Genomic DNA, 72089 nt, shown 5'->3' on the forward strand with positions numbered 1-72089 from the left:
GTCATGAGGCCTTACCCGCACAGAAACCTTGATCACCGGCGCAGAATTTTTAATGTAAGCCTTTCACGTGCCTGAAGACTGGTGGAGTGCGCCTTTGGCATTCTTTGTGCCAAATGGCGTGACCTCCAGTCTGCCATTCAGCTGAGTGAAGCCAACGTCAATGAGGTCATCAAAGCTTGTGTGGTCCTCCATAACTTCACTAGACTGCATCATTGCTCCTCATCTGATGTGACTGAAGGTGTGGTGGACAATGGGGATAGGCCTAGGCCACATGTGCTCCCTTTACGGCGTCCTCTCTCAGGACTCAAAGTACATGATGTGTTCACTCAGTATTTTGCTTCACCTCATGGTGCTACTACCTGGCAAGATCAGGCTGTATCTATGTTGTGATGTTCTTATGTGTGTGTGTATAAATCAATTTTTTTCCTGTTCTATGATTTGTGTGTTCGGTTTATATGGGTTAAAGTTGACTTACTTATTTGAATGCCTAAAATAATTCAAGAAGAGGGCCAAAGTTGCATTTTCAAATTTTTTATAAATGCAAAAAATAACTTAGAATACTGTTGACCATATTTTGGTCATATGGCAGATATTGCCCTGGCCATTTAGCCTTTTCTGTATAGAACATTATATTATTTGGACACCCAAATATGTAACAAGAAAAAATATTTTTCTAACACAAAAACATAAACAACTTTTTGTTGTTATAACTGCTGGTAGCTTGGCAGAGCTGATGGCGGGAGGCCTTCATCTGTTTGTTGGGGGTTGGGGTGCCCAGCTTGACCATCACCCTGTTGGGGTGGTTGTTCTTGGCCCTGTGGGAATATGTGGCCATGGCCATGTAGCTGCGCACCAGAGACCATAAGGATAATGGCGATTAAAATCCTGTGGCTGATTGTAGCCACGTCCATCATACCCCCCAATATGACCATGTCATCCTAACCCAGGTTGTGGCCAGCCTCCAACACCGGGTCTGTACAAGTGGCCATATTGGGCAGATTGACTGTAGGCTGCCTTTTGGCACTGCTGTTGCCAAGGTTGGTTTGGGGGGGATGGGTGGAGGTGTAGGCACATGTGCAGGCGGAACTTCAGATCCTAATTGAGCATGCACATCTGGTTGTCGGGCAAGGCGGAGACGGTTACAGGTTGAGAGCTGCCACCTCTCAAGATACTCAAACAACTCAAATGGGTCATTGGGGTGTGTGCATGCATCAATTAGGATCTGAATGGATCCTCGCACACGTAGCCTCACCTCACGGGGTAGGGGACGGAGGTACAGGGCCAGGCTTCGGGAATATGCCTCTTCACTCTCATCCTGGGCAGCCCTGGACAGGTAATTTAGGACACCTGTGTCTACATGCCTCCGGGTATCAGAGGCAGTGTTGTCTCTTTTCTGTCTCCCACGGCGGCCTACGGCTGCAGGCTGGGGGGACCCCTCAAGACAGCCAGTAGGGCTGCTGCTGTTGCTGGGGTCTTCTACGTTGCTGGCTGCTGGTGGCTCTGCTGGTTCTGGAGGAGCTTGGGGGTTGCAAAAGCTCGGGTCAGAACATGGGCCAGCCACCTCTTCACATCCCCGTCCAGGTCTATAATGGGCTCAGTATCCAACCCTGTCTCCCTCTCTGTGAGGTTGGACTGAGTTCTGTTAGGAAATGTACAAAAAATAAAATGTAGCTTTGACCCTAAAAAGCATATGTGTCATGTGGTGTGATGTCTGTACTTACGGTCTGAGATCCATACTGGGTGCCAAAAATGACAAGCGGTCAAAATATATGTATTTCCGCTTGGTCGGTGCTGCTGCCCCACTCCTGGCCCTCTGCTGTCTTTCCCGCCGGTACTGGTTGCGGATGCTGCGCCAGCGTCTCATCACATCCTCAACTGCAATGTGAAGTGAAAATGGACTTTAAGCTTTGTGAAATGTGCCAAGCAATATTCCTAACACTTCGCATAGTCATGTGGCCTAGTAGGGGTGGTTTTTAGCTAAATTTTTCATTAGCAAACAGGGATACCTATATACATCGTATAGGATTGTAGGGGCTACTTTTCAAAAAGCCTTTAAGCTGATTGGTAAAAAAGGCAATTACTTACGAATTTGTTGTTGCTCCTCACGTGGCCGTTGAGCAAAGTCTGGAAACATCTGCATACAGATGCGCCTCCATGCCGCCTCTTTTCGGGCCCGGTCTGAATAATGGGCATTCCGTTGGTCCCACAGTTCCCTTGGTGGTGTCAATCATTATGTAATTGACAATTTCTTAATGCCAGGTAATGCAAGGCAGCAATAAAGAAATGCGGAGTGAACAGCAGCACTTCGGAAACCCCAGTAGTGCCAATCATTTGGAAACATACATTTTGTGACTAGAGGCCAGGTAAAAGGAGGCACTAGTCAGTTGAGAAAACAAAGGTGAAAAGAGAAATAAGAAGCACTTAGGAAACCCCAGCTGTGTCAATCATTCTGAATCTGAAAGTAATAGGATAGATGCCAAAGAAGTTCGGTGACAGGTGAGAAAGTAGAGGTGAACAGACAGAAAAATGCAACTTGGCAGATCCCTGTAGAGCGAGCCATACTTACAAAGGGTATGTTTGGATAACAATCAGGTGCGAATCTGGAGCCCCAGACAATTTTCATAAACTGGGAGTCTGAAAATAGGCCAGTTGTATTACAGCAGTAGTTACAGGCACACCTGTGTAAGAAATGACACAAATGACAACTCTAAAATATGCAAGCATCATCCAATGCTCTATTTAGCCAGGTGAAAACACTTCCATGCATATCGGGACTAAGAACCATGTTTATCACAATCAGCTCTTAGGATTGTCAAGAGCAGAAGGAATCGGCCAACTGCAAACTAGTTATTGATGTAGTGCTGCAGTGTCAGAACCGTAAAGATAAACCAAGGCTAAGGCTGACAGAATAAATAGCTAAGGAGTATCTGGACACCACCACCATGATGATGCTTTGATCCTGGATACAAAGCACCATAAAATATGGCATAATCCCTTATAACAGTTACAGAAACTGGAAAGATGAATGCTGCAAAGGTTGTTGATACTGGTGACACCAAACTAAAAGGAGAAGCACTACAAGTAGAGATGAGCGAATTTGGTTGGATTCGGTTTCAAATGGGATCGGATTCGAATATTGGTTTTGCAATATTTGTCGAATGCTGCCGAATGTCATTAGAGTCAATGGGAGTAGAAATCACTGAATATGTTCAGAACTGATTATAAGACAAACATTCAGCATGAATAGTGATCGAATATGGCTTGAATATCTCAAAATCAGATTCGGGGACAAAATCCGAACAAATTTGCTCATCTCTAAAGGTACTGTCACACTTAGCGATGTACCAGCGATCCCGACCAGCGATATGACGCGGTCAGGATCGCTGGTACATCGCTAAGTGGTCGCTAGTGAGCTGCCACACAGGCAGATCTCACCAGCGAAATCGCTGGGGACGGGGGTCGCTACTTACCTGTCACACTAGGCGATCCTGCATCCTCCCGCCCGGCTCCACGCTCGTCGTTCGTCTCTCCACAGGAAGCGCCGCAGGAAGCTGACGACGAGAAATAGTCCTGGACGTTCTCGCGCGATCAGCGATAACCAGCAGGGGAGCGGGTCATAGGTAAGTATCAGACACAGCAATGTCGCTAGCAATATCGCTATAACGTCACAAGTTATAGCGATATTGCTAGCGATATCGCTTAGTGTGACAGTACCTTAACTACAAGAAAGGACTGGAGTGCCATGGCAGTGGTTAAAAGTGCTGGCCCTGTATGAACAGTGACATGGCTAGTGTATCACTCAGGAGAAGAGAGAAAACATGAAATGACTGTAGGGACTGAAGAGCAGATTGGGTGTACTGAGAAGCAAGACAAGGGTTGATGGAAGCTTAGCTCAATACAGTGACACTTTTTGTGGGAGTAGTAAAAATGCCCATCTGGACAGTTAGAAAAACAAATCTGGACTGTAAAGTATTTTTGAGTTTGCTCAAGACAAAGAGGGCTGTAAGCCAGGAGAGGATGTTGAGTTGCCAAGTGGTCTGGCCTGCCTCTGTGTGGCATAAAGACCTGTTTAGTGACATTTTATATGCAACTCTTTGCACATTGTAAATACATTGTTTTGCTTTTTTAACTGCCAAAACTGCCAAGCTTATGGTTTCTGTAATGGTGTGAACTGAATAGTGTCATGTGTCTTTTGATATATACTGTAATGTGTCATTTGATATGTTTGCCTATGCAATAATGTAAAAGTAATGCCTAGGGTTGGTAGTGTACAGTATAGGATAGCATAGGGTAAGGCATAGTATAGGGCTTAAGATATATCATAGGCAGGATAAGATAGCAACTGTAGTAATATAGAGTTAGATTAGCAATGTAAGTGTAATATGCTTAGTGAATAGTAATGTACTGCATAGTGTTATAAGATGTATAGTGTTTGTAAAGGCCCAGCAACAGGTTGCAGGGCCAGATACAGTTAATGTTTGGGACTAACCCACAGTGGAAGGTGCTAGTGCCAGGGAAAGCAGACTGCTTCCTGTTTGAAGAAAGTTCATATGTGAGTGAGATTAGATCAAGTTCAAGGGCAGTTAGAGATGATAGCAAGAGCGAGTACTGTTATGATTGAGTCACCGTAGGAGGCAAAAACAGAAATGCTAGCTAAGTCCAGAAAACCAGAGAGGTTGGCAGCTATCGGATTGCAGACCCCTGATCCTATCCACAACAACTAACAGTAGCCATGGGGGGTTCCTACGAAGCCCTAGACCCCTCGATCACAGCCGGAGAATTAAATAGGCCTAAAGAAAGAAAGGGGAAATCTAAACTGCCCCAGAGCAGACCCCAAAGGAATAGGCAGCCCCCAACATATAATGACGGTGAAGCAAGATGAAAACACTAACACAGACAGAAAGATAGACTGAGCAAAGACGGGGCCCAAGCTAACTAGATAGGAAAGGACAGGAAGGCTGCTGTCTGCAATCCGTGAAAAACCCTATGAAAATAAGAGCCAACAGACTGACAGTGAAAAAGGCCCTGAAGACGCTAGGCTTCAAAAAAGCTATGTCAGTACTCAGGAATATTCTGAAGACAGCGCAACAAGCAAAAGGAGATTCAGCTCACCCCAGCAGGGAATGGCAGAATCCAGAAAAGCAAGGAAAACAAAATCAAAACACAAATGCTAACAGGCAAAGCAGAAAACTTAGCTTTAGAGGAGCAGGAATCAGACTGGTGTCCTAGACGTCCACAGAGAAATCACCCGCAGGGCAGAAGGGCGTCGGCAGCCTTATATCCAGTCCGTGACTCCACTCAGCCAGTCATCCTCATTAGGCTCAGGTGCCTGATAATCAGGCTCATTACCTTCCTTTACCAGAATAGGGAGTTCACCACACCTCGGTGACGAAGGGGAAAATGAACTCACAACAGAGTACATACTGTTCTAGAGGGTACGAGGCCTGACAAGAACTCTCTGTGGACATTTCTGCAAGGTATGGAGCTCAAGGTTCGATTCAGGTACTATGGTGAGCAACTTAACCCCTTCTGTATAGAGTTAGATGGACGTGGAACCGCTTGTGGAAAAGGTAACGGATCTTGAGTATTCTGCGGAACTGGACTGGGAATATCGGTTGCTGACAGGATTAGTGAACGTATGGATAGTCCAGGAAAAAGAGATAGGACCGTACATTTCAAGCATTTCAATGGACACAAGAAAAGGAGAGTGTTGTGCCCGATACTGCGTGTTACAAGCTGATGCACTTGAACTGTCGAGTAACTTCTGTGTGTTGAAATGAACTATATGTCCACTGATTCATCTGTGGCAGCTCCTGAAGTTGAAAACTTGGAGACAGTTGAGGAGTACGGCCTACAAGTAAGTGTAATGAACGCCATACACATTTGAAAAGGGACAGAAATTCTCTGTAAAGTGACAGGGCGACATGGAGCAGCAACCAGTCCAAGATTACCACCCTCTGGCACTTTGCATTTCAAGTAAAGTTTTTTTCTTTTTTTTACCCAATATCCACCTACCTTAAAGGGAACCTATCATGTCAGGTGAAACATGATGCCCAAACTGTGGACAGCAAGTATCAGGCACTGGCTGTACGATCACAGCCATGTGTATTTGTGTCTGAAACATTGAGGCGTTTCAGAGAAAAACATTTCAGTTTAAAAGTCGCCAGAAAAAAAAGGTGTGCGGATGACTAGTTGTGCAAGCTGGTCCATGGTGGCTACTCTCCGCCCGCTGACAGTGACTGACAAGTCTCTGCTTATACATGCACATAGGCAAAGGCTTGTCAGTCACTGCTACTGGGTGGGGAGAAGCCTACGGGGATCTTCCTGTACGACTAGTCACCCGAGGGCCTCGAATTCCCATCAACAATAAAAAAGTAAAGTTATATTTTTCTCTGAAACAAGGAAACATTTCAGAGATAAGCAAGGCAACATTTCATAGATAACATTGCTCACCTGGCCCCATACGCCAGGAACGGCAGTAATGACAAAAATCTTGGCACTCAATATGTGAAATATTCAGACACTTTTATTTTGTCATGTCTTTTGTTAGTATGTATTTCGGTGATGATGCGGACAGCAATTAACGCCTTGTTTTTGTTCTTTTTTTGTATGTATATTTCAGTAAACGAGATTTTTCTGATGAAGGTCCTATGCTGGACCGAAAACGTTTAAACCTTTCTGTCTGGATGCACAAAATAAAAGTGTCTGAATATTTCACATATTGAGTGCCAAGATTTTTGTCATTTTTGATTGATGGGTTGGATACCCGACTTGAGCACCAACAACCAAACTATTCCTGAGTGCCGTGCTCTCTTAATAGGCTAGTAACGGCAGTAATGCCCTGATGGCGGCCCTGCTTGTGGGCCTCCACCATTTTAATTTTCAAAGTACTAGGCAGCAGCTTAGAAGAGCCCATGGCTGCTGTCTTTGGCACAAGATTACAGAAGACAGGGTTTTTATAAAGCTGTGAACTTTGCATCACCTGGCCTTTCCTAACAATGACAGTGAACAATCCATAACCCTAACAGGCTAATTAAGGTCTGATACCTTGATCAAAGTTATCTGAGCACACAAATCTCCAAGGGTGGCCATACTTTTGCATCTGCCCATTTTCCTTTTTGTAATTTTTAAAATTCAAAAAAGGATAATATATATAATTATTCTTTCCCTTAAAATAGAAACGAAATGTGTCATGTTTAACTTTAGGCCTTTTAGAGATCATTTCATCTTTAACTTTCTTAACTGTACACAATAACAGTAATTTTGACCAGGGGTGCCCAAACGTTTACATGCCACTGTATATGATATATTATTTTATTTTGAATAATAGTATAAAAAAGTCAAACCTCAGCATATTTGGGTGATGCAAATATACACAGTTCATTAAGAGCCTTATCTTCAGTAACACTTCAGTGCTAAAAAACTAATACCATCAAACTAAAAAAAAATAAAGACTGAAGATGTTTTCTTATCAAGTTAATTAATCTTATCAGGGCACATCAGGCATCAGGAGCCAGCAGTGTGTGACATATGAACACTCAAGTAGAAGGAACATTGCCAGAGAATTGTGGCCTGCAGTGGACATATGGGGCCAGATGCACCAAACTCCTGGAGAGCCAGATGGGTTTACAGTATGATAATAACCCCCTGTGGGCATTAAAAGGTTAATCACGATAACACTTGATAAGATTAACACTTTTACATTTAAAAATATGCAGACAAATATTGTACATAATTGCACTCTATATGTACAGTTATAGCATATACGAAGAACTGGGTTTATGCTTCTCTTAGCTGGGACAGCCATTTCTCCTAGTGTTCTATCACTCGGAGCTAATGGAAATTTACAATTAATAATTAGGATAGATAGGGTTATAGTTTTTTTGAGTGACAGTGAGTGGACGACTTTGGAAAATAAAATCTAATCTGATCCATCTGGATGGTAATTTGCTTTCATTCCATCCCCTAATAGCTTATTAAAGACAGATCCACATAAAATAAGGTTGCAACAGTCAATATTTCCCTCCAATTATGCAATAAATCAAGATGAGGAGTTGTTATATAATTATCCAACATATATTTTTAAACTAATATTTTTTGTGGAAGTAGCAATATTACGATAAAAGTATACTTGCAAATTTCAAATGTTTTCAACTTTTAGACATACATTATTACATGAATGGTCCAGAGACAAGGAATAGGAGCAAGGAATAACATACTAAGGGGTATTCACACTAAGCGAGATCGCTAATGAGATCGCTGATGTGTCACCGATTTTGGGACGCATCAGCGATCTTGCCAGCGATCTCGCTGTGTGTGGCACGCATCAGCGACCGGCCCCCCCCTGCCAGGTATCGCTGATCGTGCAGGAATGTCTTGGGCCATTTTTTGATCGTTGGTCTCCCGCTGGCCAGCACGCATCGCGTGTGGTAGCGGGAGACCAGCGATCAGCGAGCTCCCAGCGCTGTAAGCAGACGCTGGGAGCTGGTATCCAAGGTAAATAACAGGTAACTAAGCGCGCACGGCCCTTAGTTACCCGCTGTGTACCCTGGATACCAGTGTGCTCACGCTGGGAGCTGGTATCCAAGGTAAACAGCGAGTAACTAAGTGACGCACGCGCTTAGTTACCCGCTATTTACCTTGGTTACCAGGGTCCTCGCTGGTCCTGATCGCTGGTGAGTCTGCCTGTTGGAGAGCTCACCAGCGATCATGTAGTGACGCACCAGCGATCCTGACCAGGTCGTATCGTTGTTGGGATCGCTGGTGCATCGTTTAGTGTAAAGGGACCCTAAGGGTATGTGCACGCGCTGCGGATTCTGCTGCGGATCTGCAGTGTTTTTGGCCCTGCGGATCAGCAGCAGTTTCTGCTGCGCTGTAAGTACCTTTGTTTTCTATGGAAAATGAAAGCCGCAGTGCACATGCTGCGGATTTTTCCACGCAGATTTGCTGCGGTTTCACATCCACAGCATGTCCCTTCTTTGTGCGGAATCCGCAGCGGTTTTACACCTGCTCCATTGTACAAGTGTCAACCCGCAGGGGAAAACCGCAGATAATCCGCAGATAAAACGCAGGTCTTTTGACCTGCGGAATTACCTGTGGATTTTGCCAAATCCGGGCGGAAAAATCTGCAGCACAATCCGCAACATGTGCACTTACCCTAAGGCCACATCCAGTATTTGGTGAGTTTTTACCCCAGTATTTGTAAGCCAAAATCAGGAGTGGGTGAAAAATGCAGAAGTGGTGCAAATGTTTCTATTATGCTTTTCCTCTGACCGTTCTGATCCTGGTTTTGGCTTACAATTACTGGGGTAACAAAATCACCAAATACTGGATGTGTGCATGTGACCAAAGATGGAATCTCCTTGCACAGTACTAATCTTAGGTTGGCAATCAATTCTGCAAAGTCCTTGGCATTATTGTAAACCTGCAAGTCTGGTCACTCTGTATTTATCTTACTCTACATCAGAAACATATTTGATCCGAATGCTATTGTCACTTATATCTTTTTGGATCTTGGTCTCCTTTTGTATTTTTCTTGTCAGGATTTGTTACTAAGCTTGACATTATCAATAGATGCACTTAAGGGCATTTTACACAGTGTGATAATAATCCAAAGGATGGTTCATATAAGCGATCGTTCACAATCTGCAGTGTCAACAACATGCCCAGTAGTGATGAGCGAGTAAACTCGTTACTCGATATTTCCCGAGAATGCTCGGGTGATCGCTGAGTATTTGGGCGTGCTCAGAGAATTACTGTATATACTCGAATATAAGCCGAGATTTTCGCCAGGGGGTCGGAGGGGGAGGGGGAGCGGGGGTGTCAGGTCAAACTTACCCCTCCTGGTGCGGTCTCTGCAGCTATATAGGCTATATTCACCTGTCCGGGGTCCATCGCTGCTTGCTGCTGTCTGATGTGTCCTCTGTCAGTGACATTCAGACAGCAGAGGGCACGGTGACTTGGTTAGTGCGCGCCGTGCCCTCTACTGCCTGAAAGTCACTGACAGATGACGTGGCAGATAGCGGTGAGCAGCAGTGATGGATGCAGGACAGGTGAATGTCTCAGGTGCTGGATCCTGAGCCAGCAGTGACACCGGCACCTGACACCCAGTGACAGAGAGGTGAGTATGTCATTTTTTTATTTTTATTTGCAGCAGCAGCATATGGGGGCATAATGTATGGAGCATCTTATGGGGGCAGCATATGGGGGCATGATATATGGATCATCTTATGGGGGCATAATATATGGGGGCAGCATATGGGGGCATGATATATGGTGTTGTGAACTCATTTTCTGGTCTGCTTCTGGTTTCTGGTTAAGGAGCTGGTTGTGTTGACAGAGGTGTCGTGAGTTCTCTTTCTGGGCCCCCTCTGGTGGTGGCTGGAGGTAATGAAGCTGATCTAATTAACAGAGACTTGCCACCTCATAATGAGGATGAGGATTGGACATCTGGAGTCTCAGACTGGATTTAAGACAGCCGACTCCCTCTCCCCTTGCTGGTGATTTTTTCCTGCCTTTCCAGTTCAGTTCCTGCCTTCTCAAGCTAAGGGTTTTCTGCTATTGTTCACACTTGATTTGTTCTGGTCTATTCAGTTTTTGTGTGGTTAGCCAGCCCCTGCTGGGGCTGTGCTGAATTTCCCTTCCTATGTCTCTGCATGTGCCAGTTTGCTTTTTGTCCCTTATTAGATTGGCCTCTGTTCTCAGAATATGCCAGAGTGCTGATATAGTGGGAGAAGTCTAGTGACTTCATGGTTTTTTTAGCTCAGAAGTGTTGGACATTTTTGCAGGGTTTTTTGGCATGATTGCAGAAGTATCTTTCCTTTCCTGTCCTTTCTTGTTAGTGTGGGCTCCATCATTTGCTCAGCCTATTTTCCTACCTGTATTTGTGTTTTCATATTGTTTCACCATCAATACATGTGTGGGGGCTGTCTATTCCTTTGGGGTCTGCTCTGGCGCAATTTAGATTTCCTCTTTTCCTGCTTTAGGCTTATTTAGCCCTCCGGCTGTGACGAGGTGTCTAGAATCATCGTAGGTACGCTCCACGGCTACTGCTAGTTGTGTGGTTAGGATCAGGGGTCTGCAATCCGCTTAGTTACCAACCTCTCTGGGTTTCTGTGACTTAGCTTGGTTTTGTTTTCCGCCTCGATGACCCAATCATAACAATGGAGCATTTTATGGATGTATAATATATGGGGGCAGCATATGGGGCAGGATATATGGAGCATCTTATGGTGGCAGCATATGGGGGCATAATATATGGAGCAGCATATGGGGGCATAATCTATGGAGCATCTTATGGGGGCATAATATATGGAGCACAGCATATGAGGGCATAATCCATGGAGCAGCATATGGGGGCATAATCTATGGAACAGCATATGGGGATATAATGTATGGAGCATCTTATGGGGGCAGCATATGGGGGAATAATAAATGGAGCAGCATATGGGGGCATAATCCATGGAGCAGCATATGGGGCAGCATATGGGAGCATAATCTATGGATCATCTTATGGGACCATTATTAACCTTTGTACAGCATTATATGAGGTGTATTTTGCATGGAGCATCTTATGGGGCCCATCATGAACTGTATGGAGCATTATATGGGGCTCCTGATTCAATATGGCTATTCAAAAACATTTATCCTACTGATGTCTCAATTAATTTTACTTTTATTGGTATCTATTTTTATTTTTGAAATTTACCAGTAGCTGCTGCATTTTCCACCCTAAGCTTATACTTGAGTCAATAAGTTTTCCCAGTTTTTTGTGGCAAAATTAGGGGGGTCGGCTTATACTCGGGTCGGCTTATACTCGAGTATATACAGTAGTTTCTGTCGCCGGTGCTGCATGATTTGCGGCTGCTAGCCAGCCTTAATGCATGTGGGGATTGCCTGTTTGTTAGGAAATCCCCACATGAATTCAGGCTGTCTAGCAGCTGCAATCATGCAGCTACAGTGACAGAAACTAAATCTCCGAGGTCCTCCAAATACGCGGAGATCACCCGAGCATGCTGGGGAAATCTCGAGTAACGAGTATACTCGCTCATCACTAGTGCCCAGTGATCAAATGATGAATGATAATTCACTCATTTGTCGTTGATCACATCTTTAATGTTGACATTAAAATCATTGTTATCTGTACTTCCCCTTAAATGTGCATCTATTTCTGTAATGGAAAATGAGAAAGGTGGAAACAAAGCATCATACAAAACAATATGATTTTACAAAAAAATAACCTTCAAAATATTGCATAATAGAAATGCAAGCAAACAAATTCAAGTGACTATTGTAAAGTATGAACAGCCCAAGGGTATGTCTGCACAGAGTTTTTTAAGCCCACCCCTACATAATAGTAAACTGTCAGCTGAATGATGATTTGGCCGATAGTTGTTGGCCAAACAATCTCTCCTGACTCCTCCAGCCAATTGTTCCTGTGTTCTCTTTGAGAAAGTTGATGCCAGACTCCACTGACAGTAACTTATCATGCAAAGAAGAAAAGGACCAGCAGTCATATATTGGACATGCCAGAACGGCATTTTCCTCAACATTATCTGTCAGTGAAAAATTGTGAGTCCCCCATACACATTAGACTGTGGGACTTACCCACCAATAAAGGCAGGCTTGGTTGACATTACTTTAATATGTATGCGGGGGCCTTAGTCTAACAAACTTCAACGCTTAAGAGCATCTCTACAATTTGGAGGGAACATACTGTGCTGGACATCCTGTATATACTAGTATGTTCATTATGAGATGACACCTTATACCAATGTATTCCAATGAGGTTACTGATCTCTATGTAACCTCTCATCCTTTTATTTCATAAAAGAGTTACCCTTCTCCATAAATGGCATCAATATTGCAAAATTGCTTTATACAAGTTTAAAGAATTGAGCTGAAATACTACACAGATCATTTATAATGGGTGCCATTGCAGCGCAGCTCCAAAAACACAACCATAAACAGGCTTAGCATAAGCTACTTTCCCAGAGCCCATAGGTTGCCCTGGACGTCGCTCTTTAACCCCTGTCCCATGGTTCTGGACTTACACAGGGGCCCCTGGGCAAGGGCAACAGTGTCAATTGCTGTTCTGTGGTGCAAGCTGGCAAGATGAATATGGATAGTCAGGTAGCTAGGTGAGATCCAGGAGGTCACATCAGGAACAGAATCATAAGACAAGAGGATGGTCAAACTACATGACGAGGTCAGAAAACAGGAGGAATTGAGAAAACAGCATAAACACAGACTGTACACAAGTCAGGTAACAAAACTAATTGACTAGCAGTGGAAGTCAGAGACCAGGGGTTTATATAGCAGTCAGCCCCACCAAAGGCTCCCATAAAGGAGTAATCAGAAACCAGGCAAATAATCCCTTAGCTTCCTGACCTAGCGGCACCACAAGTCTCAGGAATAAAACAGGACCGATGGTGTTATGCATCACCCACATCAAAGTCACAGCGCCGCCTAGTGGCCCAAGCAGAAACAGAGGGGACAGGAGTCAGCACGGATGTTACACTATCATGAACAATGCAACATGACAATGGAGAAGACTATACTATCATGAGCAACACAACATGACAATGGAGAAGATACAAGGACACAGGCCATTTTACTAGGACAGACAGAAAGGATCATAGAAGCGCAACACACCAGCAGCAAGATCAGTATCTGCTTTTTTGTACTAAGAGAAACTGATTTAGGGCAGTGTGCTTGGCAGCCTGGCTGGTGAAACTAGCTGGCAAAGGATAGTCAAGAAGCCGAATCAAAAACTAGAAGGTCCAGAACAAGAACAGAAGCATCACACAGGTAGATGATAAAAATACTGGTAGAAGTCAAATCAATAGGAAACTACTTACTTGACAATGTAAAAAATGCATATGAACCAGGTAAGCAATAAGCTGGGAGTTTTAGTATTAAATGGCGCTGTCCCATTGGCCACAGTAGAGAGCTGATTACTCATGCCGGTCAGCAGTCAGCACAACCCAACCATGCTGCCAGACCGATGGATGGCACAAAACACTGAAGCTGATGATGAGCAGCCCATTCAATATCTCATTACTCTTTGGAAACAGTGGCGCCAATATCGCTGGAATGTCACTGCTGTTTAACTTGAAGAGCCACATTTTTTTTTTCTTATATATATATATATATATATATATATATATATATATGTGGTCCATAGAGAGATGAGTTGCAGGATGAGTTGATGAGAGAGATGAGTTGTGAGACTTCTAGAAATAGGAAACAACTGGAGTAGTCTGGCAGGATGGGTTCGGGGTGTTTTATATGGGATACAGATTCCACATCCATGCACATAATCCCTAAATTCCAAATTATAACTCACCACCCAAAATACTTGGCTACAAGTTGAAGAGTATTATCAATGCCAGCATGGCCTGTAGGACTTGCAGATGGAAATGAGTAGAAACAAATAATTTTTGGGTGGGTATATTCTCCAGGGCTATATATTGAAATCAATGGACCTTTTCAGTCAGATCTAAGAAAACACAGGATACTTTACATTCAGCAAGAATAGTAACTTATTTAGAGTCTTCTGGCTGAGATGGACAGAAACTTAGGGACAGTGCATTGGCTTTTATCTTTTACTGACAGGTCTGAATGTCACCACAAAATTGAATATAGAAAACAATAAAGCTCATCTAGCTTTCCTAGAGTTGAGTATTTTGGCTAATTCGAAAAAGTGATTTTTGTGGTCAGTGATAACAGTGACTTTATGCTTGGCACCTTCTAAAAAATTACACCATTCCTTGAAATGTTGGATTATCAGGTGAATAAACCAAGATGTCATATACATAGACAGCCTCATATTGACCACTTATAGCTCTGAAATTGCCATTAGCAAAATTTTGAAAACTATCTGGCTTGATACTACTGTACCCCAAAAGGCAGCACTCATAGTAACCCTCAAGTGTGTTAAATGCAGTCTTCACTCATCTAATTCTCTTATTTAGATTTGGATATAGGCACCACTGAGATTTAGCTTGTTAAACCAATGGACTCCCAACAGCAATTTATAGAGTTCAAGAATGAATGGCAGAAAACTGATTCTTTCCAGTCATTTTGATAAGTTCCCAGTAGTCAAAGACAGGTCTTAGGCTGATTTCACATTAGCGTTCGGGGGCTTTGCGGAGGGCTGGGTACTTACTCCGTTAAGCTCCGCCTACTTCCGCATACGTCTGCATGCGTCCTGCGTACCTATCTTTAACATTGGGTATGCAGGACATGCAGATGTATGCTGATGTATGTGGATGCGTCGTTTTGACGCGCCCGCCGTCCATGCAAAACACAACTTGTTTCAGCATACAATCACAACCTGGTGCAAGACAATTGGATGCTCAAAAATAAAACATGAAAAGTATTCACCCTTTAAGGTACCAATAAGCAAAGACTTTTCCCTAGTGAAATATTTCACCACACTCTGGCTGAGAAATGTATTGTCAATAGCAGCAGCTTTCATAGAAGAACATAGTATTAGCAATGGTAAACCAAGATGATTTGCCACTTTGGTGTCAACAAAATTGTTAAATCAATAAAGTTCTTAAAGGGACTCTCTTAGCATAGAATGACTGTTTAAACTAAAGCCCCCTTCACACATAGCGAGATCGCTAGTGATGTCGGTAAAGCATCACAGATTTTGTGACGCAACAGCGAAATCGCTAGCGATTTCGCTACATGTGACACTTACTAGAGTTGAGCGAAACGGGTCGAAAAATTTCAAAAGTCGCCGACTTTTGGCAAAGTCGGGTTTCATGAAACGAAACCCGACCCTAGGATGAGGTCGGCCACGAGGTCGGCGACTTACGCGCCAAAGTCGTATTTCAAAAGTTTGTTTTGCGCTCTTTTTCAGCCAATCAGGATCCACGGACACTTTGGGCAACGTGATGACATAGACAGGGGTCACCACCATCTTTCAGAAGGGCATGCAAGTGATTGGCTTGCTTTGGTGGGCGTCACAGGGGTTATAAAAGGGCGTGCACGCCGACCGCCATCTTACTTCTGCCGATCTTAGCATAGGGAGAGGTTGCTGATTCTGTAGGGAGAGCGTTAGGCAGGGAAGAAGAAAAAAAAACTGCTTCTGCTGCTAGCGATTTTGCCTGTACAACACACCAGTCACTGTGTGTGCAGTGCAAGGGGAGGCTATATTGTGGTGGATCAGCGGTGTTGGTTGTTAGGCTGCCTTCTAAGGCTTCCTGACAGCTGCATTGCTGTTTACCCACTGCTCTGCAAACTGCTTTTTTAAAAGCAATCCCAAATTTTTTTTTTGTCCTGCTGAGGTACTGAGCGTGCATTTTTTCACACCATACAGCGTCAGTGGGCCTCACACAATCCAAAAGTGTCCAGTGTCCGCTAGTGTCTGCAGAAATTCAAAATCTCCCTTATCCTGTAGTCACTTTTTTCACACCTGTGCCATCGAGCCTGTGACATAGCGCTCTGATATTCAGTGGGCCTCACACAATCCAAAAGTGTCCAGTGTTCACTAGTGTCTGCAGAAATTCAAAATCTCCCTTATCCTGTAGTCACTTTTTTCACACCTGTGCCATCGAGCCTGTGACATAGCGCTCTGATATTCAGTGGGCCTCACACAATCCAAAAGTGTCCAGTGTCCACTAGTGTGTGCAGAAATTCAAAATCTCCCTTATCCTGTAGTCACTTTTTTCACACCTGTGCCATCGAGCCTGTGACATAGCGCTCTGATATTCAGTGGGCCTCACACAATCCAAAAGTGTCCAGTGTCCACTAGTGTCTGCAGAAATTCAAAATCTCCCTTATCCTGTAGTCACTTTTTTCACACCTGTGCCATCAAGCCTGTGACATAGCGCGCTGATATTCGGTGGGCCTCACACAATCCAAAAGTGTCCAGTGTCCACTAGTGTGTGCAGAAATTCAAAATCTCCCTTATCCTGTAGTCACTTTTTTCACACCTGTGCCATCGAGCCTGTGACATAGCGCTCTGGTATTCAGTGGGCCTCACACAATCCAAAAGTGTCCAGTGTCCACTAGTGTCTGCAGAAATTCAAAATCTCCCTTATCCTGTAGTCACTTTTTTCACACCTGTGCCATCGAGCCTGTGACATAGCGCTCTGATATTCAGTGGGCCTCACACAATCCAAAAGTGTCCAGTGTCCACTAGTGTCTGCAGAAATTCAAAATCTCCCTTATCCTGTAGTCACTTTTTTCACACCTGTGCTATCGAGCCTGTGACATAGCGCTCTGATATTCAGTGGGCCTCACACATTCCAAAAGTGTCCAGTGTCCACTAGTGTCTGCAGAAATTCAAAATCTCCCTTATCCTGTAGTCACTTTTTTCACACCTGTGCCATCGAGCCTGTGACATAGCGCTCTGATATTCAGTGGGCCTCACACAATCCAAAAGTGTCCAGTGTCCACTAGTGTGTGCAGAAATTCAAAATCTCCCTTATCCTGTAGTCACTTTTTTCACACCTGTGCCATCGAGCCTGTGACATAGCGCTCTGATATTCAGTGGGCCTCACACAATCCAAAAGTGTCCAGTGTTCACTAGTGTCTGCAGAAATTCAAAATCTCCCTTATCCTGTAGTCACTTTTTTCACACCTGTGCCATCGAGCCTGTGACATAGCGCTCTGATATTCAGTGGGCCTCACACAATCCAAAAGTGTCCAGTGTCCACTAGTGTCTGCAGAAATTCAAAATCTCCCTTATCCTGTAGTCACTTTTTTCACACCTGTGCCATCGAGCCTGTGACATAGCGCTCTGATATTCAGTGGGCCTCACACAATCCAAAAGTGTCCAGTGTCCACTAGTGTCTGCAGAAATTCAAAATCTCCCTTATCCTGTAGTCACTTTTTTCACACCTGTGCCATCGAGCCTGTGACATAGCGCTCTGATATTCAGTGGGCCTCACACAATCCAAAAGTGTCCAGTGTCCACTAGTGTCTGCAGAAATTCAAAATCTCCCTTATCCTGTAGTCACTTTTTTCACACCTGTGCCATCAAGCCTGTGACATAGCGCTCTGATATTCAGTGGGCCTCACACAATCCAAAAGTGTCCAGTGTCCACTAGTGTCTGCAGAAATTCAAAATCTCCCTTATCCTGTAGTCACTTTTTTCACACCTGTGCCATCGAGCCTGTGACATAGCGCTCTGATATTCAGTGGGCCTCACACAATCCAAAAGTGTCCAGTGTCCACAAGTGTCTGCAGAAATTCAAAATCTCCCCTGTCCTATAGACACCTTGACCTTGTTTTACATTACTATATAGTTTGTTGGATTTTGTCTACATTTCTACCAAAAATGAGGAAGGCTGGTGGAAGAGGCCGTGGAATTGGGTGGGGGTTGGCAGCTGGTAATGATGTGTTGGTGGTGGATCTGATGGTAGTGGCAAAAGCAAAATAGGACCGAATGCAGGAGGTGTTGAGCCTGCGTCATCGTCTGGCTCCACAAGGCCTCGAAGGCTTAGTTTTCTAGGAGTTGGCAAACCGCTTTTAAAGCCAGAGCTTCAGGAAAAAGTTTTGTCTTACATTGCTGACTCAGCCTCCAGCTCTATCGCCTCCTCTTCTGAAGTTGTAAAAAATAAAAGCACTGAGTCGTCATTGGAGGCTCATGTTCATGAACCACACCTTTCCTTGTGTCCTTCACCCCAACCAAGATTGAAGGATGACGCAGGCCATACTACTGATTACTCCATGGAGCTGTTTTTGATAAGGAGAGAGTTAAATTAACCCTTCACGGTTGAGCCAGTGATTTCCAAATTATTCCAGTGTTGCTAGCAACTCAAATGACCACACGGAGACGGGGTCTCTGTACGGGAGGATCGAGGCAGATCACTAAGCCCCTTTATTTTAGTCACATCTTTTATAATCTTTTGCTTAATTATGCAAGGTTCTCAAGTACCAATAGCATCATTTCACTTTATAAGCCAATAATATTGCAAGAAAACCGGAAACTACATATAAGTCCGTATCCAAATAGAAAGTAGTATAATGGCATATTCAGAGCAATACACTCCCCCCCCGAGCCCCTGATAGGGGAACCATGATTCTGTGGGGTCCTTTCATACACTCTTAGGGTCTCACACTCCATACCTCTATGATATTAGCTGACAGAAGAAATCACTTCTCACCTAATCCTGTTATTCTCTCCTCTTACCTCTGTAATACTTATGATTCATGTAACTGAAGGATACATCACGAGTTCCACGTAGGCCTAATGAGTTCATACTCTTAGAAATAGATAAATCACTATAGATAAAGGGGCTATGAATACTTAGTAAGACAGATTAATGAGGCTAATAGAGCTTTAACTGTCATGAGGATAGATTAATGAGAATAATATTGGGGTCTTGTGTAATTTACCCAAGACCTATTAAAGCTCTCAGCACGTCTACACAAATACTAATAATTAACAGCCGAGTACAATCTGATTGGTTAAAGAATATGAATATGATTGGTTGGAACCATTTATGCTTACTGTTGAATGATCAATTGTCCAATGAAATATGATTATGTAATGTAACCGCCTACTCAAATGAGCATATAAGCTTGACCTGATTAAAATTAGCCAGGCGTAGCGTGGCATCTTACAGATACATACCCTGTCTCTGTGTCGGTTTGTCACCTTGCCCGAGCAACACGCTATCAATCTGGCTACCATCCGGCATACCTAAAGATCTCCCGTTGAGAGATAAACCCATCAGTTGGCGTCCCTGGGTGGGCTGGTCTCAACCAGAAGACATCCAGTATCCGAGATCCGACACCACCCGCAGACTGAGGCTTACAGAGGACTCACAGACCAAAATCACCGGTGAAGGTAAGAGCCATTGATTCTTACATCCCTCTGTGCCTCCTCTTGCCGCATCTGCAGCCGGGTCCCGGGTATAAGTATAGCCGTCTTCTTAAATGACCAGTTGTTTTGTTAAAGAACCGTAGAATATCCTTGTGATATATTAATGGTATACCGGATTGGAGGTGTGTATGTGTATGCATATGATGCACATGTGGACAATGAGACTCCCTGAATGAATTGAATGACTGTATGCATGACAAACGGATTGTCACATACAATCCTGAATGTATAAGGGAGTCCGTTAGGTATGCTAATTGGTTACTTGGTACCTTGGTACCAGAAATAGAGTGGAGGAACACTAGGAAGTTAAACACATAGTCACACCTGCGTGAATGAGATAAGCTGAAACCAATATATTTTGCTATTGTTGCGGAGCTACGCAGAAAGACTGGGTTACACGTAGTCGGGCTTGTCCTGTCCGTGCTTTCCTGGTGGCCTATGGTTTTGCAACAACTTAGCTAATATCTTGGGGAAGTTGCAACTGTGTGGGTTATGTATGAGTGCACCCTCCATGTTCCATTTCTGCCTTGCTTCATATGGGATTAGAAGATTATGAGAGGATCTGGGTTATATTAGCCTGCCTATGGTTACTTGGATTTGCTCTCTGGTTGATATATAGAATTGCTGAATACGCTAGGACTAATTATAGAGAAGTGCCATCTCATACTCAACACGTAGAGATTTAGTGTTAGATGACCAGGAGGGTCATGGCCAGACCACTAAATAGTTAACCTTCTTATCAAGGTTCCCATGGGTTTGATGCCTATCAACTGATCAGTTTCAGTTTAGGACACGCAAGTTCAAACATTGAGCGGGAACCTCATATAACAACGGTACGCAGTCTATGTATACAGTCGGCATAGATATTTGCTAAGCACAGTGATAAAGAAGAAGAATAGTTGAGAGGTGGGCACACAGTAACAGCGTATATCAAGAAAATAGTGAGTAACAACCAGAGAAAGAGGCAGGCAGAGAGACTAGGCAAAATGGGAAATGCAGAAAGTTCAGAGCATCAGGAGGGTTGCAAGGCGTGTGAGATAGTTGAGAAAAGAAAAGGAAAGTTTGCTGTAAAAGACGCAAGGAAGTTGTTAAAAGGATTAGGAATGGAGAACGATCCACTGGATTGTTCTCTCTGGGAGTCTGCTTTAGCAGGAAGCAGGGGATGGATTGCTGACAATAAGCTAACAAAACAAGCAGAGGCTTGGGCAGACGCAGCAAAGGAAATGAAGAAAGAAGGTTGTTGGGTTAAGGTAGAAACCCGGAAAGGAGTGAGGTATGCAAGGAAAACAAAAACGCCCCCACCTTATCAGGCCCATCCTATGACAGGACCAGAAGGATGGACTTGCGTGTGTGGACAACAGAACCCCGACTGGCGTGAACAATGTTCTGCCTGCGGGAGGCCAAAACCTCATAAGAGCACAGGGATATACCCAGTCCTACAGGGTCAGACTCAGTATCAGGTCCCTGGGTATAATAATAATAATAATACGGTAATAAAACCGGAGGACAGTATGTTAATTACAATGGAAGACGGAGACTATCAAACTATGGACACGACTGGTATCGCAGCAGCTGCAACATCTACCCCCGCACGACCGACTATACAGACCATGGAGTCCAAAGGACCAAATGACATTGGTCAAAGACGCCCCAGACCCTTTTGACTTACCAATGGCTTTTTATAGATGGATGGTAGGATTAAATAACACCTACACCTGCACATGGATGGACTTAGAGTCCCTCCTGAGGGGGAAAATTGGGGATGCACGAATGGAGTCAGTACTGGGGGAGATAAATAGAGCTGGAAGATCATATGGTGCAGAACACAGACTGGGGACACAGTACGTAAGGACTATAGAGTCAGGGATGCATTTCCTGAAAGGACTGCATGCATGGTGTCAAGGGAAGGTGGGGGAATCCACTATTTCCCTTTTGGATGTGGTACAGGGTCCTAAGGAGACAGTAGACCAGTTCTGGGGGAACTTGAAGCTGAGATATGCAGATCTAGGCTATGATGGCATGGGAGAAGCAGGAAGAAAACTTTTCCATGGAGCTTTTATGGCAGGGCTTAGGTTACAGCTTAGACAGAAAGTACAAGCAGCTAAGCCCGACTGGAGGACATGTCTTATAGAAGACTTAGTGCGTGTGGCAAAAGGTGTTGAGTTAGACCAGAAGATAAAGCCAGTACAGATACAGTATGTATCCAATGACACCCGGACGGGTCAGAAACCTACCACAGACAGAAATCACCGCAGACAGACTGAATGTTATAATTGCGGTAAGATGGGCCACATTAGCCGGCAGTGTAGATCGCCCAGGAAACAGACTCAGGCCTGGACGGACGTCCCGACCCAAGACCCACAATAGGAAACAGGCAACCCCGTAGACATCTATCCCCTTAGGACATCATCATGTTCAAAAACGGGTCCGCAAGGGGTAATCTCAGTATCTCTCCCAGATGGTAAGAAAATCCCATTCCTGGTGGATACGGGGGCAGCCAAAACTGTTATTCGCCAGGAACACGTTAAACCATCTGACATATCCAATGAAACTATTTACACTCAAGGGTTTGAGGGACTGATACAGGAATGTAAAATGACGAAACCATTGCCCCTCCGACTTGCTGACCACACATGCCTGACTAAGTTGCTAGTTAGTGACAAAACACCTGTAAACTTACTTGGTTCTGATGTACTGCAAGCGATTCAGGCCCACATTCTGTATGGATCTGACGGAACTGTGAAGTTAACTGCAGGCGTTTCCGAAAGTGCTTTGTGCAAAGTCCTAGCCTGCATGTATTTCTCTGACTCCCCCGCCCTTCCAGAAGAGAATAAGGAACTAGCACAGATCCCAGACTCGCTGTGGTCAAAGTCTAAAACTGACATCGGGCACATGCCAGTCTCTCCTGTAATGATTAACCTGAAATCAGGAGAGAAACCACCGCAATTAAAGCAGTATCCACTAAGTGTCGCTCAAGAAGAAGCAATAAGTAAAAATATTGCGGATCTAATTGCTTCTGGAGCTCTAAAGCCAACGAAATCTATAGCCAACACCCCCTTGTTTCCAGTGAAAAAGAAAGGCAAAAAAGGGGAGCAAGTTACTTACAGGATGGTTCATGATCTCAGAGCCATAAATGCTGTCACAGAATTACTGACACCAGTGGTCCCAAATCCGCACACGATCTTGGCGCAGATCCCTTTTACAGCTGCTTACTTCAGTTGCATTGACTTGGCAAATGCCTTCTTTTCGGTCCCTCTGCATCCGAAATGTCAGTACTTGTTCGCATTTACGTTCAGAGGTCAACAGTATACCTGGTTGGTTTTACCGCAGGGAGCCCAAAACTCTCCAACCTTGTATACTGCTGCTTTGCAATTCATTTTGCAGGATTGGGACAACAAACATGCGGAGGTTGTTCTACTTCAGTATGTTGATGACCTACTCCTTTGTGCCCCAAACAGAGATGTATGCTGCGAAGCCACAATCTCATTGCTTCTGCATCTTGTTGCCAAAGGGTGTAAAGCATCCAGAGAAAAGCTACAGTTCTGTCAGCCAAAAGTTGTGTTTCTCGGACATTGCATATCACAGGGTGCACGCCATCTGACAGAGGACAGGAAAAAGGCGATTGAGGTGTTAAAACCACCTACAGGGGTTCAACATCTACGTACCTTCCTGGGGCTGGCATCATATTGTAGGCCTTGGATTCGCTCTGCATCCATTCTCATGCAACCACTCTATGATTGTCTGCCCTCTCAACCTTTCAAGCTTGACCAGGAAGCACTAGACAGTTTCTACTCACTCAAACTAGCAATCGTCTCTGCTCCAGCTCTAGGCACCCCAGACTATGCTAAACTTTTCCTCCTGTACTGCACAGAAATGCAAGGACATGCTACAGGGGTCCTAGCCCAAAAACATGGTCAGCAAAACAGACCTGTTGCATACTACTCTGCTCGCCTGGACCCTGTAGCGAGAGGAGCACCATCTTGTGTCCGAGCAGTAACAGCTGTCACACTCCTTCTTGACAAGGCATCAGAGATCATACTGGACTACGCTGTCACCATCTACACTCCACATGACTTACACAGCATTCTTAACCAAGTTCAACCCAAGCACATTTCTGTAGCCAGACATCTGAGACTGCAGTGTGCACTTCTCATGCCTCCCAATGTCACTCTGAAACGATGTACAACTTTGAATCCAGCCACTCTTATTCCCATAGTGGAGGATTCAAAAGGGGGGGGAGAAGGACAGGGTAAACCACTATTTTTGCAGAATTTGACTGAAGAAGAACTCTTTGATGTATATCATGAGCATGATTGTATGGCCCTTATGGCCCAAGAGACAGCAGGTTTTTCACATGTTTCTGATGTACCCCTTGCTAATCCAGATGTTGAGCTTTTCATAGATGGATCTCGAAGCATCGGTGAAGACGGACGGTTCTACACTGGATATGCAGTGGTAACACAGTATGAGGTAGTAAAAGCAGAACCACTCGCTCCTCACATGTCTGCACAAGAGGCGGAGTTGACGGCACTCATTGAAGCGCTTAAAGGGGCTGACGGTAGACGCTACAACATTTACACAGACTCAAGGTATGCTTTCGGGGTGGCCCATGACTACGGTCCTATATGGAGGGCAAGAGACTTTCTTACATCTACAGGCACTCCTGTTAAACATGGGCACCTCATCAAACAACTGATGGAAGCGTTGTTGCTGCCCAAAGAGGTTGCCATAATTAAGGTAAAGGCACACACAAAGCTTAATACCACCGAAGCAAGAGGAAACGACAAAGCGGATCGAGCTGCCAAGGAAGCAGCCAGAAGACCCAGACACAATGAGACCCCTGAGGCACCTCCACTGGTTATGGTAAGCACTGAGTGTAACCACTTCGACTTGAGTATCTTGCAGGCTCTTACTCGGCAGACAACCGGGGAAGAGAGAAAGGCTTGGTCGAAAGCTGGAGCACGTGACCATGAAGGTTTGTGGATGGTGGGACAGCGGGTGTGTCTGCCAAGATCCTTGTATCCCGTCATGGCTCAAGCAGCCCATGGACCGACGCACCTTTCTAAAAATGCTATGTGTTCTTTGGTGGATAAGCAATGGGTCGCTCCAGGTTTTACAACAGTAGCTACCAGGTTCACACAGGCATGCCTGACATGCGCACAACACAACCCAGGAGGTGTAGTGAAAGTACCACAGAAACACATACCTAAGCCCCTCTACCCGTTTCAACGACTGCAGATCGATTTCATACAGTTACCCCCAGTAGCAACGTATGAATATGTACTCGTGTGTGTTGACCTCTTCTCGGTGGCCAGAAGCATTCCCGATGCCGAAAGCCACTGCAAGGGCTACTGCAAAGAAGCTGATGTCAGAAGTTTTCTGTAGGTTCGGACTACCTGAAACCATAGAGTCCGATAGAGGTACCCACTTCATTGGAGAGGTAATGCAGCATGTTATGCAAATGTTGGGGGTTACACAAGCATTCCACACACCCTACAGACCTCAAGCAAGTGGTAAGGTTGAGCGGTTAAATGGGACACTTAAGTTAAAGATTCAAAAAGCAAGTGAGGAATTGGGGAAACCTTGGACAGAATGTTTACCCCTAGCTTTGTTCTCCATTAGGTACACACCTAATAGAAAGACAAAACTATCTCCTTTTGAAGTTTTGTTTGGGTCAGCACCAAGGTTAGGCCTATACTTCCCACAGACACTGCAGCTACAGTGTGACAATCTCACTAGCTATGTCCAGAGCCTTCAGAAGAGGCTCTCGCTTGTGCATAAACAAGTCTTTGATTCTATTCCAGACTCAGAGAATCAAGAAGGAACCCATTCCCTCCAACCAGGAGACTGGGTGGTGGTCAAGAGACATACACGGAAACCATTGGAGCCAAGGTTCGACGGCCCGTTCCAAGTTCTCCTCACTACCTCTACATCAGTAAAGCTTGAAGGAAAACCCACTTGGATTCATGCCAGCCACTGCAAGGCCCTGGAACGGAAGAATGATGATCCTGTTCCTGTTGCTGATAACAGCCTTGCTCCAGGAGGCACAGATGCGGAAAAATCAAAATGACATTTTAGAGACTGAAGTTCCTTTCGTAACTAATTCTAAGAAAGATGTGCTTTGGATAATTTACCTTCGCTATAATCAACAGAGGTTTATAAATGCTACTAGAGATGCACTAAGGCAAATACTAGATCTAGGTAGCCCTGACGATTTTTGCTAACACAATAAAATATGTGAATATTCCCCCAAAGAATTAACAAGGTTGAGAATGAGATATGATCTCTCAACCCACTTCAGGGAATTTGGTGAAGAAAATAATGACAAGCCCAACACTGGCGCTTAGGCCTTTGAAGTACCTGGAGGAAGGAGGGTAAGAGAATCATATCTGTTCTCAAAAGGGGGGACTGATAGGGGAACCATGATTCTGTGGGGTCCTTTCATACACTCTTAGGGTCTCACACTCCATACCTCTATGATATTAGCTGACAGAAGAAATCACTTCTCACCTAATCCTGTTATTCTCTCCTCTTACCTCTGTAATACTTATGATTCATGTAACTGAAGGATACATCACGAGTTCCACGTAGGCCTAATGAGTTCATACTCTTAGAAATAGATAAATCACTATAGATAAAGGGGCTATGAATACTTAGTAAGACAGGTTAATGAGGCTAATAGAGCTTTAACTGTCATGAGGATAGATTAATGAGAATAATATTGGGGTCTTGTGTAATTTACCCAAGACCTATTAAAGCTCTCAGCACGTCTACACAAATACTAATAATTAACAGCCGAGTACAATCTGATTGGTTAAAGAATATGAATATGATTGGTTGGAACCATTTATGCTTACTGTTGAATGATCAATTGTCCAATGAAATATGATTATGTAATGTAACCGCCTACTCAAATGAGCATATAAGCTTGACCTGATTAAAATTAGCCAGGCGTAGCGTGGCATCTTACAGATACATACCCTGTCTCTGTGTCGGTTTGTCACCTTGCCCGGGCAACACGCTATCAATCTGGCTACCATCCGGCATACCTAAAGATCTCCCGTTGAGAGATAAACCCATCACCCCTTATCTTGCACCTGATGGAAGCAGTCTGGTTTCATGACAGGCCATGCCAATTATAAAAATTAATCTTACAACAACAAAAACGGAGAAACGAAACTTTACATTGAATGGATAAAACGAAACTTCAACTCTGATTTTAGTATTAACCCTTCACATTCCCCCCTAGATAAATTTTTTTAACACATATGCAGCATCAGAGGTGCTATCCCAAGCTAACAGCTTGAGGGGTACTGGTCTTCACATGACTGATGCCGTGTTACCAGTCATGGCTGTCGCGGAGCACCCGTCCCCCCTGTATACTGCAGTTCACGAATAACAATTTTTGATGACGGTGGTGGGGATCTTTTGTAGGTAGCCATGCGCTTGGCTTCAACATCTTCATCAACTAGCCTTTTGAGATTGGTGTAGAGAAAAGCAGAGGCAACGACACCTTTGGTATCATCATTAGCTGGCTTAGTGTAGAATTTCCTAATACATACAGAAATACACCAAAAAACAAGTTTTAGTATCACATATACAACAAGGATACAGGCAGCAATATGCAACAAGTATTGTAAGATCCCAGCTATTCAGCCCCCAATTCCCCTAAATCAATTGGCTGAATTGAAAAAGGAGAAGGTGTCTGACCACCAACTGTCCTTATTACGATCATTATCTTTAACGTATTAATCTCTGAGTCATTGAATATCTTCTAACTTTAACTTTTAACTTCTACCAATAATAATAATATGAAAAATGTGGAAAACCAAAACATTATGCCCCTTCATTTGCTATTGGCTTGTTGGGTGATGAGGAGAACTTGATAGGGACCGTCATACAAGGGTTCTAGTCCGTGCTTCCTGACATGCCTTTTCACGTCTACCAAATCGCCAGGCTTCAGGTTATAACAGGTATTGGTTTCTGCTGAATCTGGAAAGGAAAAGAAAACTAGAACATAGGTGTTAGCAAGATTTTTACTAAGCAGAATAACATATTGAACAACACGGTCAGTCTCTTCTGATAACTGCTGAGGCTGGAAATTTGCAACTGGGGGCCTAGTACCAAACAATATCTCATATGGGGACAGGCCATATTTTGTAATAGGGGTAGTACGGATGTGGTATAGCACAATGGGTAGGCGCTCTGGCCAAGGAGCCGTAGTCTCCTGCATCATTTTGGTCAATTGTCCCCTCAGTGTGCCATTCAACCTCTCAACTTTCCCACTGGATTGTGGGTGGTACGGAGTATGGAGGGCTACAGTGGATGCAAGCATTGTCAGAACTTCTTGGTACATATGAGAAGAAAAGGCCGGGCCTTGGTCACTTTCAACAACTTCTGGAACCCCATATCTGCATATAACTTCCATCACCAGTTTCTTCGCTGTGGTCTTTACAGTCATGTTGGTAACAGGGAATGCTTCCGGCCAACTGGAGAACCGGGGCCCAGTAGAATTTTTGCACCAGTGTGAGGGCCTGATTCCTTCCTCGATGTGTAGGCCCATGTGCCCATATGGCAATAGCAGGGTACATCCGCTTAGGGAGACACACAAGTTGGTCCTTTTTCCAGAGACCATTATCCATTCGTGCCCCATCAGTCTTCCATTGCTTCACCTCTTCCTTTGGAGACATTCTCTGCATCGTCATTAAGCGGTCTCACGGGGTCCGACAGAAAACTTCAGTCTGTTGTAGATCATCAGGTTCTTGTAGGGTCAATGCTTCTTGTAACTGTTTACGCTGAGAGCGTGTGGTCACCATAGTTGGTATGGTTGGTTCAACGGATAAGAGAGCGGCGGCTTTTGCTTGCATATCCGCAAATGTGTTGCCAACAGTCTGTGGACTGTCCCTAGGACCGTGCGCCTTAACTTTGATAATAGCCACCTGAGTAGGTAATTTGATCGAGTCCATGAGGGCTTTAACAGCTTCAGCATGTTTCACTGGGGTTCCGGCAGTAGTAATAAACCCTCGATTGGCCCATAGAGCCCCAAAATCGTGAGCAATACCAAATGCATACCGTGAGTCCGTGTATATATTAGCCCGTCTGTTCTTGGCCAAAGTACATGCATTAGACAGAGCCTGAAGTTCTGCTTCTTGTGCTGACTGTGAGGGCGGGAGTGCAGCTACATGCACTACAGTGTCCTTTGTGGTAACAGCATATCCCGTGTGGAATCTACCAAACTCGTCAGCATATCTTGAACCGTCCGTGTATAACACCAGATCAGGATTTGGGAGTGGATTCTCACTGACATTTGGTGGAGTAGCTGTTTCTTCAGTCAAAAGTTGGGAACAATCATGTTGGAGGTAATCCTCATCACTGCCATCTTTCCTTATAGTTCATTATACCGTCTTTCAAGGCGTTGTAAAGGGGTTGCTTTATGCGGGATGCATCCGGTATCCACTGACAACAATAAGTGCATAGTCCAAGAAAACGCTGGAGTTCAGTTTCATCTTTTGGGAAAGGAAGGGAGCTGACAGCTATTTTTCTTTCTTCTGCAAGGTGTCTGACACCCTGAAGGAGACAGTGACCCAAGAATATCACTTGACCAAGGCAGAACTGAAGTCTCGAGGCCGAAACCAGACAGTTCAGTGCTGCCAGATACTTAAGGAGGCTAACAGTGGCAGCAATGGCAAAAGACACCTGCTCATATTTTTGTTTTGCAAACTGGTTGGGACTGTTTTGGGCCCCTTGTGACATAGCAGGGACGACAGTTAATATGGCCAGTTAAGTGAATACAAATAGAAACTGGCAGTCTGGGTATAACGGAATGCTAAAGAAGGCATTGGTAAGATCAATAACTGTAAACCAAGCAGCATCCTGGGGTATTTGGGACAAAAAAGTATGAGGATTAGGCACCAGGTTTGAGAAACACTTTTACTGGTTCTACAGGCATTTTCCCTATATCATTTGGCCCTTTTGACAGGAGTTTAGATAGTATCTCTGAGAGGTATGGGGTGAGTCATTGATCCTCAGGCAATATTGGGGGTGGATCTGGGCCTATCAGGGCCATCATAACTGTAGGAAGGGCATGCAAAATACAGATTTTCTCACTGTCTTCATCTACATAGGGATTATATAACAAAAAAAAAAAAAACATCTGACCATCATCTTGGAATTGTATTCAGGAGCGGAACTGCGATAATAAATCTCTCCCTAGTAAATTTACAGGGCATGTGGGAGAGATTACAAACTGGGCAGTAACTTCGGGGAAGGGTCCCACAGAAATAGGGTTTATAAAAGTATATTAATTGGGTCTACCATCTACTCCGATCAAAACAGCAGGGGAATGACAATCTCTGATAGTGCTCGAGTCTGGCGCATCGCCAGAATTAGCAGGGAGGGGCTGAGGAGCAGGATTCCCAGTAGCTGAAGTCTGGGGGGGGGGGCAGAGTTTGCTGTGTGCTCCAGTGATAAGAGATTGGCTGTGCACTCGCAGCTGCGGTGGGGGCGAAGGGGGATATGGTGTGAGCTAAGATGGGAGGGGGTACTGAAGCAGCTGCAGCTGTTAGCTTGCTCTTTTTTTTTTTTTTATTTCTTCACTTTTAACTATTTCCCTGACACATTAACCTCGATCTCAGCGACACTACTCTGTCCTCCTCCTCCTGGACCTGTCGGCTGCCTTTGACAAAGTGGACCATTCCCTATTACTACAGACCCTCTCATCTCTTGGCATCACAGACTTGGCCCTATCTTGGATCTCATCATACCTAACAGACCGGACATTCAGCGTCTCCCACTCACACACCACCTCCTCACCTCAGAGACCTCTGCTCTCTCTCCTCACCTCGCCCCCTATCCGTCGGACTCCCGCAAGGTTCAGTCCTTGGACCCCTGCTCTTCTCCATCTATACCTTCGGCTTGGGACAGCTCATAGAATCTCATGGCTTTCAGTATCACCTCTATGCTGATGACACACAGATCTACATCTCTTGACCAGATATCACCTCCCTACTAACCAGAATCCCTCAATGTCTGACTGCTATTACATCCTTCTTCTCCGCTAGATTTCTGAAACTTAACATGGACAAAACAGAATTCATCATCTTTCCCCCATCTCACGTGACCCCGTCTCCCGGTACTTTCCTGCACGCAACCTCCGATCCTCACAAGATCTCCTTCTCTACTCCCCTCTTATCTCCTCTTCCCACAATCGCATACAAGATTTCTCTCGCGCATCACCCTACTCTGGAACTCTCTACCACAACAAATCAGTCTCTCACCTACCATCGAAACCTTCAAAAAGAGCCTGAAGACCCACCTCTTCCGACAAGCCTACAACCTGCAGTAACCACCGACCGACCAAACCGCTGCACGACCAGCTCTACCCTCGCCTACTGTATTCTCACCCATCCCTTGTAGATTGTGAGCCTTCGCGGGCAGGGTCCTCTCTCCTCCTGTACCAGTTATGACTTGTATTGTTAACACTATTGTACTTGTTTTTATTATGTATACCCCTCCTCACATGTAAAGCGCCATGGAATAAATGGCGCTATAACAATAAATAATAATAATAATAATCACTCAGAAAAACATCGCAGACCTCCAACCCATATTCCACAGAGACCACAGACTGAAAGCAATATTCCCGGAACTGCCACTTCTCTCCTACAAACAGCCTCCCAACCTAAGGAATATCCTTGTCAGAAGTACCCTCACATCACCTTCAGAGACAGGCACAGTCCCTGTAACAGTAAGAAATGCAAGACCTGCCCCCACATATCACCAACAGATAAAGTCCCCATACCCAACACAAATCAGGACTATAAGATCATGGACTCTTTCTCATGTCCATCCTTCAATGTCGTGTACATGACACAGTGTACAAGGTGCAATGCAGGGACATACATCGGGGAAACTAAGCAAAAGCTACAAACAAGGTTGAATCTGCACAGACATACGATAAAGACTGAGCTGGACACACCTGTAGGGATACACTTCTCTAGACCTGGACACAGCTTGGCAGATCTAAAAGTCCTAATATTGAAAGGTCATTTTTCTTTTTTTTTTAATAGTGACAGAGAAAGGAAGATTTGGGAGTTTAAATTTATAAATATGTTCCAATCGCTAACAATAGGACTGAATTTGACACCTGGGTTCATGACTCATTACATGGACACAGTTCACACCTCCACAAGAAGGTCTTCAGATCTCTAATAGAACACTTGGTCCTCATCTGCATGTATAACAAAAACCTTAATTTGATTTCCTTGGCATGTCTATAGCTAGCATCATCTCATGTCCTGTTGTAATTCCTATTTAAATGTTGCCATCTTTTCTCAGTGATTCACTTGTAATCAAGCCTGATGAAGGGGCCGCCTGAGCCCTGAAAGCTTGCTTGCAAATATAATTTCTCTGGTTAGCCAATAAAGGTATCACACCTTGAATAATTACATCTATTTTTCTGGCTAACACGGTACCACAATTTTATTTTGTATTATACATGTGCCAAGCCACAAAATTCTTCTTTTCCTTCCACAGATTCTCTCATTTACAGCTAAATACCCTTACTTCAATTGTGGACAATACTGGAGCGGCCGTCTCAGTTTGTTCCACCGGGTCAATAATCCCCCTCTGGGATTGCCCAAAATTCGTGGTACTCAGTGAAAGGAGGAGGGCGTCTCAGACTCTCAGTCATGGTCACGTGTGTCAGGTCGCAGATGATACCGCAAGGCGGACCCATAACACACGTGACCCTGGATACACCGCCTCCAGTGGGGCGCATTTAAATAATAAAATGTGCAGGTGGATACGCCGCCTCCACCTGGTGAATTTGGGTATTACACGTTATACATACAATATCTGGAAACACCGCCTCCAGTAAGGCGCATTTAAATAATAAAGGGGGGAACCTGGGTAACTTTAACAATGGTGGGCCCTGCAATAGGGAAAAGGGAATTGGAGACCTCCTGAGCTCCCCTGAGCCAGTGTCCCTGCACTCCTAACGTTCCCTATGCCGGTTTCGCACCGGGCGCCGCACGCGTACCTCAACGCCCTAGCTCGCCCTGACCCTAAACCCTCACTAGGGAATAGGTCGGTGCGGAAACTAATCCCACCACTGCACTAATAACACACATGAGGAAAGAGACAATACAGGGGAAACACCACTTAGCTTTGCTCTGTTGCGTGCGCTCCTAGCAACAGAGCCCTCCACCTGAGTGCATCTTCTCCTCCACCTGGATCCATCACCATAGCAGGATCCTCCACCTTAGTGCAGCCTTGGAGCAGAGTCCAACACCAGTTGCAGCTGCTTAGTACCAGAGTCCCAAGGAAGTGTTCCGCTTCTGCCACGAAGTCAAGCATGCTTGAGTCCAGCTCAGCGGCCAAGTCCCACATGGTGAGTGCCACTCTCCATAGTAGCCACTCCACCAGACCATGCAGACACTTCCCGCTGACTCCATCACTGCGACCCCACCACGCCATGCAAGCCCTTCGTCCAGACACCATAGCTGCAACACGTCCCCCCTGGCTAAGCTGCGCAGGACTCCTCACCAGCTCCATCCTTCCTCCAGGCTCTCCAAACTCAGAGTGAACACAAACTCACAATATCACAGGCAGTGATTGCACACCTCTAGCACACCTTTATAGGGTGTAACACCTGATACATGATTAAGTGCACAAAACCTAAAGTGCAATATCAAAACCACCACCGGGGACAGTCAAGACACCTTGGAACTTTCCAAAGTAAAAAAAGTTCACCCAGTGATTTAAAACTGTCAGATCACTTCAGATCATGACAGTACCCCCTCCTTAATGAGGGGCCTCTGGACCCTCAAGACCACCCCTCATTAGGGAAACACCTACAGCGGGGACGCCCAGATCCTGAGTTCACCCCACCATTACCTGACACTTCAGGTTCATGACAAACACCGCTGGTATTGGCAATACATGTTCATTTTGGAGGCACCACTCATCTCCACAGCGCCGACCTGGGGAACGAGATTATGTATGTGTAAGTATGCTAAGAGCTGATCAGACTCCACAACACATTTCCAAGATGTTTTTTGGTGGGACCCATACATGCTCGTTCACACACAGGTCCGGACCTGAACGTTTATTGCACACATACATTTGTCATTTTTTTTTTGGTGAACTCACTCTGGACTTGACAACAAAGGCGTCCCCCTGTGTCACCACACTCACACCCCCACTATTCACCAAGGAATCACCACCCTCCAACCCTTTCACCATGAGGACTGCGCCTCCCAGGGTTGGTTTAATGGCGAGGGTTGAGATTTGTCCCTACTCCCCCGCAGCACACCTGCTGCTCACACCAGGAGGAGAGGGAACGCATATGGAGGAAATATACACTCACTGGCCGCCTCCACATGGCCAGGAGGGGTGGCTTCTACGGTGGTATTTGATTTGGCGTAAGCCCCGCGGACTCTACACCAGTCTGCTCATCACTGGAACGCACCCCTTCACCTCGGGGAACACCAAGCAGCTCCGTGGGGCACCATTCCTCCCACCTGCCTGGGTACGCCCACGTGCATGAGCAAGTCCCGCTCCCCAGCAGCGACTCCAGGGGCTTTTGCCAGACCCGCAATTTGCCAAAGCCGCCATTGTAATTTCCTGGTTACCTGAGCAGAGGCCCCAGACCGTGATAACTGCTGCTGCAGCGGCTCAAAACACCTTGCCGCTCCCCACTGCACCTCAGTGAGGCCCGGCAGCAATTACCACAGGTCTCCACATGGCCAAAGCTCACCAGAAAAAAAAAACTGTATGGCCTGTGATAAAGTCATGGTCACGTGTGTCAGGACGCAGATGATACCGCAAGGCGGACCCATAACACACGTGACCCTGGATACACCGCCTCCAGTGGGGCGCATTTAAATAATAAAACGTGCAGGTGGATACGCCGCCTCCACCTGGCTAATTTGGGTATTACACGTTATACATACAATATCTGGAAACACCGCCTCCAGTAAGGCGCATTTAAATAATAAAGGGGGGAACCTGGGTAACTTTAACAATGGTGGGCCCTGCAAAAGGGAAAAGGGAATTGGAGACCTCCTGAGCTCCCCTGAGCCAGTGTCCCTGCACTCCTAACGTTCCCTATGCCGGTTTCGCACCGGGCGCCGCACGCGTACCGCAACGCCCTAGCTCGCCCTGACCCTAAACCCTCACTAGGGAATAGGTCGGTGCGGAAACTAATCCCACCACTGCACTAATAACACACATGAGGAAAGAGACAATACAGGGGAAACACCACTTAGCTTTGCTCTGTTGCGTGCGCTCCTAGCAACAGAGCCCTCCACCTGAGTGCATCTTCTCCTCCACCTGGATCCATCACCATAACAGGATCCTTCACCTTAGTGCAACCTTGGAGCAGAGTCCAACACCAGTTGCAGCTGCTTAGAACCAGAGTCCCAAGGACGAGTTCAGCTGCTGACACGAAGTCGAGCATGCTTGAGTCCAGCTCAGCGGCCAAGTCCCACATGGTGAGTGCCACTCTCCATAGTCGCCACTAGAGTTGAGCGACTTTTGGTTTTTTAGGGTCGCGTTTCGTTTCGTGAAACCCGACTTTTCCAAAAGTCGGGTCGAGCAAGATCGTCTGATTATAGGGAAAAGTCGGGGTCGTCCCGAAACACGAAACCCAATGTAAGTCAATGGGGAATAAAAGTCGGCAGTGAGAGGAGGACAGGAAACACACCTACAGTGCCCATTTGAATGCCAAAAGCATCAATTCTTCTTACTTAAGCTTGTCAACCTTAATTAACTTCATAATACAAGTTACGCACTGAAAAATGGGGGTTATTTGGCTAAAGTTGTGGGGGGGGGGCTGGCTCCAGGTTTTCATGTGCCCTGGGCGAAAGAGCGCCCCTTTAACACATACCAAAACTCATCATGCTCCGATACGGCAGAGAAATAGCGGTATAGTACAATGAAAAATACTTCACTTTTTACATCTCATGACGAGGCCCATCTATTTCTCCATACAGAATCATTGGTCCCATATAATGTTTGAAACAGTATATGATGAGCTCCACATAATGCTACAGTATATGTTGGTCCCCATGGATGAAGCTCCACTGTCTTATGGGCCCAAATAATGCTCCAAACATAATGGGCCCCATTTCTAATGCTCTAGTGTATAATGGGCCCTGTAAATGCTGCTCCAGTGTCTGATGTCCACCTTTGGAATGTTCCAGTGTATGGTGGGCCCCATCTATCATTCTCCAGAGTAACGTGCTCCCCAAAAATTGCTGTCCCAACATTGAAAACAATCAAATAAGTCTCCTCGCTAGGGAATCCCTGTACTAGTCTGGACTCCTCGTCGTCCCCATCTTCCATCTCACTGCACAGTATTTCAACCTTGCAAGTGCTGTGATCCTGAGCAAGCAGGGGGGGCCCACTCGTTGGCGACGGCACTGGCACAGGGCCCCTGATAGTACGGTGGTGTGTCTGATGGCGGGTGGGCCGAACCTGCACTTTCATCTGCAGCTTCCTCTTTGTCACCGAGTAAGATGGAACTGTATATGGGAAGGGTAACCTGAGTTTCATCAGGGTCAGATTCAGGCCGTGTAGCGTGCGAGGGGAATGTAGTGGTCTGGGTCAATGTACCAGCAGATTCATCGAGCAGTGGCTGGGCATCAGTGCACTTGTGTCGCCCCCAGGAGTACGGTCGCCACAGTGGCATTACCTTCCTCCTAGGGAGTGTGATGTCATGCTTGGGAGCAACGAAGGATCTCTCTAGCAGGTTAACTGATTGGGCGGCGTTATTCCCACGAGTCATGACCCTCCAAACAGCGTTCATGAAGGCAAATTGTTTGTTTTACGTGGGCAGTATGGTTGCAAAGCTGAACCTTAAAGGAATGTCCAGAAGGGCACCACCAGGAGTGGAGCCTACGGTTAAATTCGACTCCACCTGGGAAACCTCAACCATGCCAGCTACAGAACAGATGCACACATTGCAAGCTTAATTCCGTTAACGAACGAGACTCCGTCATGCCCTGCGGTCCGAGTCCGGCTTACTAGAGGGACACGTGAGGCTCTGGCACATGAGATTGGCCAATAACTGGTGTGTCATGCCCTTATATGTCCGTGGCTGCATGTGCGCTACACTGAAAAGGCCAGCGTTTGTCGCTTACAGGTGCAGATAACCCGCTGAACAACGTTAGTGATGGGGATCACTGATTACAATTGTTACCCGCGAACAATGATTTCCCAGTAAGTGCAGGTCAACTGCAGTTCCGGAATTAGGCCTAACCGTCATTCCTGAAAAAATGAAAAACTTACGTGTGCAAACCACAGGTGCTGTAGCTTGCTTAACAGCTCGCCAGCCGTTCTCACGCCCAGTATGGATTACACGTGATTGCACAAAGGTGAGAAAGGGTACCGTATCCCCAGATAACATGTATGGATAGCGTAAACATTCAAAATATATGTCTCAGGAGGCAGGCTCAGACGGTGTTAGGCCCAGTATGGATTGCACGTGATTGCACAAAGGTTAGAAAGGGTACCGTATCCCCGGATAACATGTATGGATAGCGTACACATTCAAAATATATGTCTCAGGAGGCAGGCTCAGACGGTGTTAGGCCCAGTATGGATTGCACGTGATTGCACAAAGGTTAGAAAGGGTACCGTATCCCCGGATAACATGTATGGATAGCGTACACATTCAAAATATATGTCTCAGGAGGCAGGCTCAGACGGTGTTAGGCCCAGTATGGATTGCACGTGATTGCACAAAGGTTAGAAAGGGTACCGTATCCCCGGATAACATGTATGGATAGCGTACACATTCAAAATATATGTCTCAGGAGGCAGGCTCAGACGGTGTTAGGCCCAGTATGGATTGCACGTGATTGCACAAAGGTTAGAAAGGGTACCGTATCCCCGGATAACATGTATGGATAGCGTACACATTCAAAATATATGTCTCAGGAGGCAGGCTCAGACGGTGTTAGGCCCAGTATGGATTGCACGTGATTGCACAAAGGTTAAAAAGGGTACCGTATCCCCGGATAACATGTATGGATAGCGTACACATTCAAAATATATGTCTCAGGAGGCAGGCTCAGACGGTGTTAGGCCCAGTATGGATTGCACGTGATTGCACAAACGTTAGAAAGGGTACCGTATCCCCGGATAACATGTATGGATAGCGTACACATTCAAAATATATGTCTCAGGAGGCAGGCTCAGACGGTGTCAGGCACAGTATGGATTTGACGGCCCAGATTACACAGCGGAGGAGCAGGGAGAGGTAAAGATTGCAAATGCTGGGGCCCTGCCCAAGCAAGGAGGGCCCACTCGTGGGCGTCGGTACTGGCACTGGGCCCCTCATAGTACAGCGGTGTGTCTGACGGCGGGTGTGCACCACAACCGTCAGAGACACTTGATTGCACTATGAGGGACCCTGTGCCAGTGCCCGCGCCCAAGAGTCGGCCTACCCACCTGTCCAGGGCAACGGCACTCGCACGGTGTCGTGCGCTAGGTGGTGACCCCGGCCATGGGGGGGGAGGCAGCACAGTTAGGGAGTTTTAGAAAGTGGCATATGTTGATGTTGGACATTCAGCTGATGCAAAAGGCGAAATAGGTCAAGTCCCAGGAAGAGGTGGACCAAAGCAAGCCATTTTTCTGTCACCCTATGTGTCATCAGGGGAAGGTGGGACAAAATCCTTGGAAACCCATGCATGGTTCATTTTAATGAAGGTTAGATCATCCACATTTTGGGTTGACAGACGGGTCCTTTTTTCTGTCAGGATTGATCCAGCTGCACTGAAGACTCTTTCCGATAGCACACTTGCAGCTGGGCAAGCGAGCTCCTGTAAGGCATATTGGGCCAATTCAGGCCAGGTGTCCAGTTTAGCAGCCCAATAGTCAAAGGGGAATGACCTGTGTGGGAGAACATCGATATGGGAGGAAAAGTAGTTTGTAACCATGGTTGACAACTGCTGTCTCCTGTCACTTTCCATCGATGCAGTATTACCAGTTGTGTGAGCGGTATTTGAAAAATCAGTCCACAACATTGTCATGAAACCCCTGTCTCCAACGCCACTTCTGCTGTGTGCACCACGAACACCTCTGCCAAGCTGCCCCCGGCCCGTACAGCTCGTGTGAGAACCATCACCGCTGCTGTGTGCGGGGAATGCCTCAAGCAACCGATTTACCAGAGTTGCTTGTTTATTAGCCAATATTAGGTCAAGGTTCTCCTGTGGCATGATGTTTTGTAATTTGCCTTTATAGCGTGGATCCAGGATGCTGGCCAACCAGTAGTCGTCATCGTTCATCATTTTGGCAATGCGGGGGTCCCTTTTTAGGATCCGCAAGGCATAATCTGACATGTGGGCCAATGTTCCCGGTGTCAATGATGCACTGCGAGTGCTGGTTGGAGGAGCACTTTCTGGCAAATTCACATCCCTCCAGTCACGCACAAACCCTGTACCAGACCTTGCCACGCCAACATTTTCACTTGCCCCATGAGATGCATCCTCCTCCCCTAAGTAATCATCCCCATCATCATCCTCCTCGTCCAGGAGAGGTCCCTGAGCAGACAATGGCTGAATGTCATCAAGGATTCCCTCCTCCTCTTCCTCCTCATCAACATTGGCTGCAGACGCCTGCTCCTTAAGGTGCGTCAAAGTTTGCATGAGCAGACGCATAAGTGGGATGCTCATGCTTAGGATGGCGTCGTCTGCGCTTACCAGCCGTGTGCATTCCTCAAAACACTGAAGGACTTTACAGAGGACTTTCAGCTTCGACCACTGCACACCTGTCAACTCCATGTCTGCTCTCAAAGTGCCTGGCCGTGTATCCTCCCACAAATGCATTATGGCCTGCCTCTGCTCGCACAGCCGCTCCACCATGTGCAGGGTGGAGTTCCACCTTGTTGCAATGTCGATAATGAGGCGGTGGTTGGGAAGGTGGAGCAATCGCTGCAGCTTCTGCATACGAACGGAGTGTACAGGCGACCGGCGGATGTGCGCGCACAGTCTTCGCACCTTCTGGAGCAGGGCTGTTAACTCCGGATAATTTTTGAGGAAGCACTGCACCACCAGGTTCAAGGTGTGAGCCAAGCAAGGTATGTGGCTGAGTTTTGAAAGGGCTATGGCTGCCACAAAATTACGGCCGTTATCACTAACTACCTTGCCTGCCTCAAGATGTCCACTGCCCAGCCATGACTCAGTTTGTCGCTTCAAGTACTCGGCCAGCACCTCGGCGGTATGTCTGTCGCCCAAACACATCATCTGCAACACAGCCTGCTGATGCTTTCCACTAGCTGCTCGATAGGGGGACACATCGTGTGCAACAGTGGCAGCTGCAGATGGAGTGCTCGTACGACTGCGCTCTGTGGACGAGCTTTCGCTTCTGGAGGAGGAGGAGGAGGAGGAGGGTGGAACGCCTACAGCCAACTGTTTCCTATACCGTGGGCTAGGCAGCACTGTCCCACCACCGCTGTCCCCTGTGGACCCTGCATCCACCACATTAACCCAGTGCGCAGTGATGGACACGTAACGGCCCTGGCCATGCCGACTGGACCATGCATCAGTAGTGAGGTGCACCTTTCCGCTCACTGACTGCTTGAGTGCATGGACAATGCGGTCTTTCACATGATGGTGGAGGGCTGGGATGGCTTTGCGAGAGAAGAAGTGGTGACTGGGTAGGTCATAGCGTGGTACTGCATAGGCCATGAGTTCGCGGAAAGCTGTGCTTTCCACCAACCGAAAGGGCATCATCTCAAACGAGATTAGTTTGGCAATGTGGGCGTTCAAACCCAGTGTACGCGGATGAGAGACTGAGTACTTTCTTGACCTACTCATAGTGTCTGGGAGGGTGAGCTGGACTTGAGAGCTGCATATGGTGGAAGTAGCGGTGGACAGGGCGGACTGAGAGAGGGTTGATGATGGTGATGGAGTTGGTGTTCTTTCTGATGGCCTAGAATCAGTCTTTCGTTGATATAACAGTGGGATTCCCTGACTGCTGTGGCCTTGCAACGACACCTCAACATTTGCTGCTGTGCTAACCGGTGGGCTTACAGTGGGGGAAACAATGTAGCGTTGCTGACTACCTTCGTTGTGATCAGTTGCACATGTGGCACTTGAGGTTTGGTGTTGTGTCCACGCTTGCAAGTGCATGCTGGTTAAATGTCTAAGCATGCAACTGGTATTCAAATTTTTCAGATTTTTCCCTCGGCTAAAGGTCTTTGCGCACTTCTTACAGATAACCTTGGCCTGATCATGAGGATTTTGTTCAAAAAAGTGCCACACTGCACTCTTCCTACTTTGGCAGACATTTTGCGGCCTAGCACGCTGTGATCTTTTGACCCTCTGGACAAGCTGTCCAGCAACTCTTTTGATGTTTGGAACCTGTCTTTGGAGTGCTTGGGCCTGCCAGATAACAGCTGTTGCGATGTCGATGTCTGCTGTGGATGCTCCTCATCTGAGCTATTGGAAGCAGCACCCTCTTCCCCCAATGGATGCCAATCTGGGTCAACAACTGGGTCATCCATCACCTCCTCTTCTATGTCATGTGCACCTTCCTCTGTGTCACCGTGTATGGTGGTATAGCGTGCGGGAAGGGGCACCTGAGTCTCATCAGGGTCAGAATCTGGCTCTGTACACTGCGAGGACAATGTAGTGCTCTGAGTGAATGTACCAGCAGAATCATCCATCAGCGGCTGTGCATCAGTGCACTTCATCTTGGCCTGGGTAATTCACCATTTCACTTGATAATCCAGGCATGGTATGTGAAAACAGCTCCATGGAGTAATCAGTAGTATGGCCTGCGTCATCCTTCAATCTTGGTTGGGGTGAAGGACACAAGGAAAGGTGTGGTTCATGAACATGAGCCTCCAATGACGACTCAGTGCTTTTACTTTTTACAACTGAAGAAGAGGAGGCGATAGAGCTGGAGGCTGAGTCAGCAATGTAAGACAAAACTTTTTCCTGATGCTCTGGCTTTAAAAGCGGTTTGCCAACTCCTAGAAAACTAAGCGTTCGAGGCCTTATGTAGCCAGACGATGACGCAGGCTCAACACCTCCTGCATTCGGTCCTATTTTGCTCTTGCCACTACCATCAGATCCACCACCAACACCATCATTACCAGCTGCCAACCCCCACCCAATTCCACGGCCTCTTCCACCAGCCTTCCTCATTTTTGGTAGAAATGTAGACAAAATCCAACAAACTATATAGTATGTAAAACAAGGTACAAGGTGTCTATAGGACAGGGGAGATTTTGAATTTCTGCACACACTTTTGGACACTGGACACTTTTGGATTGTGTGAGGCCCAATGAATATCTGAGCGCTATGTGACAGGCTCGATGGCACAGCTGTGACCTAAGTGACTAGAGGATAAGGGAGATTTTGAATCTCTGCACACACTTTTGGACACTGGACACTTTTGGATTGTGTGAGGCCCAATGAATATCTGAGCACTATGAGACAGGCTCGATGGCACAGCTGTGACCTAAGTGACTAGAGGATAAGTGAGATTTTGAATCTCTGCACACACTTTTGGACACTGGACACTTTTGGATTGTGTGAGGCCCAATGAATATCTGAGCGCTATGTGACAGGCTCGATGGCACAGCTGTGACCTAAGTGACTAGAGGATAAGTGAGATTTTGAATCTCTGCACACACTTTTGGACACTGGACACTTTTGGATTGTGTGAGGCCCACTGATATCTGAGCGCTATGTGACAGGCTCGATGGCACAGCTGTGACCTAAGTGACTAGAGGATAAGTGAGATTTTGAATCTCTGCACACACTTTTGGACACTGGACACTTTTGGATTGTGTGAGGCCCAATGAATATCTGAGCGCTATGTGACAGGCTCGATGGCACAGCTGTGACCTAAGTGACTAGAGGATAAGGGAGATTTTGAATCTCTGCACACACTTTTGGACACTGGACACTTTTGGATTGTGTGAGGCCCAATGAATATCTGAGCACTATGAGACAGGCTCGATGGCACAGCTGTGACCTAAGTGACTAGAGGATAAGTGAGATTTTGAATCTCTGCACACACTTTTGGACACTGGACACTTTTGGATTGTGTGAGGCCCAATGAATATCTGAGCGCTATGTGACAGGCTCGATGGCACAGCTGTGACCTAAGTGACTAGAGGATAAGGGAGATTTTGAATCTCTGCACACACTTTTGGACACTGGACACTTTTGGATTGTGTGAGGCCCAATGAATATCTGAGCGCTATGTGACAGGCTCGATGGCACAGCTGTGACCAAAGTGACTAGAGGATAAGGGAGATTGGATTGCTTTTAAAAAAGCAGTTTGCGGAGCAGTGGGTAAACAGCAATGCCAGCCTGTCAGGAAGCCTTAAAAGGCAGCCCAACAACCAACACCACTGATACACCACTATATAGCCTCCCCTTGCACTGCACACACAGTGACTGGTGTGTTGTGCAGGCCAAATCGCTAGCAGCAGAAGCAGTTTTTCTGTCTTCTTCCCTGCCTAACGCTCTCCCTACAGAATCAGCAGCAACCTCTCCCTATGCTAAGATCGGCAGAAGTAAGATGGCGGTCGGCGTGCACGCCCTTTTATACCCCCTGTGACGCCCACCAAAGCAAGCCAATCACTTGCATGCCCTTCTGAAAGATGGTGGTGACCCGTGCCTATGTCATCACGTTGCCCACAGTGTCCGTGGATCCTGATTGGCTGAAAAAGAGCGCAAAACAAACTTTTGAAACGCGACTTTGGCGCGTAAGTCGCCGACCTCGTGGCCGACCTCATCCTAGGGTCGGGTTTCGTTTCATGAAACCCGACTTTGCCAAAAGTCGGCGACTTTTGAATTTTTTCGACCCGTTTCGCTCAACTCTAGTCGCCACTCCACCAGCCCATGCAGACACTTCCCGCTGACACCATCACTGCGACCCCACCACGCCATGCCAGCCCTTCGTCCAGACACCATAGCTGCAACACGTCCCCCCTGGCTAAGCTGCGCAGGACTCCTCACCAGCTCCATCCTTCATCCAGGCTCTCCAAACTCAGAGTGAACACAAACTCACAATATCACAGGCAGTGATTGCACACCTCTAGCACACCTTTATAGGGTGTAACACCTGATACATGATTAAGTGCACAAAACCTAAAGTGCAATATCAAAACCACCACCGGGGACAGTCAAGACACCTTGGAACTTTCCAAAGTAAAAAAAGTTCACCCAGTGATTTAAAACTGTCAGATCACTTCAGATCATGACACTCTCCCTCCGGACACCTCTGGTTATATATATATATATCTATATATACCTGAGTTACGTATCCTACCCAGTCTTCGATCACATGACCACCCTGATTACTAACAGTGAATTCAGGAATTCAGGATATTTTGACTATAAAGAGAGCCACAATCACTGGTCAATCCGGGGTGTCCGTCCCTTATGAGGTACGGTTCGAGCACTGGGCCCCCAACGGGACTACACCTCTATATGATTCCACCCATGAATCACCCCACCAGGGGACAAACCTCAGATCCTCTTTGCAGCAACAAGCACAGGAAAACCACACCAACGGTCAGTCTGAACAGTATAACTGCTAACTTACCGTGGTTGTGGGGGGGTGATCAGTCCCAATTTTCCAACACCTGTGTCCGCTCCGAGGGTCCTTTGTCTTGTTGTCCTCCGGGGGGCAGAGGCGTCCCTATTCAGGGGCCCCACGTTGCGCGCCAAGCTGATAAGGAGAGAGTTAAATTAACCCTTCACGGTTGATACAGTGATTTCCAAATTATTCCAGTGTTGCTAGCAACTCAAATGACCACACGGAGACGGGGTCTCTGTACGGGAGGATCGAGGCAGATCACTAAGCCCCTTTATTTTAGTCACATCTTTTATAATCTTTTGCTTAATTATGCAAGGTTCTCAAGTACCAATAGCATCATTTCACTTTATAAGCCAATAATATTGCAAGAAAACCGGAAACTACATATAAGTCCGTATCCAAATAGAAAGTAGTATAATGGCATATTCAGAGCAATACACTCCCCCCCCCCCCCGAGCCCCTTATCTTGCACCTGATGGAAGCAGTCTGGTTTCATGACAGGCCATGCCAATTATAAAAATTTATCTTACAACAACAAAAACGGAGAAACGAAACCTTACATTGAATGGATAAAACGAAACTTCAACTCTGATTTTAGTATTAACCCTTCACATTTTCACATACCATGCCTGGATTATCATGTGAAATGGTGAATTACCCAGGCCAAGATGAATCTGACATGGAGTGCACTGATGCACAGCCGCTGATAGATGATTCTGCTGGTACATTCACTCAGAGCACTACATTGTCCTCGCAGTGCACAGAGCCAGATTCTGACCCTGATGAGACTCAGGTGCCCCTTCCCGCACACTATACCACCATACACGGTGACACAGAGGAAGATGCACATGACATTGAAGAGGAGGTGATGGATGACCCAGTTGTTGACCCAGATTGGCATCCATTGGGGGAAGAGGGTGCTGCTTCCAAAAGCTCAGATGAGGAGGAGCATCCACAGCAGACATCGACATCGCAACAGCTGTTATCTGGCAGGCCCGGAGCACTCCAAAGACAGGTTCCAAAAATCAAAAGAGTTGCTGGACAGCTTGTCCAGACGGTCAAAAGATCACAGCGTGCTAGGCCGCAAAATGTCTGCCAAAGTAGGAAGAGTGCAGTGTGGCACTTTTTTGAACAAAATCCTCATGATCAGGCCAAGGTTATCTGTAAGAAGTGCGCAAAGACCTTTAGCCGAGGGAAAAATCTGAAAAATTTGAATACCAGTTGCATGCTTAGACATTTAACCAGCATGCACTTGCAAGCGTGGACACAACACCAAACCTCAAGTGCCAAATGTGCAACTGATCACAAAGAAGGTAGTCAACAACGCTACATTGTTTCCCCCACTGTAAGCCCACCGGTTAGCACAGCAGCAAATGTTGAGGTGTTGTTGCAAGGCCACAGCAGTCAGGGAATCCCACTGTTATATCAACGAAATACTGAATCTAGGCAATCAGAAAGAACACCAACTCCATCACCATCATCAACCCTCTCTCAGTCCGCCCTGTCCACCGCTACTTCCACCATATGCAGCTCTCAAGTCCAGCTCACCCTCCCAGACACTATGAGTAGGTCAAGAAAGTACTCAGTCTCTCATCCACGTACACTGGGTTTGAACGCCCACATTGCCAAACTAATCTCGTTTGAGATGATGCCCTATCGGTTGGTGGAAAGCGCAGCTTTCCGCGAACTCATGGCCTATGCAGTACCACGCTATGACCTAACCAGTCGCCACTTCTTCTCTCGCAAAGCCATCCCAGCCCTCCACCATCATGTAAAAGACCGCATTGTCCATGCAGTCAAGCAGTCAGTGGAAAGGTGCACCTCACAACTGATGCATGGTCCAGTCGGCATGGCCAGGGCCGTTACGTGTCCATCACTGTGCACTGGGTTAATGTGGTGGATGCAGGGTCCACAGGGGACAGCGGTGGTGGGACAGTGCTGCCTAGCCCACGGTATAGGAAACAGTTGGCTGTAGGCGTTCGACCCTCCTCCTCCTCCTCCTCCTCCAGAAGCGAAAGCTCGTCCACAGAGCGCAGTCGTACGAGCACTCCATCTGCAGCTGCCACTGTTGCACACGAGGTGTCCCCCTATCGAGCAGCTAGTGGAAAGCGTCAGCAGGCTGTGTTGCAGATGATGTGTTTGGGCGACAGACACACTGCCGAGGTGCTGGCCGAGTACTTGAAGCGACAAACTGAGTCATGGCTGGGCAGTGTACATCTTGAGGCAGGCAAGGTAGTTAGTGATAACGGCCGTAATTTTGTGGCAGCCATAGCCCTTTCAAAACTCAGCCACATACCTTGCTTGGCTCACACCTTGAACCTGGTGGTGCAGTGCTTCCTCAAAAATTATCCGGAGTTAACAGCCCTGCTCCAGAAGGTGCGAAGACTGTGCGCTCACATCCGCCGGTCGCCTGTATACTCCGTTCGTATGCAGAAGCTGCAGCGATTGCTCCACCTTCCCAACCACCGCCTCATTATCGACATTGCAACAAGGTGGAACTCCACCCTGCACATGGTGGAGCGGCTGTGCGAGCAGAGGCAGGCCATAATGCATTTGTGGGAGGATACACGGCCAGGCACTTTGAGAGCAGACATGGAGTTGACAGGTGTGCAGTGGTCGAAGCTGAAAGACCTCTGTAAAGTCCTTCAGTGTTTCGAGGAATGCACACGGCTGGTAAGCGCAGACGATGCCATCCTAAGCATGAGCATCCCACTTATGCGTCTGCTCATGCAAACTTTGACGCACCTTAAGGAGCAGGCGTCTGCAGCCAATGTTGACGAGGAGGAAGAGGAGGAGGGAATCCTTGATGACATTCAGCCATTGTCTGCTCAGGGACCTCTCCTGGACGAGGTGGAGGAAGAAGAGGAGGAGGAGGATGATGATGGGGATGATAACTTAGGGGAGGAGGATGCATCTCGTGGGGCAAGTGAAAATGTTGGCGTGGCAAGGTCTGGTACAGGGTTTGTGCGTGACTGGAGGGATGTGGATTTGCCAGAAAGTGCTCCTCCAACCAGCACTCGCAGTGCATCATTGACACCGGGAACATTGGCCCACATGTCAGATTATGCCTTGCAGATCCTAAAAAGGGACCCCCGCATTGCCAAAATGATGAACGATGACGACTACTGGTTGGCCAGCATCCTGGATCCACGCTATAAAGGCAAATTACAAAACATCATGCCACAGGAGAACCTTGACCTAATATTGGCTAATAAACAAGCAACTCTGGTAAATCGGTTGCTTGAGGCATTCCCAGCACACAGCAGCGGTGATGGTTCTCACACGAGCCGTACGGGCCAGGGGCAGCTTGGCAGAGGTGTTCATGGTGCACACAGCAGAAGTGGCATTGGAGACAGGGGTTTCATGACAATGTTGTGGACTGATTTTTCACGGACCGCTCACACAACTGGTAATACTGCATCGATGGAAAGTGACAGGAGACAGCAGTTGTCAACTATGGTTACAAACTACTTTTCCTCCCATATCGATGTTCTCCCACACAGGTCATTCCCCTTTGACTATTGGGCCGCTAAACTGGACACCTGGCCTGAATTGGCACAATATGCCTTACAGGAGCTCGCTTGCCCAGCTGCAAGTGTGCTATCGGAAAGAGTCTTCAGTGCAGCTGGATCAATCCTGACAGAAAAAAGGACCCGTCTGTCAACCCAAAATGTGGATGATCTAACCTTCATTAAAATGAACCATGCATGGGTTTCCAAGGATTTTGTCCCACCTACCCCTGATGACACATAGGGTGACAGAAAAATGGCTTGCTTTGGTCCACCTCTTCCTGGGACTTGACCTATTTCGCCTTTTGCATCAGCTGAATGTCCAATATCAACATATGCCACTTTCTAAAACTCCCTAACTGTGCTGCCTCCACCCCCCCCATGGCCGGGGTCACCACCTAGCGCACGACACCGTGCGAGTGCCGTTGCTCTGGACAGGTGGGTAGGCCGACTCTTGGGCGCGGGCACTGGCACAGGGTCCCTCATAGTGCAATCAAGTGTCTCTGATGGTGGTGGTGCACACCCGCCGTCAGTCACACCGCCATACTATGAGGGGCCCAGTGGCAGTACCGTCACCCACGAGTGGGCCCCCCTTGCTTGGGCAGGGCCCCAGCATTTGCAATCTTTACCTCTCCCTGCTCCTCCGCTGTGTAGTCTGGGCCGTCAAATCCATACTGTGCCTGACACTGTCTGAGCCTGCCTCCTGATGTATAGACATATATTTTGAATGTGTACGCTATCCATACATGTTATCCTGGGATACGGTACCCTTTCTCACCTTTGTGCAATCACGTGCAAGCCATACTGGGCCTAACACCGTCTGAGCCTGCCTCCTGATGTATAGACATATATTTTGAATGTGTACGCTATCCATACATGTTATCCGGGGATACGGTACCCTTTCTCACCTTTGTGCAATCACGTGCAAGCCATACTGTGCCTGACACCGTCTGAGCCTGCCTCCTGATGTATAGACATATATTTGGAATGTGTACGCTATCCATACATGTTATCCTGGGATATGGTACCCTTTCTCACCTTTGTGCAATCACGTGCAAGCCATACTGGGCCTAACACCGTCTGAGCCTGCCTCCTGATGTATAGACATATATTTTGAATGTGTACGCTATCCATACATGTTATCCTGGGATACGGTACCCTTTCTCACCTTTGTGCAATCACGTGTAATCCATACTGGGCGTGAGAACGGCTGTCGAGCTGTTAAGCAAGCTACAGCACCTGTGATTTGCACACGTAAGTTTTTCATTTTTTCAGGAATGACGGTTAGGCCTAATTCCGGAACTGCGGTTGACCTGCACTTACTGGGAAATCATCGTTCGCGGGTAATAATTGTAATCAGTGATCCCCATCACTAACGTTGTTCAGCAGGTTATCTGCACCTGTAAGCGACAAACGCTGGCCTTTTCAGTGTAGCGCACATGCAGCCACGGACATGTAAGGGCATGACACACCAGTTATTGGCCAATCTCATGTGCCAGAGCCTCACGTGTCCCTCTAGTAAGCCGGACTCGGACCGCGGGGCATGACGGAGTCTCGTTCGTTAACGGAATTAAGCTTGCAATGTGTGCATCTGTTCTGTAGCTGGCATGGTTGAGGTTTCCCAGGTGGAGTCGAATTTAACCGTAGGCTCCACTCCTGGTGGTGCCCTTCTGGACATTCCTTTAAGGTTCAGCTTTGCAACCATACTGCCCACGTAAAACAAACACTTTGCCTTCATGAACGCTGTTTGGAGGGTCATGACTCGTGGGAATAACGCCGCCCAATCAGTTAACCTGCTAGAGAGATCCTTCGTTGCTCCCAAGCATAACATCACACTCCCTACGAGGAAGGTAATGCCACTGTGGCGACCGTACTCCTGGGGGCGACACAAGTGCACTGATGCCCAGCCATTGCTCGATGAATCTGCTGGTACATTGACCCAGACCACTACATTCCCCTCGCACGCTACACGGCCTGAATCTGACCCTGATGAAACTCAGGTTACCCTTCCCATATACAGTTCCATCTTACACGGTGACAAAGAGGAAGCTGCAGATGAAAGTGCAGGTTCGGCCCACCCGCCATCAGACACACCACCGTACTATCAGGGGCCCTGTGCCAGTGCCGTCGCCAACGAGTGGGCCCCCCCTGCTTGCTCAGGATCACAGCACTTGCAAGGTTGAAATACTGTGCAGTGAGATGGAAGATGGGGACGACGAGGAGTCCAGACTAGTACAGGGATTCCCTAGCGAGGAGACTTATTTGATTGTTTTCAATGTTGGGACAGCAATTTTTGGGGAGCACTATACTCTGGAGAATGATAGATGGGGCCCACCATATACTGGAACATTCCAAAGGTGGACATCAGACACTGAAGCAGCATTTACAGGGCCCATTATACACTAGAGCATTAGAAATGGGGCCCATTATGTTTGGAGCATTATTTGGGCCCATAAGACAGTGGAGCTTCATCCATGGGGACCAACATATACTGTAGCATTATGTGGAGCTCATCATATACTGTTTCAAACATTATATGGGACCAATGATTCTGTATGGAGAAATACAGTCATGGCCAAAAGTATTGACACCCCTGCAATTCTGTCAGATAATATTCAGTTTCTTCCTGAAAATGATTGCAAACACAAATTCTTTGGTATTATTATCTTCATTTAATTTGTCTTAAATGAAAAAACACAAAAGAGAATGAAGCAAAAAGCAAAACATTGATCATTTCACACAAAACTCCAAAAATGGGCCAGACAAAAGTATTTGCACCCTCAGCCTAATACTTGGTTGCACAACCTTTAGCCAAAATAACTGCGACCAACCGCTTCCGGTAACCATCAATGAGTTTCTTACAATGCTCTGCTGGAATTTTAGACCATTCTTCTTTGGCAAACTACTCCAGGTCCCTGATATTTGAAGGGTGCCTTCTCCAAACTGCCATTTTTAGATCTCTCCACAGGTGTTCTATGGGATTCAGGTCTGGACTCATTGCTGGCCACCTTAGAAGTCTCCAGTGCTTTCTCTCAAACCATTTTCTAGTGCTTTTTGAAGTGTGTTTTGGGTTATTGTCATGCTGGAAGACCTATGACCTCTGAGGTAGACCCAGCTTTCTCACACTGGGCCCTAAATTATGCTGCAAAATTTGTTGGTAGTCTTCTGACTTCATAATGCCATGCACACGGTCAAGCAGTCCAGTGCTAGAGGCAGCAAAGCAACCCCAAAACATCAGGGAACCTCCGCCATGTTTGACTGTAGGGACCGTGTACTTTTCTTTGAATGCCTCTTTTTTCTCCTGTAAACTCTATGTTGATGCTTTTGCCCTAAAAGCTCTACTTTTGTCTCATCTGACCAAAGAACATTCTTCCAAAATGTTTTAGGCTTTTTCAGGTAAGTTTTGGCAAACTCCAGCCTGGCTTTTTTATGTCTCGGGGTAAGAAGTGGAGTCTTCCTGGGTCTCCTACCATACAGTCCCTTTTCATTCAGATGCCGACGGATAATACGGGTTGACACCGTTGTACCCTCGGACTGCAGGGCAGCTTGAACTTGTTTGGATGTTAGTGGAGGTTCTTTATCCAACATCCGCACAATCTTGCGTTGAAATCTCTTGTCAATTTTTCTTTTCTGGCCACATCTAGGGAGGTTAGCCACAGTGCCATGGGCTTTAAACTTTTTAATGACACTGCGCATGGTAGACACAGGAACATTCAGGTCTTTGGAGATGGACTTGTAGCCTTGAGATTTCTCATGCTTCCTCACAATTTGGTTTCTCAAGTCCTCAGACAGTTCTTTGGTCTTCTTTCTTTTCTCCATGCTCAATGTGGTACACACAAGGACACAGGACAGAGGTTGAGTCAACTTTAATCCATGTCAACTGGCTGCAAGTGTGATTTAGTTATTGCCAACACCTGTTAGGTGCCACACGTAAGTTACAGGTGCTGTTAATTACACAAATTAGAGAAGCATCACATGATTTTTCGCACAGTGCCAATACTTTTGTCCACCCTCTTTTTTATGTTTGGTGTGGAATTATATCCAATTTGGCTTTAGGACAATTCTTTTTGTGTTTTTTCATTTAAGACAAATTAAATGAAGATAATAATACCAAAGAATTTGTGTTTGCAATCATTTTCAGGAAGAAACTGAGTATTATCTGACAGAATTGCAGGGGTGTCAATACTTTTGGCCATGACTGTAGATGGGCCTCGTCATGAGATGTAAAAAGTGAAGTATTTTTCATTGTACTATACCGCTATTTCTCTGCCGTATCGGAGCATGAGTTGTGGTATGTGTTAAAGGGGCGCTCTTTTGCCCAGGGCACATGAAAACCTGGAGCCAGCCCTACCCCCCACAACTTTAGCCAAATAACCCCCATTTTTCAGTGCGTAACTTGTATTATGAAGTTAATTAAGGTTGACAAGCTTAAGTAAGAAGAATTGATGCTTTTGGCATTCAAATGAGCACTGTAGGTGTGTTTCCTGTCCTCCTCTCACTGCCGGCTTTTATTCCCCATTGACTTACATTGGGTTTCGTGTTTCGGGACGACCCCGACTTTTGCCTATAATCGGCCGATCTTGCTCGACCCGACTTTTGGAAAAGTCGGGTTTCACGAAACGAAACTCGACCCTGAAAAACCAAAAGTCGCTCAACTCTAACACTTACCTCCGACCCAGCTCGCCGCTGGATATTGCTTATCGTGCGAGATCGTCCTGGTCCATTTCTTGTCGTCGGCTTCCTGCTGGCACTGACGAGCGACTCCATGGACGTGGGCGAAAGACGTCACCCTCGCTGCGTGTGACAGGTAAGTGACGACCCGCTGCTGCATCGCTGGTGAGATCTGCCTGTTTGGCAGCTCACTAGTGACCATTTAGCGATGCACCAGCAATCCTGACCGGGTCGTATCGTTGTCGGGATCTCTGGTGCATCGCTAAATGTAACCTGACCTTAAGTCCAGCCTCTTGGTGAATCATGGCAGGACCAATCATTTAAATACACCTTCCCACCTGCTAGTTTTCCCTGAGTCTTAACTCCCCTCTTCTTAGATTGACAGCTCTGGCTTCATAGAGCTAGGGAAGGTAGGCAATATATGGAAAACCAAGCAGGTAAGGTATATTTCAATGACTGACCACGCCATGGAGCACTGATTGCCTGTAATTGCAGGGGCGGATACAGACTTTAGTGGGCCCCTGTGCAAGAAATTTTTCAGGCCCCCCAACCCTTCATAGGGCAACAAAGTTATTTGTTACTGTATTTGTTGTTATCTAATTTTGAGGCTATGCAGGGCTAGAAATAATATCTGTATAGAACATAATGTAACCCCCCATAGAATATAATGCAGTCCCCCCATATAGTATAATGCAGTCCCTCCATAGAATATATGGCAACCCCCTCATAGGATATAATGCAGCCCCTTATATAGTATAATGTAGCCCCTCTATAGAATACAATGTAGCCCTCCTCATATAGTATAATGCAGCCCCCATAGAATATAATATAATACAGCCCCCTATAGAATATAATGTAGCCCCAAATAGAATATAATACAGCCCACCTCCCCATAAAATATAATGTAGCCCCCCATATTATATAACACAGCCTCCCCTTATAGAATATAATGTAATATGTACCCCCCATGGTATATAACACAGCCACATAGTATATAGCCCAGCACCACATGGTATATAGCCCAGCCCACCATGGTATACAGCCCACCATGGCATAATACAGCCCAGCATGGTATATAGCCCCCCAGAATGGTATAATACAGCCCAACATGGTATAATACAGCCCAGCATGGTATATAGCCCCCCCAGCATGGTATAATACAGTCCAGCATGGTATATAGCCCCCCAACATGGTATAATACAGCCCAGCATGGTATATAGCCCCCCAGCATGGTATATTACAGCCCAGCATTTTATATAGCCCCCCTAGCATGGTATAATACAGCCCAGCATGGTTTATAGCCCCCCCAGCATGGTACAATACAGCCCAGCATGGTATATAGCCCCCCAGCATGGTATATAGCCCCGCCCAGCATGGCCCCACAGTCCAGTACTCACACTGACTTAAAAAAAAAAAACACACTTCTCACCTTCTCCTCGTGCCTGCGTTGCTCCCAGCTCCTGTCTCCTCTCCTGCACTGCCTGGTACACAGTGAGAGCGCGATGACATCATCGCGCACCCGCTGTGTCAGAGGCAGAGCGGGGAATGATGGGAGAGGGAGCGTTAGCTGACGCTCTCTCCTCCAGGCTCCATCATTGCCTCCTTCAATGCGGGGGGGTGGAGTCGGCGCTTGGGGGCAGGCGGCCCCCCTGCCTCACAGGTGCCCCTTTGCCTCCCGCAACGCTGCTCTTCTCATTGCACTACACATGGCTAATTTGAATTTTGACATAATTAGCCATGCGGTGCTGGAGGCTGGAGGGGCCCCCTCTCCCAGGAGAAGTCCCAGAAGACTGGAGAAGAGCAAATGTTGTTCCTATCTTCAAAAAGGGGAAGAAGGTGGACCCAGGCAACTATAGGCCGGTGAGTCTGACTTCTATACCAGGAAAGGTCTTTGAACAAATTATTAAACAACATGTATGTAAGTACCTGGATAAGAATGAAGTGATTAAACAGAGTCAGCATGGGTTTGTAACTAATAAGTCATGTCAGACTAACTTAATTTCCTTCTATGACGGAATCACTGATTGGGTGGATCAAGGAAATGCTGTAGATATAGTATATCTTGACTTCAGCAAAGCATTTGACAAAGTATCTCATACAATCCTTATTGAAAAAATGACTAAGTATGGAATGGACAAGGCAACTGTTAGGTGGATTCATTACTGGCTTAGTGATCGGACCCAAAGAGTGGTCGCAAATGGCTGCACATCCAGTTGGAAGAATGTCTCAAGTGGGGTACCACAGGGCTCTGTCCTGGGCCCTGTATTGTTCAACATCTTTATCAATGATTTAGATGAAGGAATTGAGGGTAAACTGATTAAATTTGCTGATGACACAAAGCTAGGAGGGATAGCTAATACTAGAGAAGAGAGAGAGAGGATTCAAAAAGATATAAATAAGCTGGAGAAGTGGGCAGCAACTAACTGAATGGTTTTTAACAGGGAAAAATGCAAAGTACTACATCTGGGCAATAAAAATGAAAAAAGCATATACAGAATGGGAGGAATAGGGCTAAGCAACAGCACATGTGAAAAAGACTTGGGTATACTAATAGATCACAGACTGAATATGAGTCAACAGTGTGATGCAGCAGCAAAAAAGGCAAATGCAATTCTAGGATGTATTAACAGAAGCATACAGTCTAAATCACGTGAAGTCATTATTTCCCTCTACTCCTCTTTGGTCAGACCTCATCTTGAATATTGTGTCCAGTTTTGGGCACCACATTTTAAAAAAGACATCAACAAACTGGAGCAAGTTCAGAAAAGAGCGACCAGAATGGTGACCGGTCTGCAAACCCTGTCTTATGAGGAAAGGTTGCAGGATTTGGGAATGTTTAGTTTGCAAAAGAGAAGACTGAGAGGAGACTTAATAGCTGTCTACAAATATCTAAAGGGCTGTCACATTGTAGAAGGATCAACTTTAGTCTCATTTGCACAAGGAAAGACTAGAAGCAATGGGATGAAACTGAATGGGAGGAGACACAGATTAGATATTAGAAAAAACTTTTTGACAGTTAGAGTGATCAATGAGTGGAACAAGCTGCCACGAGAAGTGGTGAGTTCTCCTTCAATGGAAGTCTTCAAACAGAGGCTGGACAGACATCTGACTGGGATGATTTAGCGAATCCTGCTTTGAGCAGGGGGTTGGACCAGATGGCCCAGGAGGTCCCTTCCAACTCTACGATTCTATGATTCTATGATTCCCCCGGGGCCCCCGTGCAATGCACGGTCTGCACGGGCGGTAGGTCCACCCCTGTGTAATTGGTTTGAACAGTCACACTGTGATGAAAGAGTCCCTTTAAAAAACTCAGATTTCTCAACATGAGACAAACAGGAAGCTATAGCTTGGCAGAACTATAGGGATATACTTGTACGTCTAGGTTGACTTACTTGGACTGACATTTTTCAATCAGTGGTTGTCTTGAGCAGGCATATATCTGATGACAAGGCTTTCCACAGTAGTTATATTGATACAGCTTTAGTCATTTGACCTCTTGTTGATTGGGCTGAGTGACCCCAAGATGCATGAGCTCCTCTGTAAATTTTGAAGGCAAGTAGGTTTTAGGTGCAGGTACAGAGTCATTGGTGCAATCCTGACTATCAAGATGGATTGTCAGAAACATGGCTGAGTAAATTGAAACAGGATATGGAACTGTACTAACATGTTCTTGACTTGGTTAGAATGTAATGTACAAAACCGATGTTGAAGAGTCTGTCATCCCATTATAAGTCAGTGTAACTCAGCTCTGGAACTCAGTGAAGTACTATTAATTTTCTTTCTGACAAAGCTACTTGGTCAGTGTCGTCACACATGAGCTCAAGAACTTCAAAGAACAAGTCAACAGAGGAGAGTTCTGGAGCATCAAAAGGAAGGAGAAGACAAACGCCTGATGTTCACCCTGCAGGAGGATAATTAGTCATACACGCTCTCCATACTGTGCGGTCTCATTAGCCCCAACAGGGAGCAGAATAATGGGCCGACAAAGTGCTCTATACAGGATAATGGGGCTCACATAGTCCTCCATACAGTATAATGAGCCCCACATAGTCCTCTATACAGCATAATGGTACCCACATAGTGCTCCATACAGTAAAATGGGTACCACATAGTGCTCCATACAGTATACTGGGCCACACATAGTGCTCCAGTGCTCCATACAGTATACTGGACCCCACATAGTGCTCCATAAAGTATTAGGTGACTCACATAGTGTCCATACAGTATAATGGCCCCAAGTAATTCTCCATATAGTATAATGGCCCCACATAGTATTCCATATAGTATAATGGGCCCACACAGTCTTCTGTACAGTATAATGGGCTCACATAGTCTTCCATAAAGTATAATCGGTCCACATAAGCCACCATATAGTATAATCATCCCACGTAGTCCTTCATAAACTGCTCCATACAAAGAATAATGGGCCAACATAGTACTCTAAACAGTATAATGATCCCCCACAAAGTGTTCCATATAGTATAATGGGCCCCACATAGTGTACCATATAGTAAATTGGGCCCCACACAATGTTCCATACAGTATAATGGGCCCCACACAGTGCTCCATTTAGTATAATGGGTCCCACACACTGCTCCATACAGCATAGTGGCTCCCACACAGTACTCCATACAGTATTATGGACCCTACACAGTGCTCCATACAGTATATTTGGCCTACACAGTGTTCCATACAGTTTAATGAATACACAAAATGCTACATACATTATAATGAGCCCACCTATTCCTCCATACAGAATAATGGACCCATATAGTCCACCATATAGTATAATGGGCCCCACATAGAGCCCATACATTATGATGGGTCCTGCACAGTGCTCCATACAATAAAATGGACCCAACGTAGTGATCCATAAGTATAATGGGCCCACATAGTCCTAGAATAATGACCCCCCAAAATACTCAACTCTCCTTTTTCTAACATTGCTCCGGTCTCCTCGGCATGTCTTCTAATCCTCAGCACAGCGGATGTGCTGTAAGGATGTCATCGCGCCCGCTGCAATGAGATGTCAGACGCAATAGGAGAATGATGGGAGAGGAAGCAGCAGCTGACAGCTCGCTCTTTCATCATTGCTTCCAACTCTATCGGCATCCAGAATACCGTTACAGTTAAAAACGTGATGCCCGAAGGGGAGCCCAACTGGCGTCGTGCACCAAATATACTTAATTTGGTGAGCAGGCCAGAGTTTGATAAATGTGAGCTAGAGTATGTAAGCTGTTCTTGGATAATGAACACACTGATGCCATGGACTGGCCATCACGCTCCACAGACCTGACTTGAATTTAGAACCTTTTGGATATCAAATATTAGTGAATCCACGTAGCACTGCAGACTGTCTAGGAGCTCACTAATGTCCTTATTCAGGTCTTGGAGGAGATTTACCAGGACCTAATCCGTTGTCTCATTAGAACCATGCCCAAATATTGTCAGAGTGCATAAAAGAAGGTGGGGGCCATTATGAGTTGCCATGATGAAATCCATGTATTTTTCGGGTGATTTGGAATTATATCCTCAATTAATTAATTTGGTTTCCAAATTAATTATAATTTCGCTCTCAACAAATTACATAATTTATATTCGTAAATATTTTCAACTTGAATCTTCTGTTCATTGACATCTAATGTGCAATTTAATTTTCCCTTAAGTTTTTGATCAGTGCATATTTAAAGGGAATCTGTCACCTCATTTTTCACATATAAGCTGCGGCCACCGTCATTAGGAGCTTAATTAATTAATTTGCTTGATTAATTTGGTTTCCAAATTAATTATAATTTTGCTCTCAACAAATTACACAATTTATATTCATAAATATTTTCAACTTGAATCTTCTGTTCATTGACATCTAATGTGCAATTTAATTTTTCCTTAAAGGGAATCTGTCACCTCATTTTCGGCCTATAAGCTGCCACCACTGCCATCAGGGGCTTTTCAACAGCATTCTGTAATGCTGTAGATAAGCCCCTGATGTAACCTGAAAGAGAAGAAAAACAAGTTAGATTATACTCACCGGGGGCGGCGGGTGTCGTGGTCCAGTCCGGTGCCTCCCATCTTCTGGAGATGCTGTCCTCCTCCTTACTTCTGCCGCGGCTCCTGCACAGGCGTACTTTATCTGCCCTGTTGAGGGCAAAGTAAAGTAATGCAGTGCGCAGGCCCCAGACCTCTCTGACCTTTCCTGGCGCCTGCGCACTGCAGTACTTTACTATCCCTTCAACAGGGCAGAGAAAGTACGCCTGTGCAGGAGCCGCGGCAGAAGTAACAAGGATGACGTCATCTCTAGAAGATGGCGCCGGACCGTGACATCCATCGGACTGGAGCGGATCCCCGGGTGAGTATAATCTAACTCGTTTTTCTTATCTTTCAGGTTACATCGGGGGGCTTATCTACAGCATTACAGAATGCTGTAGACAAGCCCCTGATGGCTGTGGCTGCATCTTATAGGCCAAAAATGGGGTGACAGATTCCCTTTAAGTTTTTTATCAGTGCATATTTAAAGGGATTCTCTCACCTCATTTTTCACATATAAGCTGCGGCCACCGTCATTAGGGAATTAACTACAGCATTCTGTAATGCTGTAGATAAGCCCCCGATGTCACCAGAAAGATAAGAAAAACAAGATAGATTATGCTTCCTGGGGGTGCGGTCCGGTCCGATGGGTGTCGCAGGTCCGGGAACGGCGCCTCCCATCTTCATGCGATAACGTCTTCTTCCTTGCTTCTGTCGTGGCTCTCTGACCTTTCCCGGCGCCTGCGCACTACAGTACTTTGCTCTGTCTTCAACAGGGCGAATCAGTACGCCTGCGCAGGAGCCGCAACAGAAGCAAGGAAGAGGACGTCATTGCATGGGAAGATGGGAAGCGCTGGACCCGGACCTGCAACACCCATCAGACCCGGACCGCACTGGACTGCCTGTGGGTGAGTATAATCTAACTTGTTTTTCTTATCTTTCAGGTTACATTGGGACTTATCTACAGCATTATAGAATGCTGTAGATAAGCCCCCTAATGGCGGTGGCCGCAGCTTATATGCGAAAAATGAGGTGACAGATTCCCTTTAAACTCTATGCAACAGTACTGAGAAAATACTAAATACATGAATTTCACTCTTGCAACACATGTAATAGTGTTGGGTACTTAGCGTGAATTTTGATAAGAATGTGTGAGCCATTTGCCAGCAATAGTTATATGTGACCATATACTGAACAGAATAACCTATTTGTGCATAGGCCTCAAATGAACTTGGGAATAATAGAATCCAGCTTTATTTTGCTCTAATTAAAAATAGACCTGGAAAGCTGGATTTAAAGGGTGCGCGAACTTTGCAAGTAGCCACATTCTCTAGTGCAAAATGTAAAACTACTAGAGTGGTCAACATTACCTATAGCAGGACTGCATAACCTTTATTAGTCGGAAGGACATTTTTTCATACTGTACCAATCCGTGGGCCACAATATAAATTAAAAGGGTATTAGATTCTTTGACATTTATGGCATATCAAAAGTATATACCCATAAATGTCTGATAGGTACAAATTCTACTTACACAACTCAGCCCCAATAATCAGCACTCTAAGGCCATGTGCACACGCTGCGGATTCACCTGCGGATTTTTCTCTGCGGATCCGCAGGTAAAACCGCAGGTAAAATGACCTGCGGTTTTACCTGCGGATTGGCCTGCGGTTTTCCCCTGCGGTTTGACACCTGGACAATGGAATAGGTGGCAAACTGCAGCGGAATCCGCAGAAAGAATTGACATGTCATTTCTTTCTGCGGATTCAAAACCGCAGATTTTCCTCAGTGAAAAAAACCGCAGCATGTACACTGCGGATTGTAAATCCCATAGACTTACATTGTACTGTACACTGTCTGCAGAACTGCTGCGGATCCGCAGAGGCCAAATCTGCAGCAGAATCTGTAGCGTGTGCACATACCCTTAGGCTGTGTGTCCCCAATGAGATTTTGTTGAGTTTTTGACACTGTATTTACATTGCATGAAAATACACAGCATCTTACAATTCCAGCAAAGTAAATGGGATTTATCGAAATATCATGTCCACTGAGCTTTTTTCTCTCACAACCACTATTGCACAATTGACTTGTGAAAAAAAAATTAACCCACAGTTACTGTTTAAATAGCCATTTAACTCAATGGGGAAAATCCAAAACATGTTTACAGTCATTTTGGACATGATTTGTTGCTTGGGATATTTCTACAATGTGTCGTTGAGATTTCTTCAGCTCTAAATTATTTATCCAAAAATCTACAGAATTTCTGGCTAATGTGAATGTACCTTATCTCTTCCATTTTTGGTAACTCATCAATTATGTATGTTCTCTTTCTGTCTCCTGGAATGCTTATCAGGTGTCCTTTTCATAATCTTGTCAAAATCACAGCGATGCCTTCAAAAAAGTTCTAGCAATCTTTCCAGAATAGAACCGGGCTTTATATTAATCTAACATTGAAAATTGAAAGTTGATTATGTGTATGACCGATTTTTTTATGTTTCTAGGTATAAAACATTAACATTCTCTTTGCTCAAACATTTTCATAAATACAAAGGTCAGTTTGTCCGCTGAGACATTTATGATATCTAATGAGCTGCTTTCCTTCAGAGTTCATAGTTTGATAGAATAAAATATCTTTGGTTCTATCTTTTATGCTGTGAGATGCCTGGAAGAACAATGCATGTGTTAAAGAAAAGACAAGCCTGCCAATTACTCTTCATCAATGTCATTCTTCCTGTGGTCAGCTATTTTCCTCAGTTTGTAATGAATGACAAAAAGTTATGAAGCAATTCTCTAGGAGTATATACAGTAAATGGAGTAGTAGACAGTAAATAGACAACACATCCATGATCTACAATATGTCATTAGTTATAGCCACGCTAAGGGCTCATTGCATGTCTGATGCTAATTTTAATGTGGCTACAATAAAGAATTGGACCTTATAGATGTGCTGCAAGTTGCAACTAGAGATGAGTGGACCATGCAAAAATGGAATTCGCCTGTTCTCAAGGATTTTCCTGTGAAATTTTGATTCACAGAAGTTACTCTACGTGAGTTTAATGTGCCTTATTATGCTCTGGGTTCTCTCTAAAGATGTAAAAAATAAATAAAATCCTTATACTTACCCTCCACTCACTTCTCTAGCCCCTCTGCTCCTCAACATCAGCCATCTGGTCCTTGCTACATCTTCTGATCAAAGCTAGTGATGAGCGAGCACTAAAATGCTTGAGTGCTCGTGTCGAACATTTTTTAATGCTCTGGTGCTCGACCCGAGCAACAAGCCCAATGTAAGTTTGTGACACAGCAGCGATATCACTAGCAATATCGCTACATGTGATACTCACCTCCGACCCGCTCCCCCGCTGGCTATTGCTAATCGCGCGAGATCGACCTGGTCCATTTCTCGTCGTTAGCTTCCTGCTGGCGCCGACGAGCGAGCCATGGACGCAGGCGGAAGACATCACCCTCGCTGCGTGTGACAGGTAAGTGACGACCGCCGATCGCTGCTGCATCGCTAGTGAGATCTTCCTGTTTGGCAGCTCACTAGCGACCATTTAGTGATGCACCAGCGATCCTGACCGGGCCATATCGCGGTTGGGATCGCTGGTGCATCGCTAAATGTAATGGGGCCTTATGGGAAACCCAAGCTTTTTTGCCGTGACCCCCCCGGAGGTGTTTTGAGGGTCTAAAGAGTGAAGAAATGTATGGGAAAAGTGCTCAAATGATATGGGAACAGCATGGTGAAGACCCCTGGAAGCATTTCTTACTCCCAGGTCACTGCTGTGAACAATAATGTGTTTGAAATTTAGCTGAGAATATGTGTGTCTGTCTGCGGCTGTCTGAATGTGTGCGTGCGGTTGTCTGTGTGTGTGTGCGGGTGTCTGCAGGTGTGTGCGGTAATGCTACCGTTTGTACTGTCAGTCACAGCGCTGCAGGATTTTCCTGTCAGAAGTCAGCATGATTCTGCTTCTGACTGTGACGCGCAGTGGTGAAGCAGGCTTGGCCCGATGAGACTACTGCTCCCATCGGGCTATCTCTGGTGTCACTGATAACAGTGACAACAGGTGCTGCTGATGGGAGAGTAGTATCATCTGACAGCACCTGTACTCACTGTTAAAAAAAGTTAAATTATATACATATTCATTATTCACATAAAACATACATATTCAAACATAATATATACATATTCACACAGAAATAAAAACACATTATACTCACCACACACCAAATCCCCGATGCCCTCGTCTCCTAGCAATAACAAAATAATAAACCAATATATACTCCCTGTCCGCTGTAGTCCAAGGTAATCCAGATTGTCCCACGGCAATCTCACGTGTAGAACAGTCACATCGTCACTGCAGTGTATCAGCTGATCGGCTCCGTGCTGTCACTTACGGCACTGCTGCATGGGAAAGTTCTCACACAGCAGTACTGCATTAAAGTGAGAGCACCGAAGTGATGAACTGTAGTTGTACTCTGATGGCGGCGCAGTGATACACTGCAGGAGATATTACCTCTTGTCAGTGTATTGCTGGAGCCGAGTAGAGTGGTAGTTCTACACGGGAGATCATTGTGGGACACTCGGTAAATGGACTACGGCGGACAGGATAGTATTATTGTTGGTTTATTATTTTAATTTAGTTGTAGGAGATGAGGGAGTCGGGGATTAGGTGATGCAGTAAGTATGGTTAATTAAGATTAATAAAGGACTTTATTCTGGCTGTGTCTTTACTATATAACTATAGGATTTATAACTATAGGATTAGTAATGGATAGGTGTCTTATAGACGCTTCTCGATTACTAATCCATGGGCTTGATGTCACCTGACAATATAAAGGTGACATCAACCCCACAAATATTACCCCACTTGCGACCGCTACAGGGCAAGTTGGAAGAGCGAGGCTAAGTGCCAGAATTGGCACATCTTTAAGATGTACCATTTCTGGGGCGGCTGAGAGCTGATGTTTTTAGCCTGGGGGTGGCCAATATCCATGGCCCATTCCCAGACTATTAATATCAGCCTGCAGCCCGCAGCCCGCGGGAGCCCACACAATTTTTTTAAATTTTTTTTAGACAAATAAGCATATTACATTTCACGCACTATAAGATGGTATGTGAGCACTATATGACAGTATATAAGCACTATATGGCAGTATGTGAGCACTACATGGCAGTATATGACCACTATATCGCAGTATATGACCACTATATGGCCATATGAGAGCACTATATGTCAGTATGTGAACACTATAAGATGGTATATGAGCAAAATGTGGCAGTATATGAGCACTATATGGTTTTATGCATTCACTATATGGCAGTATATGAGCACTATATGCTGATATGGTGGTATAGCAAATGTTAGAGGAAATAAATATATATATAGATTTGTTTTCTGTGTGTAAACATATTTGAACATATTTTCCCTAACAAAGGGGGTAATAAATGGGGGTTTGATTTACTATTTATAGCGGATTTTTAGAGCAGGTTTTTATGTTTGGCAGCTGTCACACACTGAAAGACGCTTTTTATTGCAAAAAATTGTTTTTGCATCACCACATTTTGAGAGCTATAATTTTTCCATATTTTGGCCCACAGAGTCATATGAGGTCTTGTTTTTTGCGGGACGAGTTGATGTTTTTATTGGCACCATTTCTGGGCACATGACATTTTTTGATCGCTTTTTATTCCAATTTTTGTGAGGCAGAATGAACAAAAACCAGCAATTCATGAATTTCTTTTTTTGGGGGGGGCGTTTATACTGTTCCCCGTGAGGTAAAATTGTGCACACACACAGCAGCCCTGGCCTGCCCCAGGCTCTGTTTGATTGTGCACCTGTGTCTGGGCCTGTATCACCCTTCATCTGTGGTGCTGGTCAGGCAGTGTGGAGGTTAAACCTGAGATGTCTATGTCCGGACCTGGTCAACCTTTATCTGCACTCGCCTTTTCTGGCTCCATGGGAGTGATTCAGAAACGCTTCAGGTACAGTTTGCATTTAATATGGTCTTGCTTTTAATACATTTAGGAGGCCGTAATGGCACAGTGAATATAAAAAAACGTAGAGTAGGACTGACCCATATGAGAATGCCTTGGCGTGGTGGGGTGGCTCAAATAATTGATTATTTTTTTTCTAAATGTCTCATTTTGAAATACAGTTAGAAATCAATATGTGCATATGCACTTTATGTATTGCGTTCTGACCACAAGCAGCGCTGGCTTCTCACCTTTTTTATGTTGTCCATTTCCTTGTAATCCTCCTTGAGATGGTTCTACTCCTTCATTGGAGTCCAGCTGTGCTTAATTAAACTGATAGGCTTTGATTTGGAAAGGCACACACCTGTCTATATAAGACCTCACAGCTCACAAGTGCATGTCAGACCAAATGAGAATCTTGAGGTCAAAGGAACTGGCCATGGAGCTCAGAGACAGAACTGAGGCAAGGCACCGATCTGGCTAAGGTTACAAAAGAATTTCTGCGGTACTCAAGGTTCCTAATAGGACAGTGGCCTCCATAATCCTTAAATGAAAGAAGTTTGGGACCACCAGAAATTTTCCTGGACCTTGGTGTGAGTGAGGTAAAGAAGAACCCCAAGATCACTGTGGCTGAGCTCCAAAGATGCAGTAGGGAGATGGGAGAAAGTTCCACAAAGTCAACTATCACTGCAGCCCTCCACCAGTTGGGCCTTTATAGCAAAGTTGCCCGACAGAAGCCACTCCTCAGTGCAAGACTTTTGAAAGCCTGCATAGAGTTTGCTAAAAACACATAAAGGACTCCCAGACTATGAGAAATAAGATACTCTGGTCTGAGATGAAGATAGAACTTTTTGGTGATAATTCTAAGCAGTATGTGTGGAGAAAACCAGGCACTGCTCATCACCTGCCCAATACAATCCAAAAAGTGAAACATGGTGGTGGCAGCATCATGCTATGGGGGTGTTTTTCAGCTGCAGGGACAGGAAGACTGGTTGCAATTGAAGGAAACATGGATGCGGCCAAGTACAGAGATATCCTGGATAAAAACCTCTTCCAGAGTGCTCTGGACCTAAAGCCCCCGCTACACGTAATGATGTCCCAGGGATCCCACCAGGACCCAACATGATGGGATCGCTGGGACATCGTTAGACAGCCCCAGCGATCAGTACCAGCGACACGGGACGCTGGTTTCTAATGTAAACATCGGGCGGCTCCTGGATACCCGATGTTTACATTATAAACCAGCGTCCAGCGTCGCTGATCGCTGGTCTCTCGCTGCCACACGCAGTGATGTGCGCTGGCCAGTGGGAGACCAGCAATCAAAAAATGGCCCAGGACGATCCTGCACGATCAGTGATAACTAGCAGGGGGGCCAGTCGCTGATCCCCATCGCACACAGTGATCTCGCTGGCGAGATCGCTGATGTGTCACAAAATCAGCGATCTCGCTAGCAAGATTGCTGTGTGTGACGGGGCCTTTAGACTTGGCCGAAGGTTCACCTTCCATCAAGACTATTACCCTAAGCACACAGCTAAAAAAAAAAAGGAGTGGCTTCAAAACAACTCTGTGACCATTCTTGACTGGCCCAGCCAGAGCTCTGACCTAAACCCAATTGAGCATCTCTGGAGAGACCTGAAAATGGTTGTCCACCAACGTTCACCATCCAACCTGACAGAACTGGATATGATCTGCAAGGAAGAATGTCATAGGATCCCCAAATCCAGGTGTGGAAAACTTGTTGCATCATTCCCAAGAAGACTCATGGCTAGTGTGGCTAGTGTTGAGCGATACTATTCGATACCCAAAAATATCGTATCGGATGGTATCGCCCGATACGAAAAAAATATTGGGTATCGCCGATTCCGATACCGGAAGTCCCATTCAAGTCAATGGGACTTCCGGTATCGGAATTAAAAAAAGCCCTTTATTTCCTTGTTGGCTAATTCTACATAATTGAAAACAAATAAGAATCATGTAGAATGTATTGTGGGAGGTGAAGGAGACATTAAAGGCATAGAGGTTTATTCAAATCACATGGCATAGCATTAATTCCAATTTTTTTTTTCAAGACGTTCGGAGTTAAAAAGATATTGACTATGTTAACCTTTTTTATATTTTGTCAGATATGTATGTTTCACAACTTCTATGCTCTTCACCTTCTTTTGTACTTCTCCCACACTTTCTCCTTCATGATCCGCAGCAGTAGCATTTTTTTCATCAACTTTTTCTTCACCTTATTCATCTTCTTCTTCTTCACCTTCTTCCCATTATTTTTTTTTTCCATTCTTCATATTCTTCTTATTCAGCTATTATTAATTTTCATATGCTATTTCTTCATCTTCATCCTATTCTTCTTCTTCTTCTTCATTTTCTTATGGTGACAGGCATTCCTGTAGTACTTATCTATAAAAGTTATAAGATTACACCTTACGTTCTGCCTGTCACAAAAGATTTACAACAGGATTTGTCCGTGTTCAGTTTGGCCTGCAGCAGGCATTATCCAGGGGCACCACGAGGAGGAATGGACTCACCCCCATTTACTGCTTAGTCTTCTTCTGCTTATAATTCTTGATATCTTCTATGCTGATTTTTAGTCTTATGCTTAATGTTCTTCTGCTTTCTGTTCTTCTGCTTTTGCTTCTTCTGCTTCTTGTTATTCTGTCTTTTGTTCTGTATCTTGGTGGTTGTCTTCATGTTCTTTGTCCTGTTCGTCATATTATTTTGGGTCATATTTCTGGTCTTCTTTGGTGTGGTCTTCAGGGTCGTCACCATCAGGGTCGTCGTCATGGAGATCAATAAGGATTACCAAAGACAATTTCAAAAAGCTTGATCTTGGAAATGTAGCAGAAGGTACAAGAAGGCTGAGAAACTGGCGAGAACCAGCTGACAGTATTGGAACCCGTAGTGGCAGCAGAAGGAACAAGAGCCAATGGCACTACCGAGGACCAACTGACGGTGCTGGACCACGGTACCTGTGCTAAAAAGCACTACCAAGGACCAGCTGACTGTTGTGAGTTTCTTTTTCCCCTTCACCGTTGATGTCTGATGAACTCCCTCTGCTGGTGAAGAGAGGTAGTGAAATTGATTGGATTGGGAAGAACCTGTCATCTGAACAGGTGGAGCCTGATTGGACACCCGGAGTCACTGAGTGGATATAGGGCAACCGACGCCCTACAGGGGTGCTGGTGATCCTTTCTGCTCTGAGCTCTTGCAAACCAGTTCAGTGCCTGTCTTCTGAAAGCTAAGCATTTGCTCTCTTATTTTTCCATGAGATATTGTCTGTTTACTTTGTGTTTGTGTTCTGTTATGAATGAGTCACCGAAGGAGGAAATAACAAAAATTCAAGCTAAGTCCAGAAAACCGGAGAGGTTGGTAGCTATCGGATTGCAGACCCCTGATCCTATTCACCACAACTAACAATAGCCATGGGGGGTTCCTACGGTGCTCTAGACCCCTCGTTCACAGCCGGAGAACTAAATAAGCCTAAAGAAAGAAAGGGGAAATCTAAACTGCCCCAGAGCAGACCCCAAAGCAATAGACAGCCCCCAACATGTATTGTCGGTGAAAAGCAGATGAAAACACAAACACAGACAGAAAGACAGGTTGAGCAAACGATGGGGCCCAACTAACTAAATAGGAAAGGACAGAAAAGGTGCTGGCTGCAATCCGCAAAAAACCCTACCAAAAATGTCCCAACCGTCTGATAGGGAAAAAGGCCCTGAAGTCGCTAGACTTCAAAATCACTATATCAGCACTCAGGTATATTCTGAAAACAGAGCAAAGAGATAAACTGATCAGAGACAAAAATGGAGCTCAGCCCGTCCCAACAAAGGCAGGCTGAACACAAAACACAAAGCAAACAGACAAAATCTCATGGAAAAATAAAGGGGGTTTTACACTAAGCAATATCGCTAGCAATATCGCTAAAACGTCACTGGTTTTGTGACGTTATAGCGATATTGCTAGCGATATCGCTATGTGTGATACTTACCTCCGACCGGCTCCCCCGCTGTCCATCGCTGATCACGCGAGAATGTCCGGCTCCATTTCTCGTCGGGCGCTTCCTGCTGAGACTTCCTGCTGTGACGTCCAGCGACGCGTGGAGGCGGGCGGGAGGACGTCTTCATCGCTGTGTGTGAATGGTAAGTATCGTGCGCTGCGTCGCTGCTGCATCGCTGTGAGATCTTTCTGTATGAAAGCTCACTAGCGATCATTTAGCGATGCACCAGCGATCCTGACCGGGTCGGATCGCTGGTTGGATCGCTGGTGCATCACTAAATGTAAAAGGGCCTTAAGAGAGCAAAAATTTAGCTTTCAGTAGACAGGATTAACTGGTTGCAAGAGCTCAGAGCAGAAAGGATCACCAGCACCCCTGTAGGGCATCGGCTGCCTTATATCCATTCAGTGATTCCGGGTGTGCAATCAGGCTCCACCTGTTCAGATGACAGGTTCTTCTCAACCCAATCAATTTCACTACCTCTCTTCACCAGCAGAGGGAGTTCATCAGACATCAACGGTGAAGGGGAAAATGAACTCACAACAGTGTTCTGCCTGCCCTTGTTGGTACAGGCTGAGCTCCATTTTTGTCTCTGGTCAAGTTGATCTTTTGCTCAGTCTTCAGAATATACCTGAGTGCTGATATAGTGTTTTTGAAGTCTAGTGACTTCAGGGCCTTTTTTCTCTCAGATGTGTTGGACATTATTTTGGCAGTATTTTTTGCGGATTGCAGCCAGCATCTTTTCTGTCCTTTCCTATTTAGTTAGTTGGGCCCCATCATTTGCTCAACCTGTCTTTCTGTCTGTATTTGTGTTTTCATCTGCTTTTCACCGACAATACAGGTTGGGGGCTGTCTATTGCTTTGGGGTCTGCTCTGGGGCAGTTTAGATTTCCCCTTTATTTCTTTAGGCTTATTTAGTTCTCCGGCTGTGAACGAGGGGTCTAGGGCACCGTAGGAACCCCCCACGGCTACTGTTAGTTGTGTGAATAGGATCAGGGGTCTGCAATCCGATAGCTACCAACCTCTCCGGTTTTCTGGATTTAGCTTGTATTTTTGTTTTTTCCTCCTTCGGTGACTCACTCATAACAGCTGACGTTGCTGGACCTCGGATACAGAGATGGAGGCACCTAGGCCAAAGGCTCTGGCGAGAACTAGCTGACATTGCTGGAAACCGGATGGGTAGCAGAAGGAACAAGAGCCAATGGCACTACCGAGGACCAACTGACGGTGCAGGACCACGGTTACTAAGCAGAAGGTACCTGTGCTAAAAAGCACTACCAAGGACCAGCTGACGTTGCTGGACCTTCGGATACCGAGATGGAGGCACCTAGGCCAAAGGCTCTGGCGAGAACCAGCTGACAGTGCTGGAACCCGGGTGGGTAGCAGAAGGTACCCATCTAAAGCAAAGTAGCCAGGCCGCAAGCCGGCCGCAGTTACCAAAACCCACAGTCCTACAGGGGGTCCATGTCCGATTGGCACTACGGATCCAGCCTTCAGTGCCAGTTCCCGCAGCCCACATAGGAGTCACCTAAACTGCAGGCACCGTAGAGTCGGCTAACCCGGCCGCAAGACGACAGGACAACGGATTGGTGGGATAATGACCTTGACACTACCCGGAAACAGCAGGCGTGCTGAAAACAGGCTGGGCAACAGGGAGTACCCGTGCCAAAGACACTGCCGAGAACCAGCTGATGGTGCTGGAACCCAACTGGGTAGCAAAAGCTACAAGAGCCAATGGCACTACCGAGGAACAGCTGACGGTGCTGGACCACGGTTACTAGGCAGGAGGTACCTGTGCTAGAAAGCACTACCAAGGACCAGCTGACGGTGCTGGACCTTCAGATACCGAGATGGAGGCACCTAGGCCAAAGGCTCTGGCGAGAACCAGCTGACAGTGCTGGAACCCGGGTGGGTAGCAGAAGGTACCCATCCAAAGCAAAGTAGCCATGCCGCAAGCAGGCCGCAGTTACCGAAACCCACAGTCCTACAGGGGGTCCATGTCTGATTGGCACTACGGATCCAGCCTTCAGTGCCAGTTCCCGCAGCCCACATAGGAGTCACCTAAACTGCAGGCACCGTAGAGTCGGCTAACCCGGCCGCAAGACGACAGGACAACGGATTGGTGGCAAAGTGAAATTGACACTACATGGAAACAGCTGGCGTGCTGGAACCAGGCTGGGCAACAGGGAGTAACCGTGCCAAAGACACTGTCGAGCACCAACTGGCGTTGTTGAAGCCCAGGGACAATCATGGTGTAGGCTGAGGCCTACTTGCTGGTAGTTTTATATCGGTTATGGACTACAGCTGACTGACAACGTGCTCCAATTAGGCATCTGTCTCCACTCTGTTTCCAGGATTTAACCTGACCACCAACACCACCAGTTTATGCGCACAGTAGCCGTCAGCCCAATCCACACGTGTTCCTGTGTTACTGGGGTTCTGTAATGTCAGCAGATCCCCTGATGTGTGTCTGGCAATGTCTCCTGCTCTGCCCACATTCCCACCACTTGTAGTGGGAAGGTGGACAGCGCAGGAGACAGTGCCGGACACACATTGGGGGATCAGCTCACGTAACAGAACACCAGGAACACAGGAACAAGTGTGGAATGTGTGGACGGCAACTGTGAGCAGGAACTGGCGGTGTAGGAGGTCAGGGGAAATACTCGAGACAGAGTGGAGACAGAGGCCAAATGAGAGAATGTTTAAATCAGAAGTAGTTACAGTTTGCCGCCCACACAGCAGGGGATCAGCTGACGTTACCGAACCCCACTTACACATGAACAAGTGTTTTTTTTGTGTGGACAGCACTTCAGAGCACCAACTGGCGTTGTTGGAGCCCAGGGACAATCATGGAGTAGGTTGAGGCCTACTAGGAGCCAGGTGTAAATCGGAGGTAGTTTGACTTTGGAGGGAGCAGGACACTTTGCCATACACACAGCAGGGGATCAGCTGACGTTACCGAACCCCACTTACACATGAACAAGTGTTTTTTCTGTGCGTACAGCACTTCTGAGCACCAAGTGGCGTTGTCGGAGCCCAGGGAAAATCAGGTGGCAGGTTGAGGCCTACTTGGAGCCAGGTGTAAATCAAAGGTCGTTTGAATTTGGAGGGAGCAGGACACTTTACCATACACACAGCAGGGGATCAGCTGACGTTGCCGAACCCCACTTACACATGAGCAAGTGTTTTTTCTGTGCTTACAGCACTTCTGAGCACCAACTGGTGTTGACGGAGCCCAGGGAAAATCAGGTGGTAGGTTGAGGCCTACTTGGAGCCAGGTGTAAATCTGAGGTACTTATAGTTTGGAGGGAGCAGGACACTTTGCCATACACACAGCAGGGGATCAGCTGACGTTACCGAACCCCACTTACACATGAGCGAGTGTTTTTTCTGTGCGTACAGCACTTCTGAACACCAACTGGCGTTGTCGGAGCCCAGGGAAAATCAGGTAGTAGGCCGAGGCCTACTTGGAGCCAGGTGTAAATCTGAGGTACTTAGAGTTTG

This window comes from Dendrobates tinctorius, unplaced genomic scaffold (assembly GCF_039654945.1).
Source record: "Dendrobates tinctorius isolate UK_male_01 unplaced genomic scaffold, ASM3965494v1 ptg000064l, whole genome shotgun sequence".
Lineage (NCBI taxonomy): Eukaryota > Metazoa > Chordata > Amphibia > Anura > Dendrobatidae > Dendrobates > Dendrobates tinctorius.